Source organism: Phodopus roborovskii, unplaced genomic scaffold (assembly GCF_943737965.1).
Source record: "Phodopus roborovskii unplaced genomic scaffold, PHOROB, whole genome shotgun sequence".
In the NCBI taxonomy this organism is placed as follows: Eukaryota; Metazoa; Chordata; class Mammalia; order Rodentia; family Cricetidae; genus Phodopus; species Phodopus roborovskii.
Window position 1 is genome coordinate 55175433 of NW_026126407.1, and position 72089 is coordinate 55247521.

The 72089-nt window shown below is 42.5% G+C and overlaps 1 protein-coding gene across 1 annotated transcript; it reads left to right on the forward strand.

The window, feature by feature from the left end:
* The first annotated feature begins 3832 nt into the window (after window positions 1–3832).
* Window positions 3833–33001, forward strand: Hapstr1 (HUWE1 associated protein modifying stress responses). The gene is made up of 4 exons (XM_051181405.1): window positions 3833–4787; window positions 5418–5498; window positions 15604–15879; window positions 30605–33001. The coding sequence occupies exons 1-4, from the start codon at window positions 3857–3859 to the stop codon at window positions 30847–30849; spliced, it is 1533 nt and encodes a 510-aa protein (XP_051037362.1). The 5' UTR covers window positions 3833–3856; the 3' UTR covers window positions 30850–33001.
* Window positions 33002–72089: the final 39088 nt, after the last annotated feature.

Sequence of the window (72089 nt, forward strand, 5' to 3'; positions counted from 1 at the left end):
TTAAATTATTTATTTATTTATTTGGAGGTAGAGTTCTCTGTGTATCGCACCTGGCTGTCCAGAATCCACCTGCCTATTCCAGAAGACCTGGCTTCAATTCCCAACACCAACATGGCAGCTCTCACACACACACACAGTGCTGGGTGTAGTGGCACAGGCCTTTAATCTCAGCACTCCAGGAGATAGAGGCAGGTAGATCTCTGAGTTTGAGGTCAGCCTATTCTAGAGTTCCAGAACAGCCAGGTCTACACAGTGAAACTCTGGAGGTATAGGGAGAAAGAAACTGAAATAGGGTGTCAGGTGCATTTCTGGAAAAAACAAACAATCAAACCAAGAAACCATTCTGAGAGGTGAAAATGAAGGCCTGCTCCTGCTGGCTGAATGTTCAGGTAATAAAACAGATGCCTTTCCATGTTTATTGGAGATCTACTATTTGTGTAATATAATCACATTCCTTCTTGGATCTATGACCAAAAATAGAGATATTCACAAGGAAAGGTCAGGGTCAAACCCCGACTACACTACTCATAGAGTCTGAATTATGAGGAGAACAAATACAGCCTCAATCCTTAAAACCTCAACAGGAGCCAGGTGTGGTGGTGCATGCATTTGGGCAGATGTCTGTGAGTTCAAGGCCACTTGTTTAATATTGAGCTCTAGGACAGCCAAGGTTGCATAGTTAAACCCTGACTCAGCAAACAAAAACAACCTCCTACATGATCCTGGCATGGTGGTAAATGCCTGGCAGTCTAGTACTGAGGAGATTGAGGCAAGAGTTTGAGGGTAGCCTGGACTATACACTGAGCAGGAGGCCATCTGGGACTACCTAGTAACCCCTATCTCAAAAAAGAAATAACAATGAAAACAAAAATAAACACTAAACTCCAAACTTGATTCTTCAAAGAGGAGGCGGTGTATGATTATCTCACCCAGAACATCAGACATGGGCTTTTACTTGAAAACAATTGTTGTTTGTTTTAAGACAGGGTCTGAGTAGCCTTGGTTAGCCTGGAACTAGGGCTCTACCTGCTTTGCTCCTGGAATTAAAGGGTGTGTGCCACCACAACTGACTTAGTTATGACTTTTGACTCAGCAAAATGGTCATGTTCTTTCCTCTGTGATAAGGGCAGGATCTGCATGTCTCATAGTCCACTATAACAGGAGAGACTAGTGGGAATCTTGGGTTTTGTTTTGCAACACTAGCATTGAACCTGGACAGCTACTGCATTCAAAACAGAGCATCTGTCCTGGTTGGTTTTATGTCAACTTGACACAAGCTCGAGTTATACAGAGGAGGGAACTTCAGCTAAGAAAATGCATCTATAAGAATAGGCTGTAGGAGCCAGGTGGTGGCAAACAACTTTAATCCCAGTACTTGGGAGGCAGAGGCAGGTAGATCTCTGTGAGTTTGAGACCAGCCTGCTCTACAAGAGCTAGTTCCAGGACAGCCTCCAAAACCACAGAGAAACCCTGTCTCAAAAAAGAATAGGCTGTAGGCAAGCCTGTGGGACACTTTTTAAATTTGTGACTGATGTGGGAGGGCACAGCCTATTGTAGGTGGTGCTACCCCTAGGCTGGTGAATCTGGTTTTTATAAGAAAGCAGACTGAACAAGTGATGGGAAACTAGCCAGTAAGCAGCACCCCTCCATGGTTTCTGCATCAGCTCCTGCTCCAAGGTTTCCACACTGCAGTGATTTGGAGGCATAAGCCAAATAAACCTGCACTTCCCTAAGCTGCTTTTGGTCCTGGTGATGTATTATAGCAATAGTAACTTTAACCAAGACAGCACCTTGAAGGTGGGGTTCAAATGAGTTCACCAGACCCAAGATAAATGATAACTAGGTATTTTGTTGGGGAAGAACTTACACCAATAAGAGTAAATAACTGCTGCAGCCTTCCTGCTCCAGGAGATGCAGTCCACGCACCCGCAGCTCCTCTCTCTACCTGACAGGGGTCACATCTGTACCTGAAAAACCGTACTCGTTACACCCACCCCCCCTTCCTCTGGAGTGAGGACATCCACTTCTAGATCGTGTACACACACACACACACACACACACACACACAAACACACACACAACACACACACACACACAAACACACATAATGATTCAGTTCTCAGAGGTTATTTCTTGGGAACAGGACTGTTGTCTAGGATCTAACTGAAATGGGCAGAATGAATGACTTGCATTTTTCATTCTCCAGTTTGCTAGGAATTTATCTGTATCTTACTCCCAAGGCATAGAACTGCTCCCTTTTGAGTGTCCTTTAATCTCACTATTCCCCATGTTTGACTTTATGTCCTGTGGCTTTTGCATAGGCTGCTGCTCCCACCCCACCCCACCCCGTTTTTTTATTTTTTCCTTTGGAGACAGCGTTTCTCTGTTGCTTTGGAGCCTGTCCTGGAACTCAACTCTGTAGACCTGGCTGGTCTTGAATTCACAGAGATTAGCCTGCCTCTGCCTCCTGAGTGCTGGGATTAAAGGTGTGTTTAATTTTCTGAGACTAATTTTTGCCTATGATGTCCTGGCTTACATGGAACTCAATTTGTGATGATGCTCCTGAGTGTGAGAACTGATTCCAGGTGTGTTCCATCAGGTCCCACTGAAGCATAGGTTGCTTTTTACAGGTTAGTTGTGGGCACCTGACCGAGCCAGGTGTTGATTTGTGATAATGTTGCTTAGGCTTCATTGAAGTCAATTTAGGATTTAAAAATAACAAAATGAAACAAAAATCTACCATGTGTTGTGGCACACGTCTTAACCCCAGTGCTTGGGAGGCATAGGAAGGAGGAGGATCTAATGACTTAAAGGATATCCCACTACACATACTGAGCCCCAGGACTACAAAAAAAAAAAAAAAAAAAAAAAAAAAAAAAAAAGCCTGTACAAAACAAAACAAAACAAAACAAAACAAAAACGGGGCTGGAGAAATGGCTTAGCAGTTGAGAGCTCTGGCTGGTCTTCCAGAGGTTCTGAGTTCAATTCCCAGCAATCACATGGTGGTTCATAACCATCGGAGATCCTTGTGCCCTCTTCTTGCAGAACACTGTGTACACACACACACACACACACACACACACACACACACACACTCATAACTATCTGTCATGTGATCTTGCTCCCTCTTCTGGCAGAACACTGTACACACACAGACACACACCACAAAATGCGACCACCCGCCTTTGAGTCCAATCTCGAATAGGAAAAAGAAACATGAACTTTCAGACAGACCAGAAACTAAGAGTTGGGGAAATGGGAGATTGGATAGAACTGAGGGTGATTTTGGAAGAAGTCAGAGTAGGCAGGGTCAGATCCTGATAGGGCTTTCCTGATATGCAGGCGATGTAGGGACGGAGTTCTGCTCAGGCTGTCTACTCGGAATCTGAGGTCCAGTCATCGCCAAAACCCTCCTCTTCCCAGACCCGGTTTCCGGGCCTGCCCACCCGAAAGGCGCTGTGCAGGCGCCGGGACGCCAGCAATTGCTCCAGGGGCGGGGTAGGGACACGGCGGTCGCACGTGTTCCGGGAGCGTGCACAGGACAGGTGCCGCTGCTCGCTCAAGGCGAGACCAATGTCCAAGCTCGGGCCGGTCCCGTTGTCCTGGAAGCCGCGGTGGGCGTCCCTGGGGTGCTCACATCTCGGGAAAACTATTTGCCCCACTAAGATTAGGAATTCTGTAATAAAAACATGGGAAGCGCTTTGGAAACAGACGTAGACTGACTTCTCAGGGACCCGGAGTCAGCACATAAACAGTCGGTGACCATGGACTCGCAAGCCCCAGAAAGGCCCCCGCCGGGTGCGGTCACCAGGACGGGTCACGTGACGAGCTAGACAAGGGACTGCAATCATTGCGCATGCGCAGCCCCCTCCGCGACAGCGTCCATATATTTTTTTCTGCTTTGGTTGGCTGCACGCAAACACTGCCAGCTCCTCCCTGCTGTACCGGCTTCAAGTTCCCTGACATTTACTCCTTTTCCCCCCCACCTCCGCCCATTGATGACATCAGGTCGACAGGCGGGCAAGCCAATCAGAACGCTGTGTTCAGGGGCCGGCACGCGGAGCCCGTTGCAGCGGGCCAATGGGGAAGGCGGACGGCGGCCGCGCCCCAACCGCCTCCTCCTGGGGGCGCCGCTGGCCAAGTGGGCGGCGCTTTCCAGTCAGCATGTGGGCGGGGGAGGGCGGGGCCCGGCCGCCGCAGAGGCGTCGACGCCGCCGCCGTCGACGACGTTCTTCAGTCTTCGGGGTGGGCTCGGTGGCGCAGGCCGGGCCGGCTGTGCCGGGCGGAGAGCGGCGGGGGTCGGAGCGGGGACGGGGCGCTGTGGGCGGGCGGTAGAGGGGTGCGGGCGAGGCCAGGGCAGGGTGCGGAACCTCTGAGCGTGGTCAGGTGGGGAGAGGCCCCGGGCTGTGCGGGGCGGGCGCCGGCTCCGCGGGCTTGCAGCAGAGGCCTGGGCTGGCCGCCCGGCCCCTTATCCCCGGGCCTGTTGACGACGACGCTCCCGCGGGGGCCCCGCCTGAGGAGGACGCGGCGGCGGCGGCCAGGCCGCGGTAGGCCGCGGAGGATGGAGGAGCGGAAGGAGGAGGGCGAGGCGGAGATCCAGGAGCACGGGCCGGAGCACTGGTTCTCCAAGTGGGAGCGGCAGTGCCTGGCCGAGGCCGAGCAGGACGAACAGCTGTCCCCCGAGCTACAGGAGGAGGCGGCGGCCGCCGCGCAGCCGGAGCACAAGCAGCAGAAGCTGTGGCATCTCTTCCAGAACTCGGCCACAGCCGTGGCTCAGCTCTACAAAGGTGAGGCCGCGCCGCCATCTTGGCGCCGCCCCGGCCTGCGGAGCTAGCTGCCCTTCCGCCCGGCTCCCGGCTCGCGTCCCGGGGCTCGGTGGATTCCCGCATCCTGCGGGGACAGCTCTGCGGCGGGGAGGGGACGGCCGCGCCGCGGACCCCTTGCCATCCGACTCGCACGTCGCCGACGGAGGAGCGGCCCTGGGAGGGGGATCTACGATGAAAGATGGGGAGACCCCCGATTTGGAGTACCCCTGGAGTGTCCCCACAAATCGTTCCGGGTGTCCCCGGCCGGATCGAGGGGGTAGGGGAGGAGTCCCTGTCACAAAATGGCGAAGGAGGCGGTGGGGCGGCCCTATTGTGCCCCGAGCCGGCCTCGGGGCGGAGACAGCGAGGGGCGCCTCCCTGCGCTGCCAGGCGGCGTTTGCAGCTCCAGCTTCGCTGATGTCAGGTTCCCCCTCCTCGACCCAATAACTCAGATCTCATGCTCCCTTTGGGATCCCCAAACTCTGAACAAAATGGCGAAACCTAATATGGCCGTTCGGAGTGACTGACGCCCAAATAACATTCTCTTCTTTTCTCTGTGTTCGTGTGTGTCTTTTTTATCCTCCCTATTGTTCCCCCCCCCTTTTGTTCCAGACCGAGTGTGTCAGCAGCCAGGACTTTCTCTCTGGGTCCCCTTCCAAAATGCAGCCACCGCCGTCACCAACCTCTACAAAGGTAAAGATAACCTTGCTTTGCTTTGCCAGATTAAGGGGGAAGGGAGGGAAGGGCAGGCCGCTTCGGGCTGGCGGCCGATGTTCTTGAGTGTTTTCTGCTCTCAAGTCCAGCTTCTGCTAACCTTGAATACCTTGCAACTTGAGGATATCTTTAGTGTTCTAGCTAGGTATCTATAGGCAATTTTTGACACTTCTCGGAGGCCTCCTCCCTCGCGGATATGAAAGTGCCTGGGGGACACTTGGTTGTTATCTCTGAGGGGGCTGGTGTTGGCATGTGCTGGTTATTCTGCAGTGCCTGAGACATCCCCAGCTCCTACCCCTTATCAAGGACTTTGCTTACCCAGTCTCCAAAGTGCTGAGATTGAGAAGCTCTGCCATTGAAGAAAATGCAGGCCTCAAGGAGGAAAAGTGATTTTGTTGATTTTTTTTTTTTTTTTGGGAGGGGGGTTACCACAGAAGGGATCACCAGGCCTTGGAAGATAGCATTGAAGTGGTTAGAACTCTTGCTGGTAGGATTGGAATTGTGCATGCTGTCCTGTCTATAGCAAGTTCATCAGATCTTTTTAAAAAAACTTCTTTGTATTTGACTGTGAATTGTTGGTGTCTGTATTAAGAGTTTTGAATGGATGGCTTTGTGTCTGGTGCTGTTTTGGAGTTCATTTTCAGATCTGATGACTGAAGATGTACAGGTATACATAAGGTCTTGGCCATTGTACTCTTGGTAACATTTGGGAGTTTTCTTGTGATAAAATTAATTTGGATTAATTAGTTGGCTTCAAAGGTTAAAAATCCAGTAATAATAGAAATTCGTGCAGTTTAGGAAATAACAATATAGATTGAAAGATTATGGAGCATCTTTTTGCGTGTCAGATTCTTGATGTCAGCATTTTGTTAGAGGTTTAGAGTACACTTGATAGTTTGAAGGGACAGTAGTTTTGAGAAATATTAATTTAGAGAATGCAGTCTTACTGAAGAAACAGAAACAGCTTATTTATTGACTTTTTAGTTTTGCTTTTGTAAGACGGGTCTCACTTTGTAGCCTAGGCTGGCATCAAACTTGTGGTTCAACAGCCTGTCTCTAGTGCTCAGATTATAGGTGTATACCATCATGCCCTGCTAGAAACATAGTTTACATGATTACCAGTTAGCTTTGACTTTATATAGCTGGGTTTTTTAAATTTTAGGGGAGGGTGTTGGGGATGGAATCCAGGGCCTCAAAAATGTTGGGCAGTTAGTTACGTAGCTGCTGAGTCATAACCCTAGCCCAAGTTTCATAAGTTTTGACTATTGAATAAATTGATTTTTAGCATCTATTGGTGCTTCAGGGTCTTGAGTAATCTCTTTGGATAGCTCTTGGTTTTATGTAGAAAGAGAAATTAAAAATAATACTTAAATTAAACTTGTAACAAATTTAAATTCCTTAGTGTATAGTTTGCATACAATAAAATCACCTTAAAAATTAGCAGTTTCATTTTGACACACATACTATTAACAAATAGAATATATCATCCACTCCAGTTCCTGGCAGCCCGATTGCTATGTACTTAAGAAATGGCTTCATTGAATTCACATTGTAGGTATTAATAGCCCAATGCTTTGCTTTATTCCTTGAGACAGTCTCTCTGTTTAGATCAAGCTGGCCTGAAACTCAGAGATTTGTTTCTCTGGGATTAAAGGCAGGCACCTGCCACGACATTTTGGCAAAACTCAGTACTTTATGTTGTAGAGTAATAATTTTGTTGTTTTGAGCTTATCTATTTTTGCTTTTGCAGTTTTTGTTTCAAAGGGAAGACAGCAAATGTTGAGCATTTTCCTGGTTGCTGGGTCACTGATTTGAATGGCCCATGGTTTTGGTGCTGGTGCATACTAATAGCATGAGTCCCTCCAGGATTAAAGCTAGAATTTTTTCCTTAAAAGATGGGTTGAGCAGGGAGTGGTGGCATACACCTTTAGCCCCTGCCCTGGGGAAGCAGAGGCAGGTGGATGTCTTTAGTTCGAGGCCAGCCTGATCTACAGAGTGTGTCCCTGTCTTGAAAAATCAAAAACAAAATTCCCCTCAAAGAAAAACCCCCAAAATCAAAACCAGCTTGAATTCTGAAGTAAATCCTCCCTCCGCAGGGGTTTCTCTGTGTCAATACCAGCAGTCCTGGAAATAACTCCTTTTGTAGACAGGCTGACCTCACAGGGATCCAACTTCCTCTGCCTCTCAAGTTAGGATTAAAGGCTTTTGCCACCACCACAAGGCTAAAATAGTCACTAGTTTGATTACTAAATTTGAAGTGCTTATTGCTGGATATAGTGGCACATGGCCTGTAATCCCAGTACAGGGGAGGTTGAATTAAAAGGATCAGAGATCAAGGCCATCCTCGGCTCTAATGAGACCCTGTTTCCAAACTGATAAATTTTCTTTGCATAAAAAACTTCATGAGGAGCACTGCTTTTGTTTGAATAGGACATGTAGTTCCAGGATTGCCACTGTGAATTGATTCTAAGTGTCCTGTTAACTAAAACATGCTTTTTACCTCCCAGGAATGAGCAAATTTCATATGGGATTAGGTAGTTTCAATTCCTTATTTTTGTTGGAGGGTGAATAATATTGTACTTTCACACACTCCCACCTTTTCAGAGTGTGACAATTATAGAACAGGCATAAAACTTTAAGAATATGTTGCTATCTTTGTTAGAACTGGTAAAATTAGTAATGTTACAAGTGAATTCAAAGTCAAATTGTTCACAGTTATGATGAACTACTTAAGTGTTAGCTGACAGGAAGAAAGACTTTGTTAGTATCCTCATAGTGGGCAATGCTTTCATGCATTTAATGTAATCAAGCACATGATAAACTAAATGGCTCATTTTGCAGCCAGGGAAGAATGGTGCTTCTTGGTAATTCTTTTAAGTAAGCACACAGGAAGGTCAGAGTTGAGTTAGAACTCTTTAACAAAGGGGACTTTGGGGGAATGTTTATTTGCTTGCTTGAGTATTTAATTGTCAGTGTCTCCTTATGTAGCCCAAGATGGCCTTGAACTTGAGTGTTGGAATTACAGATTTACTACCATGCCTGGCCTGGGTCATCTTTTAAGAAAGAGATTATCTTTCCAAAAGACTCTGTCTTCTTACTGGACAAACCACACCCTGATTTAAACATCACCCAGTCTTAAGGTTAAAAATGTTGAACTGCATCTGGTAGGATTGATAGACAACCATGATCCAGATTAAGCTCTCAGTTTTGCCATTGTGAGAATCCTTACAGACCCATCCTTCTCCTCCAGTGTCTTCTCTTGGGAGTACCTGGTTTTACTAGCAGTTTTCATCCATTGAGGAAAAGGACCATTATACTTCTGTTTCTTGGCCAGGAATTGCTTGATTCTCAAAGTCTTGTGAGAAGACAGGGCTAGAAGCAGAGTTGGGTATGGTGCACCGTAGCAGAGAGAGAGAAGCAAAAAATTTTCAAGTTATATTTACTTATTTAGTATGTGTTGCATGTGTATGCAGAAATCAAAGGACACAACTTTTGGGAGTTGGTTCTCAAACATGCAGTATCAACTCAGGTTATCAGGATTGGTGGTAAGGGCATTTACCTTCTGAGCCCACTTGTTGACCCTCAGATCTTTTAATTGCCCAGAAAGCTTTGGAAAAAATTAAGCATGCACTTGTGGGTTTCGTTGGGATATGGCCAGAAGAGTTAGGAAGAGAAAACAAATTGGTTTTGTCTTCTTGTTGAGGACATAATTCATTTGGGCAGGCCCTGGTGATACTGGCTTGTGAATCCTAGTTACTTGGAATTTTGAGGAAGGAAGGTGGTAAGTTTCATGTTAGCCTGGGCTACATAGTGAGACCCTGTCTCAAAGGGGGCTGGACATATATGGCTTGTTGATGAGAGACCCTGGACCTTTTATGCCAGATCTGTCAAATTGCCTGCTGCTATTTATTTATTTATTTATTTATTTATTTATTTATTTATTTATTTGGTGGTGGTGGGGAATTCTGGTGGCTGGTTCTTGATGTATGTGATCATTCCAAAGAGAACATTTTCCCTTAAATGTTGTTGGTTCCTTGTCATAGTATGAATTTTGTATCTTCAACTAAAGGAAGGGAAGAATTCTAGATAGGTTTAGTGGGTACCTGGGAAATGACACTGCTAAACCTGCAGTTCACTTTTTGGGAGTACTGGTGCTACTAAAATTGTATGTGATTCTGAAAAAAAGCTTTTTTTTTTTTTTTTTTTTTGAGACAATGTTCTTGCTATGTGGCTTAGGCTGGTCTCTTGTATGTAGTGATCCTGCCTAAGTTTCCCCACTACTACAGTCATAGACATGCTACCATGTCTCTCTGAATCCTGTCTTCTTCTTGGGGATTCCTAACTCCTTAAGCTTGGACTGGTGGCTGTCATTCAGGACAAAGTTAGCCTGGGTAGCCTTATAGGACATTTTGGCTGAGGTGGGAGCTCTTACCCTAGCTGTTTAGTAGCTTTTTGGAACCACAGAGAGTTACTTCTCAAGTCCATGCCTCTTGTCGTCTCCTGCCCCATTGTTTCTAGCCTAGTTTGGCATCCTGTTTGCTTTGTAGCTGTTGATGACCTTGGATTTGTGGTCATCCACTTTACCTGGGCCAGCAGACTTGTGTTATCAAAGACAGTTTATTTCATGCTGGGGATCAAACCAAGGGTCTACCTAGTCTACCAGCTGAGTTACATTTCCCAGTCCCAGTTGTGTTACTTATTTTATTTTTTGAGACACGTCTCATGATATAATTCTGCCTGTAATGAAGTTCACTATGTATGTAGACCAGGTTAGCCTCAAACTCAGATCCTCCTGCCTCCATCTCCAGAATGCTGAGATTAAAGATGTGAACCACTATGTGCTATGTGACCCTGGGTTGTCTTCAAAATTATGGCAATCCTGTCTCAGCCTCCAAAAAAGCCAGCCTTCCTTCCTTCCTTCCTTCCTTCCTTCCTTCCCTCTTTCCTTCCTTCCTTTTTTCCTTTCTCTCTCTCTCTCTCGGTTTCTCTCTCTCTCTCTCTCTCTCTCTCTCTCTCTCTCTCTGGGTTTCTCTCTGGGTTTCTCTCTGGGTTTCTCTCTGGGTTTCTCTGTGTAGCCCTGGCTGTCCTTGTAGAACAGGCTGGCCTTGAACTCAGAGATCCACCTAACTCTGACTTCTCAGTGCTGGGCTTAATTAAAGGCGCTCACCACCAGCATCAAAACTTCTGGGACTGGAGGTATGAATGATTTTGAGTTAGCATGTGGATTCTGGGAACAAAATCTTGAGTCCTTTGTAAGAGCAACAAGTGCTTTAAACACTTAGCCACCACTTTAGGCCCCTTACCTCTACTTTTTATAAGTGTCTTTGAAGCATGGGTTGGTTGCATATTTTGAGTTGTTCTTGTATATCTGCTTTAGTAATACTAAAGTCTACAGATTTTGTATCTGGCAATTAGGGAATACTCAAATGTTGATAGTGCTGGTGATCAGGTTTTAACTGTTTAAAATTGTTTTGTACAGTGGGAAGTGCTTGATATGAAAGGAAGTAATTCTAGTTTTTTTTTTTTTTTTTTTTTTTTTTTTTTTTTTTAAGATATGGTTTCTCTTGTGTGTAACCCTGGCTGTCCTGAGACTTGATTTGTAGACCAGTCTGGCCTCAAACTCACAGAGATCCATCTTTCTCTTCCTCTCAAGTGCTGGGATTAAAGGTGTGCTCCACAATTGTCCAGTTCACATCCTGTTTCCAACAATCATTTCAATTCAGTGTGGCCAGTTTGGTCTTAACCTGTTATCTGTACTCCAGAGGTGAATGGAACATAATGAAAATCTGGTACAAGTTGGGAGTGCCTATTTGTAGAAAGTGTGTTTTGCCTAGGGGTAGATGGTAAATGTTTGGGACTCTTTATTGTAAATAATAGTACCAAGCTTTGAAGCTTTTTCTTACTTTGTGAACTTTTCTTTTTGAGATAAGGTCTTGTTGTATAAAAAATAACTTAGGCTTTCTTATAACTCAGCATGCAGGTCAAGCTGGCCTTGAATTTCCTGTAGTCCTTCTGCCTCAACTTCCCAAGGGTTAGGATTGCAGGCACTTGCCACTATGCCTAATTCATTCTGTCTATAATACATTTTTATATGTAACAAGCATTTCAGGCCAGTGAGATGATTCATTTGGTAAAGGTGCTTGTTCCCAAGTCTGAGGACCTCTGGGGTCTACAAAGTGGAAGTATTGACTCCTACAGTTGACCTAACCTCTGAGGATGTGTCTATATACATCTGAGCAAAGTAAATAAAATATATTAAGTCAGCTTTATTGTTGTGGACCTGTTGGTCTCCTTCTATATTGCAGGCTATATATAGGAATAACTTGATTTGGTGACCTGCTTTGCATTTCTCCCTTTGTTGCTTGTGTGTGTGGCTTATTTATATACATATCTACAGTTTGTGTTGAATTTGGTTTTATGTTAGTGCTATTCTGAAACTTAGAAGAGCCTGTACTAACCTGCTACATGATTCTTGTTTAGAATTGAACTGCTTAGTTACTGAGAATTAGTACCATAGCTAGGTGTGGGATTATATAAGTTAGTTTCTTAGGACAAAGTTACATGTCCTGTTCCTGTATCAGACGTGGAGAGAACTTTGCTCAACACATGGTTAGTTGTCCAGACAAAAAACTTGGAGTAACTTTAGGAAGGAGAGGCCAGGGATTAGAGACTAGTATAGGATGCTTATAGCCAGTAAATAGCTACTGTGATTCTCTCCTGGTTCCCATTTTTTTGTTCTGGGTGAAGAGGAAAACACATTGGTAGTGAAGAAGTTCTTAGTTACTAATTTAATTTCTTAGGGACTACAGGAGAGCTGTGTTCCTAAAATAATTGGGGAAAAGCTTTATTTTGACTCCGATCCTTATGCTCCTAATAAAAACATTACTTTGGAGTTGGTGATGTAGCTCAGTTGGATGAATGCTTGTCTGGCATGCTTAATGGTCCTGGATCAAATACAGCACCCCATAAACTAGGTATGGTGGTATATGTCAATAAACTCAGTTTTCAGGAGGTGGAGGCAAAGGGATTAGAAGTTCAAGGCCATCCGGCTATTGAGACCCTGCCTAAAAAGCAAAACCCAAATACCTGTTTTTTCCTTGTTTGTTATAGATTGTAGATGGTCAGTATAAATTTAACTTTAAATTTCAGTATTTTGTGGTTAACTTTCTTTAGAAGTGCTACTTTATTTAGTATTGTGTGTTAGGCTTGTAAAGAAGACTGATTTCCCCCTTTAATTGAAGAAGTGGAGTTTTTGGTGGCAGAACTCTACCACTGTTTTTTTTCCCCAATCAGGCTTTCTCTGTAGTTTTGGAGCCTGTCCCAGAACACATTCTTTATACCAGGCTGGCCTTGAACTCAGAGATCCGCCTGCCTCTGTCTCCCTAGTGCTGGGATTAAAGGCATGCACCACCATCACCCGCCTGGAATTCTGCCTCTTAATCTAGCTTTAGATAAGGCCCTTCAAGTCCCAGTCATTCAATTAGGATACCCACTATGCTGACTCAAAGTTTTGTATTCAGTGGCAGAATATGAATATGACATGTTCAGGGGTTAAACTCTAGTAACCCTGATGAATTTTGGCTCTGTGAATTATGTTTGAAGGTATTGCCCAGAATGTTTCTAGTGCATACCACTGCTGTTCTGGGAAAACCAGACTTTAAAAACTCTCTATTTTGGAAAACATTTTTCAAATAAACATGGACTGGTCACTGTGACTCTTGTAAATAAAGGTATGTTTTGTGGCTAAAGGATGGGTTGCCAGTTTGATACTTACTCTGGGGCTTCACCTTTCCTTGAGGTTATATAGTCCTCTTCCAATAATGGCTTTGATTTTGGTAAAATAGTTCTGGACACAAGACTATCTCAGTTTCTGTACCCTGGTTTTTTGAGCCAGAGATCTGAAGCCCACAGGTGCAGAAGTGTTTATCAAAACAGTGTTTTGTTACCAAATTTAATTCATTCTTGAAAGATAAATAAATCTTCCCCATTCTCAAGTACAAATCTCTCCAGTTAGGAGTTTGAATAAAAGCACTCCTTTAGGTATGGTGGGTTTCTCTCTTTTTTTAATTTATGTTTTATGTATAGTGCTCTGTATGGATAACTGCGTGTGAGAAAAGAACATCCTATCCTAATATAGATGGTTGTGAGCCGCCATGTGGTTACTGGGAATTGAACTCAGGACCTCTGGAAAAGCAGCTCTTAATCACTGAGCTCTCTCTCCAGCCCTATCATTGTTTATTTTGTTGTTGTTGTTGTTTGTTTTGTTTGTTTGTTTTGAGACAGAGGCACAAACGTTTCTAAAAAGATGATTGCTTGGATTTTGTACTTTTATTTGGTCCCAAGAGATAGGGTTATTGTTCTTAACTGATTTTCTTAACAGACTGCTTAGCTCTTTCAGAATCACTAAAGCTCTCGATAGATGAGTGAGTGCATCTACTTTTTAAGGATGGTTTTCCCATCTTTCCTCTAAGAGTTGGAAAGAGCTGTGTGTGTAACCTTCATGAATACTGTTTTCTAAGATGGCATTCATGTCTGCTTGTATATTTGAGGAAATAAGCAGCATATTTTGTAGGATTTAGATTCTAGAAGTGATACTGGAGAAATGACCTCACTCTTGCCTTTTTATATCTAAAATAGACTCATCTACTTTCTCAAAGTTATAAAGGTCTGAAATTTTTGGTTTTTAGTGCTGATTGTACTGGATCTTGCACTGTATATCAGGATGGCCTTGATCTCAGAGATCCTCTGCCTTTGAGTGAAGGGATGAGGGTTTTGGATCACCATATGGGTGCTGGTAATTGAGCAGAGGTCCTCTGCAAGAGCAGTATGCTCTCTGCTGAGGCATCTCTTTAGCTTGTTGGTACTTAATTTTTAAGAGTTCTACTTTTTTGACTTTGGCAGGAGCACTGTAGTGGCCTTGGGGAACTAATTTTGTAGATCAGGCTGACCTTGAAATCAGATACCTACCTGCCTCTGCCTCCAGAATGCTGTTGTTAAACGAGTGCATAAGATTTGCCAACTACTAAGAGAAAGTCTTGTTACAGAGTTCTTCTTATACAGCTGCACTCTGGTCACCCTGCTTTTGGAGATGAGCGCTGGGGATTGAGGCCAAGACTTTGCATGTTAAACTAGTCTGTGCCCTATTTAACTACTGTTACCATTTTTTTAAAAAATTAATTCATTTTTTACATTCCAATCCCAGTCCCCCCTCTGTCATTTCCTCCCACTTCCTCCACTCCTGCCATCTGCTCCATGGAGACGGTAAGGCGTTCCATAGGAAGAATTTTATTTTTTTTTTTTAAATCAGATTTATTCACCTGGGTATCTCTAATGTTTAATGATTTGTCTTAGTGGGACAGACCTCTTCATTTCCTTCCCCCACCTCCCTTTTAGAACCTACTCTGTACTTTGAGGCCAGCCAGGGCTATATAGTGAGACCTTATCTCCTAAAATGAAAGATAGTTCATGTGTTCTGCTAGCTCAGGAGCTAACTTCAAAAGAAATTTGGGTGACTTTTAAATTTAGAGATATTGTTTCCAACTAAATAAAACAAATGAATGGCAGGGGATATTTTGCTGAACTGAGTTTCATTATGTACTGGGAGGCTACTCTGGGGAAATTTAAGGCAAAAGAATGGTTATGATGTACAAAAGACTTTTGGTTAGAAGCAGACTGCAAATATATTGAGAGCAGTGAGTGTGGTCTTTTGGTTTACTTGTAGTAAGGGGATACTTGTAGTAAGGGTGGGTAGATTTTGTTTTTCAGGTAACACCTAATACTCTAAAACAGGCTAAAGTTTGGCAAGTTAAAGCAAAGCAGTCCCTTCGTTTGTGTATACAGGGTTTATCTTTTGGGCAGGGGTTGGAAATAAATTTTAGAAATAAACTCTGAATTTAGACTTAGAAGGTTAAATGTTGAACGTTTTAAGTATGACTAAGGTGTATTTCCGATTATAAAATTAGGTGTGGGTTTAGAATGTTCATAGCTTTTTCATTTTGGTTAATGTACAAAGTGGTTTTCTTTAGGAGCAAATATAGTATGACTGTAATTCACTATATATTTCCCTTTTCTTTTTTTCTAACAGAAAGTGTGGATACCCATCAGCGAAGTTTTGATATTGGAATTCAGATTGGTTATCAGCGACGCAATAAGGATGTGCTGGCCTGGGTTAAAAAACGCAGAAGAACTATTCGTAGAGAAGATTTGATCAGCTTCCTGTGTGGAAAGGTTCCTCCACCACGAAACTCTAGAGCTCCCCCAAGACTGACTGTAGTGTCCCCTAACCGAGCTACTTCAACGGAAACTAGCTCATCTGTAGAGACTGATTTGCAACCCTTCCGGGAAGCCATAGCTCTGCATGGTAAAGCCGTTTAAACATATTTCTTTGGAAAATGGTTAAGAGTGTGCCTGTGGGCCCCTTTTCATTTTTAGGGTTAGGTCCAGATACATTGTCTGTTTTGTCTATATAGTAAATACTGTTTTTAGAAGTGTTGAGATAGAATGCAAGCTGTGAGTATACATTGGCAGTCCATCTGAAAGATTAGTTTGAGCTTATTAGTATAATAGTAATTATTTCTGCACCACTGATTAGAGTTCATTGCTTTGCACTCACATGCTGTACATGTTTTTTTAGTCTTCTTGAGTCAAAAGGGAAGTCCTTGTGTCTTAAGAATTTTCTTAGTTATAGTTGCTTGGAGTGCTTGGTCCATGATAGTCAAGTAAGACGTAATTGTTGAGTTGGTTATCAATGGGGACCAAGGACTACCTTTAGTGTTTTTAGTTATCTAGTATATAAAGTGAGTTGATAGCCCAGGGGAAAGAGGTTGGAGAAGTCATACTCCCTATGCTTTCTGTCTCTCAAAACTTTATTGTTTAGATGGGTAGGATTGTGAGAAGTATAGCCAAGTCATCACTATTCCCCAGGCCAGATCTGTCATGCAAATGTGTTACTGGCTCAGAGGATCTAGTATTCTTGGAGAGACAGGGAAATGTCCTCAGTGATAAATCTGTTGTTGCTGTCACTATAGACTTCCATATGAAAGAGAGAGGGTTACTTACTGTGTGACATGTTAGATTTTTGTGAAAACAAACAAAAGCAGCAACCATGTAAGACTTGCTTGAAACCAAGATGGACAAATGATCAAACAGGTAACTAGCCAGGTAGAGAAGTAATTTGTTAGGCCATGCATCCTATTAACAGCTTACATTTTTAGGCCATAGGAACAGTCACAAATCATCTAAAATAAGGCTAACCTGCTAATAAACAGTGGGATATGTATAAAGGGCCTCTATATCATGGCAATTTTAATGTTTGCAGAGACCATGCTTCTTTTGGCAGCCATTCCTAATTTACTTTCTTGTATCCCTAAAATGAAAAGATGGGAGCTGGAAGAGTGTTGCCTTCCTCCACCTTGTTTCAGATTTATTTACAAGTTAAAGCATTTATTTCAAGAAGAAATTTACATGAATTCAATTCCTGCGATTTTGTATTATTTCTGATATTCACATTATTCAGGACTTTTGAAACATGGGCAAAAATTTGGTAGTTTTTTCCTTCCCTACTGGATTAGTTTGTCACATTTCCTTTTAAATTTGGAAAAACAATTACAAGATGTGTGTGTATAATGTGTCACGATTGATTTAGTGAATAGTGAATATAGTTTCCTCTCTTAAATATTGTCATTTTCTTCAAGTTTATGATTGAATTCATACTTAAAATATTTCCTGCATACTAGTATCCTGCAGAGACAGTTTTACAAAAAAGCCATGCTTGCTAGGTAACCATGCCAGGGTATTTATAAAAAATGGGCAGCTCAGATTCCATGAGGAAACTGCTCTGTTCTTAAGTGCCAGTATGTTTTTTTTTTAGATTGAATTTGTTCAACCTGTGATTTATTACTTTTTGAGCTTTGAGAGTTTTGTAAAATATAGTTCTAGAATGGGTATTACTTATGCTTAAGTTATGAGGGCATTTAAAAGTGTAAACATAAAGCCAGTAAAAATAAATTTTTGCCTATGGTGAACATTACAGTAAAGTAATAATTCAATACATACTTGGGCAAAGTGTACTCTTATTTGACAGGTTTGTACCTCTAAAGTCATATAGTTAGACAGTTTTGGGTTAAAGTTTTAGGGCCTCTGCTAAGAATTTTTAGAAGCAATTATATTTGAATGTTGTGTTCTAATGGCTGTCAGTTTACTGAGGAGAATGCTAATCTGATTTGAATGTTTAAATTTGTGTTAGTAAGAGGGCATTAATGAAATGGTAAGGTAGACAACATACGGTATTCTTATCTGATTTGTAATGAACTTAATTTGGAACCATCCTAATTAGAGTATAGATACCAGAGAAGTTTTTGTTGTGTGTGTGTTTGTGTGTGTGTGTGTGTGTGTGTGTGTGTGTGTGTGTGTGTGTATTTGCATAGTCAGTTTTGAAATATAAAGTCAAATTAGAATTTTTAGAGTACTTCATTGGAGGGTGGGTCTAAACTTCATGACATTTTAGAGGAAGGAATGGAAAAAGAATCATATGAGGCAGATTTATTTGTGTTTGCAATGAAAGCAAACATTTTGTGAAAGGGGCAACTTCCCTTTAAGTATATTCATTAGTTCCTAGAACCCATCCACCACCAATATGCCTCCACCAAAAAGATCTATCAACACATAAAGTTTATTGTCATTAGCAGAAAAATAGCAGGAACTATTGAGATGATTGTAGAATGTTTCATATAGACAGACTGGGAATGCCAAAGAAGATGTTCTGAGGGATAACCTCATCAGCTGGGAACCAGCTTAGTGTGAGGTTTGGGTTCTATTTTAACATTTCCAACAGATTTGTTTTTTTTTTTAAAGGAATGTACTAAGAAGATGATTCTGTTGCACAAAAGTATGAGATAGAAAAAAATTTACATAAGCTGTTTTACTAAATGTTTCATAAAAAACAAACAGAGGATGATGCCCTGTATGAAACACAAGGCTGAAGATTCCAGTCTCATGTATTGGGAGCTTTAAGATGCAGTCCTTGTTAATGGATGGATCACTGGGTATTTGGCAGAGTTCATGCTTTTAACCAGATTTGAACAGAAGATTGGCCACTTGACCTAGGTACAAATAGGTGAAGTGTTTGGTTTCTTGTATAACCACCTAAGGCACTGAGGAATATGCTGCAATGCAACATGGAATTATACCTTTTCTGTGTTAGATTTCTTCAACCCCTGAGTAATGCAAGCTATTAACTCCTGTCTGACATGTCTGCTGTTTTGGTCTCTGCCTTTCCAGTGTATGTGGTAGAACATGGTCATCATGAGCTCAGGCTGGCCAGTGGCTTAGCCTCTCCTCGGGGAGTAGCTGGTGTGTGCTACTCAGGCTGGAAAGAAAAGGAGGTAGCTTAACAGAAGCTGTGGTGCCTATAGCAGCCATTCTCAACCTGTGGGTCGCAGCCCCTTCAGGGACCCAACTACCCTTTCACAGGGGTCACCTAAGACTATGGAAAAATAGCCATATTTATATTATGATTCACAACAGCAAAATTATAGTTATGAAGTAGCAACAAAATAATGTTGGTTGGGGGTCACCACAGCATGAAGAACTGTATTAAAGGGTCAAAGTTTTTCGGAAGGCTAAAAACCACTGCTACAGGATTATTCTTTTTTTGTTTGTTTAGTTTTGGGATAGGTCTCTACACGATCCTGCTGGCAAGAAAAATCCATAGAGATTTTCTTTTCTCTGCCTCCAGATTGCCTGGATTAAAGGTGCATGCCACCACTTACTGCTTTTTTTTTTTTTTTTTTTTTTTTTTTTTTTTTTAAGGGAAGGTCTCATTCCATAGCCCCTCAAAATATTCCTATTAATGCTCATCAACCAGCTTCAGTCAAAATTAAGTGATGGTGTTTAGCAATGTGTAAGACTTATAAGACTAACCTATGCTTTATTTGATTACTTTCTGTAGCGTGTTGCTTATTTTCTGTGTACTGTAGAATTTAAAATTCACAGAAAATAAAATATATAGGATCATGCAAATTGATTTTTTTTTTTTTTTTTGGTCTTGGTTAATTCTCATCTTAAAATAACATTGAAAATCTACTGATTCTCCTTTTATTTACATTTTATGTATGAGTGAGTGGTCTGTATGTATATTTTCATGCCAGAAGAGGACATCAGATTCCCATTATAGATGGTTGTGAGCCACCATGTTGGGAGTTGAACCCAGGACCACTGGAAGAACAGCCAGTTTTTTTTTTTTTTGGAGACAGGGTTTCTCTGTGGCTTTGGAGGCTGTCCTGGAATTAGATTTTGTAGACCACGTTGGTCTTGAACTCACTGAGATCGACCTACGTCTGCCTCTTGAGTGCTGGAATTAAAGGCATGCCCCACCATCGCTCAGCTTTTTTTTCCTTCCTTCCCTCCCTCCCTCCCTCCCTCCCTCCCTCCCTTAATTTATTTTACATACCAACCTGTTTCCACAGCCAGTATTCTTAACTGCTGAGCCATCTCTTCAGTCCCCCACATTTTCCTTTTTTTATGTAAATAATAATTCATGTAGATCAAAAATACCCAGAGTACTTTAGTTTATTTCTGCTTACCTCTCTTTTCTAAGGTGTTTCATTCTCTTTTGCTACTTGGGTCTCTGACCCTTTTCTTGGGTTCCTTGACTGACTTAAATTAGATTTTAGAGGATCTCTTACCTTGGCTGCCACTTTCTGTAGACTCTTTAGGGGGTCTGTTGCTTTTACCTTCTAGATCTCCATTTTCTGTTTAGAACTCTGTAGGCTACCCATCTTATGTTTTTGTGTTCAGTTGCACATCCCTCAGCCAGTGAGCATTTGTTGCAGATGACATTTCCTTTTTTTCCCTTCCCTAGAATTAAGGCTTGCTAGGCAAGTGCTGTATATTAGATGACATTTCACACTAACCTCAGCAAATATATACCATCTCCTCCATGTAGCTATTCAGCAGTTTGTGTAGTCTCTAGAAATAGATACGTGAAGAGTGCTTCTGTTTTCTGTTGAGACAATTAGAAGATTTATATTAATCTCTTGGATGTGATGTAAAATTTGGCTCGGGAGGGGGCAGGAGCAGAAAAGGGCTATCTCACAGTTTTAGCTTGGCTATGGGCAGGCTGTGGAAGGGTTTTTTTTTGCAGGAGATGTGTTTGGGTTTGGGATAATCTGCTATTGCTGTTATTTCTGACACTTAGGTATCAGGCTATGTTTTATAAAACCATTGGAGTAATCTTTCTTCTCCCCACACTCCCATCTTTGTCATTGCCCTGCCTAAGATTTCTCTGTGATCTTACTAGGGCAAGTAGAAACCCATTGTAGTCTGGTTTTGATTTGGGATCAATATTCCAACCCTAGTGTTAATGTCTTGAATTTCTTGTTCTTTTCTCAAATCTCCTTATTCACTTGTTCATACTCTAAGGCTGATCATGTGATTTGTGACACAGCTTTTCTCCATTTCTCTCCTTTTTTTCTTTTTCTTTCTTTTTTTTTTTTTTTTAAAGACAGGGTTTCTCTGTGTAGTTTTGGAGCCTGTCCTGCAACTCACTCTGTAGACCAGGCTGTCCTGGAACTCACAGAGATCTGCCTGCCTCTGCTTCCTGAGTACTGGGACTAAAGGTGTGTGCCACCACCACCTGGCCCTCTGCATTTTCATCATCATCATCATTTTTAATACAGGCTTGATTTGAATTTATGCCCTTGCTGATTCTCATGAGTGCTGTGATTACAGATGTACACCACCACACCTGGCTTGCTGTCCCCATTTCTTTTTAATTGTTAGAACAGGTCTCCTGTTGTTCAGATTCACTTAGAACTCTGGTAACTTTCACTCCTGATCTTATGCCTCCACCTCTCAAGTGCTATTTTTTTTTTAAATGTAGTTATTGTAGTAATAATATTGGTTGGCCTGCAACTCAATATGTAGATATACAGTAAGGCGGCCTTGAGCTCCTGGATGGTCTTCCTTCCTCTGTAATACTGGGATTGTTAACTGTGTGTCATTGCACCTGGCTTTCCATTCTTAAAGCTTTTCTTGAACCAGGGTCTCACTGTGTTTGGATATTGTACTTTTCTGATGATTGAGGTCCTATTGTGTTATTCCTTTTGGCTTTCATAGAACCTAGCAAAGAATATGGTATAATTGTGCTTCTGAATTTACTATAGGGATAAATACAGAGGTCTGAGAAGTGACTGTAAACAGTACTTGGGGACTGAGAACCTTGGAAAGAGTAAGCTGTGTACCTGCTTAATTCCTGGGAAGGAATCTCACATAATAACAACTGGGAATTTGCTGGGCCTGAGAATGAAACCATGAAGAGGTAGTTTTTTTTTTTTTTTTTTTTTTTTACATAAACTTTTTTTTGACAGTTTCATACATGAGTACTGAACTATAACCTGCTTAATGTACATTATATGTGTTTAAGGCTGACGGCTTGGTATTGAAGACTTGATTCTCTTTCAGCAGCTACCTGTAGCTTTTCATTCGGGGTTTTGTTCTTACAAGATTTCCCTGATGGACCTTGGAATGTCAACTGGTGGTGGTATTATGCAGGTCTTGTTGAGAGCTAGTTTTTGGTTTATACTTAAAAAGAAGGGGGGGGGGGCTATTTTGTGTATACTTAAAAAAAAGATGTCTGTCTTTTGAGGCTTGGTCTGACTGTGGAGGCTGGGTTGGTGTGGAGCTTGCTGTGTAGATAAGGCTAGCTTTGAATTTTTGCTAGTAGTGATCCTCATCCCTCTGCCTCCCAAGTGCTGGGATTGCAGATCTGGGGCTTTTTAGTAGACTGCATATCATCTCCAAGCCCAAAGACTCCTCACTTAATATTCACCTACTCTGTGTTCATTGATGGAGAAAAGTTAATTTTGTTATGGTAGAGTAGATTAGTAAGTGATAGAGTAGGTTAGGTTATTTGGAATCCATTTGGCTCTCAAATTTGTTTTCCTGTTCACTTGCCTCTGTAGTTTTAGGGTCTCTTTTCCTTTCACATATCTCTTCCCTTCTCCTCTAGGCTTGCTTGTGGGTGGGAAAGATCTTGAGGTAATTTTAGAAAAAAAAAAAAAATTAAGATTTTTGTGTGTCGGGTTTCTCCTATCAGTGAATCTGGATAAGTGTTTTGAAGATGGTGCTTGATGGCCAGCTTTAAGGAATCCTTGGCTTACTGTGGTAGGAAGAGTACATAGTTTTTATGTGGAGGCCACTTGTTTAGTGCAACCTTGGGCACGTGCTTAAGATCTCTAATCCCATGATGCACACCTTTGATCCTAGCACTCAGAAGGCAGAGGTAGTTGGATCTCAGTGAGTTCAAAGCCAGCCTGGTCTACAGAACTAGTTCCAGGACAGCCAGAGCTGTTAAACAGAGAAACCCTGTCTTGGGGGGAAAAAAAATCTCTAATCCCATCTTTGTAAAAGCGATCTCCATTATATGGTCGAGTATGAGAGCCAACCAGTTTGCTTACATGATCCTGTGTAAATGTTTTTGTCTCTGACAGCCACTTTTTCCCTTGCCTGTAGTAAATAACAGGCATCACTCCACAGAGTTAATTTGAAGCTTCATTTTCTTATTTTTTGTAAATATTGCGTGTGCTCCTGCAGGACACACGCACGCGCACGCACACGCGCACACACGCACACACGCATACACGCACACGCTCTGCCTGCATGTATGTCTATCTACCATTTGTGTGCATTGCCTTCGGAAGCCAGAAGAAGGCATTGGATCCCATGGAACTGGATTTACAGATGGTTGCTAGCTACCATTCGAGCTCAACATGGATTCGAATCAAACATGGATCCTTTGGAAGAGCTGCTAGTGGTCTTAACCTCCAGCCTGTTTGTTGCTTGCTAAATTGGTGAGCTTAGTTCCTGTGGACAAGCTAGAGAAGTTGGTTTAGTTGTCTTGTTGTAGCTAGTGCTGTTTGGGGATCCTTAGATTGAAGTCTGTCCCTTAGAGTTGTTATTATGGAGATAGGTGCAAGAATGCAGAGTAGGAAGGCACATATATTCCAGAGGCAAGGCTTGTTACCAAAACAAACTTTACTCATCTGATAACTTTTAAAGATTCATTCTCCATCATCTCATAATGCAGGTGATCTTTGTAGTTGCTAACTCTGGTTCACACTGACTCTTAAAATCAAAGATACCTAATTTTCATTCCAAAACCAATTTTGATGACATTTTTGACCTTTGTAATACACTTAAACCCATTGGGCTTAGGTTGTAAGTATATACTGTTTCAGATTCAGGCTTAATACATACAGGGTCTGGTGTCCTTTTGGATACTGGTGGGAATTAATTGGGCTTAAGATAACTTTTATTTTTATGTTGAAAAAGGCAGTGAGCTTTGGGAGAGGGAAGGACCTGGGCAAACTCAGACAGTGGCGCCTTTATGATGCATTGTAAAGTTGAGAGAGAGAGAGACAAAGAATAATTTTTTTGTTGTAATCATTACTGTCTTCCTTCTTTATTTTCTTTTCTGGGAGACAGGGTCTCACTATACGTACTTGGCTGGCCTGTTGTGTAGACCAGGATGGTCTTGAACTTTGAACTTCAGGGAGTCTCCTGCCTTACTTAGCCTTCTCAACTGCTGAGACTACAGGCACATATTAATATTTTTTTTTTGTGTGTGTGCATATGCATGCTGATGATCAAACTCAGAGGCTTTGAGCTCTGCCCTTGAGTGATTCCCCAATCTTTGGAAAGGTCCTTAGTGTTGAAGGTTGAAGCCCTTTTAGTTTGAAAACCCTTTGTGGATTTGTAATGGGTTTTGGTTTCTGCAGTTTAAAATGCATAGATATATAAAGACATACAAATGTGTATATTGCCTTTAGTTTAGCACTTCCTATAGCTAACATTGACTTAGAGTGAATACCAGGTGCTATTTTGCAGTCATAAGGACAGGTGACTAAAAATGATTAATCCCAAGGAATGTCTAGCCTGGTAAAATTAATACCATCCTGATGCATGTAAGCCTAAGGAATTAGACTGAGGCACAGTGTCATGTGTTTGTTCATTTGGTGGGGCGGGGGCAAAAGTCTGAGCCTTGTGATACTCTTTATTTTCCTTGCTCTATTTGAATTGAACTCTGGGCTTTCTTGTATGTGCTAGGCAAGCACTGTAGCACTGAGCTCCAGTCTTAGCCACATCCTTAGCCTACATCAGTTTTAAGTTCCTTGGCAGCTTCTGGGGTCTAGAGAATCTAGGTGGGGAATGTAAGGAAAAAGCAGTCATTGGAATTTGGATTTAGTGGTATAAGGTCCGACAAGAATTCTTACCTAGAATTCCTAATTCCTCACACACAAAACCTTAAACAGCTACCTTCTTTACCCCAGAAGGAAAGGCATGATTTTAGACAGCATGAACCAATCAGATTTTCTCAGCCCAGATTCCACAGTGATCCTATTGAAACATTCTTTGGCTTATTTGTGGCAGAGTGATTATTAAAGAGATAAATAACTATTTAGGAGAACTGTGATAAATAAGACAACTTTAATATTTTGTTTGGTTCACTTCTTTCTTTACACCATCCCTTCTGATGTTTTAGCAAAACATGGAAACTATTTTGAGAGCTAACACAGATGCTTACAAGTTCTTAAAGTGATGAGATAGTATAGAAGAAAATTTTATTTTTTGTCAGAGGACTGGCTAGAACTTGAGGGTTGGTATCTGTTCATCATCACAGGCCCCCCCCCCTTCTCATGAGGAAACACACTCCTTGTGTGTGGAATATTGTAGTGTTTGTTGAATATTGTAGCCAGGTGCATCTTGTTGAGTACTTGAACTGTTGATAGCTTTGCAACAGTCTGAAAACACATGCCTGGCATTTGGTATAAGAGATTTCAGAACCAAAACAAACCTCTTAATCACTTAGATTTGATCTTCCTTCCTTCCCTCCTTCCCTCCTTCCCTCCTTCCCTCCTTCCCTCCTTCCTTCCTTCCTTCCTTCCCTCCCTGCCTCCCTCCCTCAAAACAGGGTATCTAATGATCCTGGCTGTCCTGGAACTTGTTCTGTAGACCAGGCTTGCCTCTGCTTTCTGAGTACTGGGACTAAAGACATGGGCCACAACCGCCTGGCTGTCTGAAGGATATTTTACATCGTCTTTCCTTCAAACCAGTCCCCAAGACTAAGAAAATCACCAGGGCACTTATAATCACATTAATTTCAGATGAAAAGTTGACACATTAAGTTGTACATTAAGGATATATATTAATTAAAAAAAAAACAAAACAAAGGTATTGGTGATAGATTAAGCTTCCAATATTAATTAGACAGAATTTTCTTGGATTTATGTTAACATTTTGTTGGATATTGTAACTTTTGTTAGAAGGCTATGTAGGTCTCAAAGCTAGTCTATTTACTCTAGTACTTATTGAGTAATCTGTTGCTAGCTATTAAATAGTTGAATTACCCGAGCTTCATTTTGGAAAAATTTCCCAAAAGCAAAAAAGGTTCAGTATCTTATGATTCCACTCTGTAGATACAGCCAAATGATGCATTTTTTCTTCTAGTCTTTTTTTTTCAATGTATAAATATTATTTCACAGTTGAGATCATATTGCATATATGATACTGTATCTTGCTTTTCTTAATGTCATGAACCTTTTTTCCTGTAGCATTAAAAACTGTCTTTGAAAAACGGATGTCTGATAAATGGAAAGCATTTTGGGCTGTCAGTATAATTGAAAATGTTTCCTTGGTGTGACACATGTATTTTTGTAATTGGCTTGATTTAGTATGCTTTACTTCAATAAAAATGCAGTATTACAATTTACAGATTGGGGTGGGGAGTGGTATCTACTTTAAATGATCAGAACCTTCCTGGTAGATTTTTTTTATTTCTAATAATTGAACTCTAAAATGCTACATGATAATTGACACTGCAGGTGCTTGCCCCTCACTCAGCACACTGCACAGGGAGCACTCATAATTCAGTGTACAATTTATTTCCAAGAAGAATACCAACTTTTTAGGGCTCCCAGGCAGGTTGATACCACTTCCAAGTCTGGGGGATTTTAGACACCCCCCCCCCCCCCCCCGATAATGCTGGCTGAGCAATCTGCAGAGGGACCTGAACCTGTGACTCACCATCACCTTGTGCATTCCTAGAACTGGCTTTCTTCAGAGGGATCTGAGTTGCTGAAAGCCAGGAAGCATAGATGGCAGCCCCAGTCGGGCTGTGAATTTCTGGGTGGGGATTTGCCTTTTCTCTCTGTGTGACTTAATGCTGGGAAACTGGATTTTATGTAATTGATTATGCAAACAGCATTTCCATATTACAGTAAGCATGAAATGATGAACATGGTTTGAAAATATTTAATGATTTCCATGTAACTTGGTTTCCTATAACTTGGACTGTAAACTTGTTTCCACTCCACTGGGAGTTTTCAATGAATGATTAAATCATCCTGAGCTTTAAAAAACAATTATTACACTAATCATTTCAAATGGATGCAGAAACATTAAAACATGAGTTTATTTATATTAAGCAATTGAGACTCTTCTGTCTAATGCTACCTATTCTGCTTTTGTCAGATGATATTTCCATAGTCCTTTTGAAAACATGTTTTTGGTGGAAATTAAGTTTTATGTCCTAAGGACAAACAACTTAGTTTTTTAGTTCTGAAGCATGTTTAGATTTTCTGTATTTGTATGGGCTGATTGTGTTCATGTGGCTTAGCAAGCTTTTCTAAAGCAGCTTGAGTAGCTGTCACTGGTTTTCAAAATAAAGTTTGGGCTGTTTAAAGTGCTTTTCCCCCCTGTGGTTGTAATCTTAATTTTTTGACACTTGTGAAGTCTTTGGGAAAGATTAGTGACTCAAATTTCTAAAAGATTGTCATAGCTGAGGTTAGGTGACCTGCACCACGAAGTTAAACACTAGTTAATCTATAGAGAAACGATGATTTCTGGGTGTTATGGGGGCTTTCAGATTGGCCAAATTGCTGTGTAATGTATTTTCTTTTTCATGGAGAGGTTTTATCAATAAACATTTGCTGGAAGTGACTAGTTTTCTCCTTGATGGACTGCTTTGAGTCTTTAGTAGTTGTCCTTACCACCATGAACATTCATGAAGGACATGGGTTTTGTTCATTGAAATCCCATTGTAGTTTCATTTGCAAAAGGGATCTTGAATTATTAAAGTAGCCCAGCTCTCAGATTTAACAGTATAATTACTATAGAACCTCTGGAGCAAGTATTATTGATGTTAATTGGCTGTTGTGGCTCTTGACTGTAATTGAACATTTGGGAGGCTGAGGCAGAGTGTTGTGAGGTTTAAGACCTTGTTTTAAAAACAAACACGCTGGAAAAAGCTGGGTGTAGTGGTGCTTGCATGTCTTCAGTTACAGTTTTCAGGAGGAAGACACCAGTAGAGGAGGCCAATGTGATGTACTTACAAAAATGGCAGAGACAGACAGCTATTGTTGGACTATTGGATACCATCTAGTAGGATGTTGTGGGCTGTAGGGTTAGGAAGAAAAGCACAGCTTTCTTAGTAAGTTGTTAATGGTCTGTGTGTGTAGGGGTAATAAAAACCCGGCAGCTTGAGTGATGGCATGGATTTAAGTGGTCAGCCATCTGCAACGTGGGTTTATTTCCAGAAATAAGCCCCAGATTTCAGTGAGTTTTGAAATGTGGGGCAGGACTCTGAACCATTGTTCTTCATCAGAATTCTGTGAGTGTTATGTGGCAGGCAGTGTGTTAAGTCCTGCAGGTAGATATGGAAAGCTTGCCCATAGGAAGAGATGATTGATTGTACTGTATACACCCCAGAATTTGCTTTCCTGTCATTTGTTTCTTCAGGCCTATGTGTTGACAAAGAAGTGTTGTTCCTTATTGGAGCTATCAAATGTGAGCTGTTCAGGAAGCAGTTAGAAATAAGAGTGGGCCTTTGAGCACAAGGTAGGGATTACAAGCTAAGGGGTGAAAGCTTCCAATATGTGACACCTGTCTGTCAGTGGGGCAAAAGGAAAGCCTACACAGGTTGTAGAGGAAGCAGCTGGTAGGCTGGAGGGCAGGAAGGGGTGGAAAGTTTCAAGTGGGAGAGAAACATCATTACAGGCCAAAAGGGAGAAGTAAAGTTAGTAACCGCAGGATTGTTGTGAACCTTATGGACTCTTCTGGCTGAGCAAAGTCCAGAAAAAAATTAACAACCTTAACTTCAAAAAGAACCACTAATCATTGATACTGGTAACACAGTAAGTTATGGAATAGGGTAAAAAGGGCAGTATGAGCAGCTGCCAAGATGAGCCTAAGAGGCAGGCTAGTCCTGAGTCCCAAAACTACTCACAGAATTAAGGGGGTGTGTGTGTGGGGGGGGTGGGGGGTGTAGGAAGAAGAGAGGGGATAGAAACACATTTTGGAGAATGAGGTCTTGACCTGGAACTTTTTAGTTTCTCTGTATTACTTTGGACCCCTCCTGGCTCTCTGTAGGCCGGGGTGTCCTTGAACTCATGGATATCTGCCTGCCTCAGCCTCCTGAATGCTGTAACTAAAGGTGTGAGCTACCACTGTCCTGGCTTTGACCTGGAACTTAATATCAATTCTTCTCTTTTATTTTTATATAAGAGGAGGCAGTGTAACAGTTCATTAGTGTGTAAACACCCCTTGCCCACTTTCCATTGAGACTCAGCTATTGCTTTACTACCTTGGGTGGGGTGGGGGTTACTTTTGTATTGTAGTCTTGGCTTGCAGAATGGAGTTACAGAGCTGTATATCCTCCGGTTACTTTGGGAACTACCAGTAACTGTTCTGGGAAGCATGCCAGGATCAGTGTCCTCCCACCCCCCAAAGGGGGGAAAAACCCCCCAAACTAAACAAGTACTGGCCTTTGAAAGGTAGAGAGGTAAAGAGGGATACTTTGGATTTTCTCCAGATCACCATTGTAAGAAAGGTGCATCCTGATGGGCCTGGTTTGGTGACTGCTGGAAGACTGGGAAGTGGTTGTGGGCAGAGAACATTGTCTGCGAGAAGTCTTTGTACACTAAGAACAACTTCAGGACTTAGTAGAGGTGATTTGGTAGGTGCGTAGTTTTTCTATTTTTAATCTTCATTTTACTTTACAGAATTCAAAATAAGGAGTATGGCCTTACTACATCAAACCTCGAAGTTTGTTTTAAAGGATCAGGTGGAATTCTTACTCTTGGAGACATCAGTGATACTAGATCATTTTCTTTATTCAGGCAGTGGCAAAAATCTAAGTGAGGGAGATATTCATGAGGTGGGAAGTGGACTGTCCATGCTAGGATTTAAACTTTAATGTTACAGTTTATGTGTCCTGGTCAGGTACATGCCTTTCACAGGCTATCCTGAACATTCAGAGTAGAATGTATGTTTCATTCCATAATTGCTCCTGGTCTAAGCAGCCAGTGCTGGTATGTAGTCTGGATTTAAGAATCTAAGCATGAATCAGGATTCTTCATTCCACTCTTCCTTACTCTTTCATCTCTGAAGGATTAGGTATTGACTTGGGCTCTTATGCTGTCTTAGGGGTGCCTGCCAGATACATTCCAGACCTTGGATGATTATGATAGAGTCCTGTTGTGGGGCATACCTATCAGTAGTTCAGTATTATTTTTAACAGTGGTTTTCAGGCTTAATGGGTTTGGGATGATATATTATACAGTCATCTCATCTAATGTTGAACTAAGTCTACTTAGATCTAGAAATATTTCCTTGCTTTCTCTACATACATCAGACATAGACACACATCAGAGAGATTGTAAGAATGCTGACATTGAACCAAACAAAATGTCCTGCTTCAAGCAAGCACTTTCTGCTCTGGTTTGTAAATTGTATATTGCACTTGCTTAATAGAATAGATGGGAGAATCTCGTATCTTTGCATTACCAGCACAGTGCTTGATGCATTTAGCTTTACATCATTGCTATAATGGTTATAGTGCCAAAAAAATGTAGGTCAAAGCCAGATGGTTGGTTCTTACAGAATAAATGTAACTATTCACTGCTGACCGACCTGTACAAAGGAAACCAGCAGGCACCCTTTGACACTGTAACAACATGGAGAGTATAGTGGGTTGCTTTCAAAGGGGTCAACTAATTGAGCAACTCTAAAACCTCTTTTCTTCTTCCTAGGTCTTAGTGGTGCAATGGCTAGTATAAGCGTGCGTTCGAGTACCCCAGGCTCTCCTACACATGTAAGCAGTGGACCGAATGCTAGTCGAAGGAGAAATGGACTCCATGATGTCGATTTGAACACTTTCATAACAGAAGAAATGGCACTCCACTTGGACAATGGTGGAACTAGAAAGCGTACCTCAGCCCAGTGTGGCGATGTCATTACAGACTCACCAACCCATAAACGCAACAGAATGCTCTAAACTGCAGACATTTTCACACCCACCATGCTGCTTGAAAGCCACTCGATCCTCAACATATACTATTATTGCAAAGGAAACATGAGGCCATCTTCCCTGGTTCACTGTTTAAGACAAGTGAATTCTCTATTGGTTGCCATAAAAGGAAGTTCTAGGTATTTACAGTAGATGCCTCCTGTAACTATGGCTTTCTCAAACTATAATCCTAGCAGAGGACATGAGTTAATTGTGTAGTCATTAGCAAGATCATCATAGGCAAACATATATCCGTTCCAAGGCTAAAAGTGACCTTAACTGTATTTATTCTCAAAGGGAAAGGAAATATCAGATGTTTATTTGGCTATAGAATGCTTTCTTATTTTTATTTTTTGGTCCATTTCCTGCTGTGTTGAGTATTTTTGCTTAAACAGTATTGCCAGGTTCCTACATTTGTCTGAAACCATGATCTGGCTTGTAAACCAGATTGCAGGCTTCCATTTTTGCAGCCACACTGAAACAACACACCTGGTTTCCTTTAGTGATAGCGTGCAATTTCTGATTATCAGATTATGCCAAGTTTTCAGTTTTCAACAGTTCTAACTCTGGTGATTGTGAGATGTAAAGAGGTGCTATGATGGTCATGCAAGTAATACTTAATACTGAATCAATACACAGAACTTTATTGGATTCACTTTGTGTGTGTTAGTGCTCTGAAAATAGCAATATTATTAACCTGTCCCCAGAATAACCCTGTAGGCTTCAGATACTCAGTTTTGAAACAAGTACTACTTCCTATGCCTATGCCGGGTACTTTACTTATGGTTAAACACAAACTGCATTTAAAAGTGACCTGAAAAAACAGGTCATGATCTTTGAGAGTAGGCTTCTTTTTTGGGTTGGTAGTAGTGAGAGGAAATGGATGGTGGGAGTAGGTATTTATTCTTTAGGTTTTTTTTTTTTTTTTGGATTTTTTTTTTTTTTTAAATGGATGCCCTACTGTGTGTAGTTGTCATAGTGGGTGGAAGATGATAAATACGTTTTATCTGCTACTAATGTGAACATAACTTAAATAGCAAAACCCAACTTTTCCTGTCCCTTCATCCCTCTCCGAAGTGCAGCTTGGAATTTCATTCTGGAAAAGATGAGATCGCATGGAGATTCTCTAGATGTTAGGTAGACCCAAATAAAAGCTTTCGGAGTCCTCTTTGGGTAAATATAAGACCTCTTGTAGCTACAACATTTTAGAGCATGTTTCATCTGCATTTTTACTACCTGAACTGAATGGTAGTCTATTTAGAAGACTGATGTCAGCCTGCCAGGCACTGTGATCCATTCTATCCTGTTATATTATATATCAAGTAGGACAGTGAAAATGTTTCTGTGCAAACTTGTAGTCCAGTTCAGTTACTTCTATTTTTATCCTTAATAACCATTGCAAATCAGTGTAAGGGTTTTTCTGATAATTACAGCACTTTGTTAAAAGTTTGCAATTTTGTCAGCCATTTAATAATATCTTTCTGTGAAGAGACCTTGCTAAGTTAACCATTACTGACTGAATGGGATGCGAGTGGAATGTTAGGAATGTTGTGTGAAGTGAAGTTCTGTATTCATTATAAATATTGCCCTTATTTAAAACAGTGAAATCCATATTCAAACTAGGAATGAAAGTAAGGTATTTCTCAAATTTTGCAGAAGTGGAGCTTTCTTTTGTTTATTTGAAAAGCAGGAAGAAACACAGCAATCTGTCATTTTACCTTAAACAGGCAAGCCTGTGCATCACAAGTACTTCCAGGCTTCCCTTGGGATATACCAAGACTTGGAGTTCACTTTTGCTTTTCTTTGGTTGTGCAAATAGATTCTGGAATTGGGGTTTGATGTTGTGATGGCTGTTGACAAGAAGCCAGAACTCCTATTCCTAAGGGACTTGAGACTGAGGAACACATTTCATCTCTCTTCCTGCCTTGGTTCTGTTTCCTCTGTCCAAGTTGAATAACGATGTTCTTGGTTGTTTGGTTTAAGTTGGTGCTCTGAAGCTGAATCTCAGTGCCCTTTACTCAGTTGTCAAATTTTGATAAAACGTGCCATTTTCTTTGGTAAGAGAAAGCAGGTCTAATGTCTGCCAGAACACAATTTATATGCCGAATTATTGGCTCCATTAAACTTTTTAAAAACTTTAGCATTTGTTACTTTTTTCCATTGCATTCAATATGTAATACCCTTCTTACCTCATTAGCATGTCCCCTTCCTTCCTCTGTCCCTTTCTGTCCAGGTTCTACCAGAATAGAGTAACCCTGAGACCCATCGGAACAAAGTGAAATATTTTCTAATCTTAGCAAAGTTAATCTGACATAGTTCAGAAACTTTGGGAAGTTCCCATTTTCCAGTTTAGATGCAGAACATCAAAAAAGAACATACTTGTGTAGCACTTTTTAAAAGCGACACTGACTGTTTTGACTTTCACTCTTTTGGACAGGTCCTTCTGTATAGTTCAGACTGAACTCCGGCATGTCATCCTTCTGCTGGGGTTTCCTGGCATGGTACTTGCCTGGCCTTTTCAACTGGTTAAGAACAGAATGGGCTGCTCTTGAAACCAAGCACTTGAATGTAGGGGAGCTCAATCTTTGTCATGAACCAGAGTCTGATTGTTTGGACAGTGAGATTCTGTCACTAACCTGACCTGAATAGGCTGGGTTCACTGCAGGGCTCTGAATATCACTGAGGGGTTCAAGAACTTTATTACAGCAGTAGTAATTTATAGAGCAAAGTTAATCCAATATTTGGCTAAATCTAATACCATTAATGTAGTTTACTTGACTAGGTAGTGATTGATATACACCTTAAATCATAAGAGGAATAAATCATTGAAAATACCAAAATGACAACAGGGGCTTGTCTGTCTTTTTGTCTTGATCATCATGTTCCAGTATTTTTGTAATCACATATAGATTAGATGTGAGAAGGGATGTTGACTTGTGACCAAAGGTGCAAGATCTCAAGATTTTGAAACCCTCTACTTGGAGATGTGAGTATACTGGTTGGTTAGTCTTAGGGAAGTGCTATGAACAGAGTTGTAAAGTTCTGGGTATGATTACTGTCTACATAAAGATATTTATTAGTGATATATTTGTATTAGATTAGTTGTAGCTTTTTTTTTCTTTTTTCTTTTTCTTTTTCTTTTTCTCTTTTGGAAACAAGGTCACATGTACCTGGTGCTGATCTTCCTGACTTCACTTCCTGAATTCTAGTGTGACATGCCTATACCACTGTGAGACACACTACTTGGGTTTTGTAGTTTGGGAATCTTCAGAGCTGATGCTGCTTGGAATTAAGGGCATCCTGTTTCAAATTAAATGTTCACCTGTTTAGTGAAAGGTGGTTCTGGAAACAGGAGATCATGTCACATATATAATGCTTGTGACTTTTCTTTCTGAAAGCTGTTACAACTTTGATGGTTCAGTTGTCCTTATCTGGAAAAGGGAGCTTCTGGATTGCAGTCTAGAATAGTTGATGTATCTGAAGTTAATGTGAGAACATGATTTGAGAGCAGCAGGTTTGAGACTGACACATATCACCCTATGTAGCTGTCATGCTTATGACACTGTTGGGGCTTTACTTTGTATGATGGGATCTGCTTGCTTCTTGTGAAATCAGTAGACAGCAGCTTGTGCTCAGTGGGTTCCAGCATGGGTGTTATTTCATGGATCCTTTTCCAAGTTTTTTTTTTTTTTCTTCTGGTAGCTTTGCTTATGTTGCTTGAGTGCTTCAGTAAAGATGAGAAGCTTCAGAGATGTACTATGTAGCTTGTCCTGTGTTCTACAGTCTGTTTCCCATCAGAATATGGTGGAAATCTTTTGATTGCATATTTTTATGCAGGTCCCACCTTTTCACAATCAGTTATAGTACAGTATTGACTATTTTGGCTGAAGTTGTATAACAGTTTTCTACAGATAAAATTAATCATTCAGACCAGGGACAGGCTCATACCTGTAACCCCAGCATTGGAGAGACTGAGACAGGAGGAGGATCATCTTGAATTTGAGGCCAGCCTAATATATGGTAGTAAGTTTTAGTCTGTTTATAAAGTGAGACCATGGAGTAATAAAATAAAAACAACCCACAAAAGGAAATTACCAACTCATATGAATTCATGTTTAAAATACTATTGACTCTGCCAAAGTGCCTTCTGCAAAGTTACAGGTTAATCCTTGGTTGACAAAGTCATAGTGTCTGATCTATGGATTTCAACGCCTGGCTTACCTATAGCTGTTTGCCTTTCCTGGCATAGTTTCATCATCTTTAAAATAGGTCTGGGTGAAAAATGTGGTTTTCTCAAGTTCCTTGAATGTTGGGAATATTTATGGCCACATTATCTTCCCATAGGTTGGGTGAGCTATTGAATTCTGGAATGTAGTTGAGATAGTTTTTAATTTTTTCCAGTGTGCTACTGATTGCAGTGGGTCATTGAAAATAAATACATGTTTTTGTGTGAGAAGAAAATTTAAATTCCAGACAGTGTAAAGGCTTGTCCTCTCTTCTACCCTCCCCAGAGGTAAAATGCATTGTTTTCAAGAGTAGCTTTCGAAACAATTTTCTGTGTATTTATAAATCTTAGTTTGAGACAGTCAATCTTGCATTGTAGGCTGGCTGACCTTAAACCCTAGGTGATCTTCATGTTTCAGCCTGTTGAGTAGGATTACAGGCTTGAGCTACTACTCCTGGCTGATTTATAAATCACTCTTGGATGCATACATGGAGAAAATACTCTAATTGGCTGATTATTGTTCTTATCTTGTCCCAGGGGCAGTTGGAAAGGGGAGAGGGTAGGCAGCAAACAGATGCTATGTGGAGTGTTATTTTTCAGAACAAGAGTTTGTCCATATATTAAGTGAAATATTTTCCAGACCTGGATGCCATTATAGAAAGGTGTTAAGGATGAGCTGGTATAGGCAACCTCACTTTAGTACTTATCCTCAGGTGGAAGAGTGTGCCTCTGGCCTACAAGTAGGAATAGCTGAGTGCAGTCTGCCTTGAACTGCAGGGTGTATAGGCAATTTCTAGCACCAGAGATGGAGTTGTGGTGTCCTGTGCTCCTGGTCTGGTGGGCATAGGAAGTCCTGGAACTGCCTTGGAGAGTTCCAGCATAGGCATCAAGAGATTCTGCAGGCCCAGAGTGGTGTTTTGCACCATGCCCCAGGAAGGTCTTAAAGGTACTTAGGCCCCTGGGACCCAGTGACCTCAGTATTTACTGTGTACTTAGAATGCAGATACCCCTAAATCCACCCAGGGATGGGCCACTGTGGTTGAACTTTGAGGAAATTCTCAGACCATTGTTTTGTTCTTGGGGTGGAGGCTAGGGCTGAAATCTCAGGGAGAGGGAATCCCTCTTCAAAGTCCTGGATTGCAGCGGTAAGAAGTAGATTGCTCTTCTCTAGTCTCGCTGTTATGAACCTTAGGTCACAGTGGACATTGGATTTCAAGGTACAGTAGAATTCTGTAACTACCAAGTGATTTAAGATTGCATAGAACTGTGCAGATTACATGTTACATTGAGTAGGCTTGCCTCTTGCTCATCTTGGTTTCTCACATTTGGATCGTAATCTCCAGAGAAAATGACCTCTTTTGCCAAGACAGTCAAGAACACATACACATGTGTACTCATCTGCTGATAAACTTGATTCAGACATCATGATGCATCCACTTTTCCTGGATAATGAATTCTGTAGTTTATGGGTACTTTACTGAACATGCTGTGTGATACCATCATCATCATGAGAACCTGGGCCCTGGTGAGTAACAACATCCAGCAGAGGGTATGGATATTTCCCACCCACAAAAAAGGAATCTGTTTCCCTCTTTCTGGGCCTTCAGATTGCCAAGAAAACAGAACAAGGCAAGTTACAAGCATGGATTGGGGTGTGGATGAGAATCCAGTTTTGCCCCTAGTTACTTACCCCTCAGCCTCCCTGGAGCCTGTTGTGAGGATGTCTGCAAACACTTGAACACCATCTAATAGATGTCAGTGTTCTCTTGCTTCTTTAAGTTTCCTTAGGTTCTGGGGGGCTCTCTTGGATGCTGTGCCTGTTCCCAGCCTCCAACTCTTCCAGAACTTGATTCCTTCCAATTTCATGGTTTTAAATTTGCATATTAGAATCAGACTTTCTCAAGCTGTATGCCAGAAAAACCAGATAGGGTGGGGCTTAAAAACCAAGATACTTAAAGCTGTCAGTAGATAGCCACCAGTCTGCAGAGGGAATATTGGGTTAGCCTCTTGCCAGGTTTGCTGGACAGATAGATGACTGGTGACACCAGGTTCCTTGGGCTTTGGGGAAGCCAGTATGACCCTTGTGTTCCTCTGGGGCAGATTTCATCACTGGGCTGGGCAGGAGGAAGTTGGTGCTGGCATAGTCAGAGGGTGTGGTAAGTTGAGACTTCCCTGACCTGGCAGTTCTGTGTCACCTTGGGGTTTAAAACAGATTCCTGGACTTGAAGCACACATGGACCAAAGGTTTGGGGCAGGACCAGATATCTCTGCCCCCTTCCCCCATGTGCATTAAATAAAAGGAACTTTTGAGTCCTATTTATTTATGCCAATGTTTTTAAATCATACTGCATTAGTGGTGTATACATACAGGGGCAGGTGGGTTCTTGCCCAGAAAGTCATCTAGTACAGGTGCACCTTGGGCCACAGCAGCTGTGACCAAGGTCAAGCCTGATGAGTACTAGAGAAGACTTGGTTCTGGAGTGCACTTGCCATTGCATTAAACCCAACAGGAACCCTGATGCAGAAGCAGAAACATCTGAGGTTTTCCCTTCTGTGTAGAGGAAGATGTTGAGGATGGAATGGTTATTGCCTGAGGCTCCTGGGGGCTGAACTAGTGGACTGCTACCCTCAAAATGAGCCTGGCATATTTTCTGGGAGAGTTGAGGAGGATCCTGTAGCCAGATGAGAAGACTAACTTGTTGAGAGGTGTTTGTGCTAAGCATGATGGGATGTACCATCACCATGAACACACCGTGAACTAGCCCTCTGTCCTCATGTGGACTGTTCCCAACACTACTTCCACCTTCAGTACAGTACTAGCACAGTGGGTGCTACATGTACTACAGCCAGTGTGTCTAATCTTAAACTTCCTTGCAGCCTCCACCTTGGATCGGGTTTCAAGCATCGTTGGAAGCCAGAAAAACTCCATGCTTGTACAGGGTACTGAGGGGATCAGTCTTTGGGGAGGGGAGGCCCCTTTAAAAGGAAGATGTGGATTATTTCTAGGTTTCTGGAACCTGGCTGGCCCTTGTGAGGAATGGAAGAAACAGTACCGGAGTTAGTTCTCAGTGGGTTAAGAGAGAGAGAGATGTCTTTAGGTCTGATCCCCTGGAGCCGTACTTTATATACCAGTTGTAAGTTTTAGTGCAATTTCCTGGCTTTCTCATTGTGTTTTTTGATGTTTTTACTTACTAGTTCATTGTTTAAATGCGTCTGTATAAGCTTGTTTGGACTTGACTCATGAAGTAAATATTTGTTAATGGGATTCCCAGTTTACAGATGAGAAGAATGAGGCACTGAAGGGTTAAGGGGATGCCTTAATCATCAGAATCCAGGTCTATTTAATATCTGGTCTGTTGAGAAAGTTCCTGTTTTGCTTAAGATTGGGTTCAAATCAGGGCAGCACTGGGGAATGTGGGGAGGTGAACCTCCATGCTTCATGTGTAAAGTGAGGATGGAAAAAGAACTGTTGCCTAGGGCCTGAGCACATTACATGACTCTGGACAGCTTAGGTGTGGTGTGCCTGGATGATTGTAAGACCTTCCAAAAGCTACATCTCACCCAGGGATGCAAACGGGTGCTTAACTTTTTCTCATCCTGGAGTTAGGTCTCCACAAAGGCCCAATGGGGATACTCAAGGTCAGCCTGAAGACCCCAAGCCTACATTCTTCAGTGACTCACTTCCTGTTTGGGTGGAGGCATGTGGAAGAGACAAAAACATCTCTGAGCTGTTTCCAGGGGAACAGTAGGGCCCGCCCACTAGCTCCTTAAAGCTATAGTTCCTCCTGGCATGCTATTTCTGGGCAAATAGTGAAATCTGGAACCAGGCATGATTTTAACCCAAGGGACCACTTTCTGTTTGCTCGCTAAAACTTAGTTCTCTGAAGCTACACTGTTCTCCAACCGCAGGGCCCAAGGGATTCAGTCCCAGAGTTCATCACTAAAAGAATCTGCACTGGTCTCTCTATGGCCTTCCTTGCAATTTGTCTCAAACTGGGTCACAATACTCTGACCCGAAATTCATGAGGTCTTAAGGTTCATCTAGTACTAAGCTAAAGGTGGGGTGAGGTGGTGGCTATATGAGGTTCCAGCGGGTAAGTGCCTCAAATGGGTGGTGCCTTGGGGATAATGGATTTCTGAGTGGACTAATGTTTAAGGACAGTCACGTGAATCTTGTTTTGAGGCAAGGCTGCAAGGAATTGGAGTTGTCCTGTTGCTGCCTCTGCAATTTGACGAGAGTGAAGTACATACCTGTCTGTGTATGTATACAAATGCACAAGCCCCTCGGCTTGGGACACCCGGAGAGTGGGTTTTGGCTGGAACCCTCAAGATGCTGCTCAGCACACACAGCACACCCCCACAATCCCATCTTGGACTGGCTGTCTGTCAGGAGCCAGTGTGCTGTTTGTTCTCTCAGGTTCAAGTCCTGCTTTTGTCCACTTCTCATTCCTGGGTGAGGAAGCTGGTGATGTACTCAGGCCACTCTCCAGGGCTCTGTCTTCAAATTCCTCCTGAGGTTCCAGCTTTGGTTACAAACCTGTTAACCATTGGCAGGATACAAACTAATGGTCCTAAACAAAGCAGGCTCCAGCTTCTCTTGGGCACCGAGGGAGTGGCTGAAACAAACAGGAAGCAGACCAGTCTTGCAGGAATGTCAGCAGCCCCAAGGTACTTGGGTTCCCAGTTGCCACATCATCCTGATAACTGATTACCCTACCTCTCCCAACAGGTACCATCTGGTAACCCTGGAGGCAAGAATGCACCTACCCCCATGTATTATATATAATGTTACACACACACACACACACAGACACACGAATGGCTGATATAGGGATAAGGAGATAGCTCAGTGGATAAAGCTTTGCTAGGCAGATGTGAGAGCCTGAGTTCAAATCCCTAGACCTCAGGGACATGTTCATATGCTTTGGTAACCCTTGTGTTCCTATAGGGAAAGGGAGGTGCCTTAGTTAATGTTCTATTGCTGTGAGGAGACACCATGACCAAGGAAACAAAGCATTTAATTGGGGTTATTGCTTACATTTTCAGAGGGTTAGCTAGTGCATGTTCATCACAGCAGGCAGGCAGGCATGCATGGGGTTGAGAGCTTACATCCTGACCTGCAGGCATATAGGCAGAAAGAGACCCACACACTGCCCTGGTGTATGCTTTTGAAACCTCAAAGCCAACCCCTCAATGACACATCTCCAACAAGGCTAGACTTCCTAAAATTTCCCAAACAGTTCAAATAACTGGAGACCAAGCATTCAAATATATGAGCCTATTTATCAAGGTTATTCTCATCCAAACCACTACAGGAGGACCTGGAAATTTGAGGTACCTAGTATGTATGCAACAGAAGCAAACAAAACTGGTCCCTATTTCAAATAAGTTGGAAGAGCTGATATCCAGGGCTTTTGTTCTCTGATCCCTCCCCCCCCCACATAACACATAAATGGGTGCACTCACACACATTATTACGGAACATTATATCAGAAAAATAAAATGGGGATGACTAAATGCTGAGAATCAGTCTCTGGAGATAAACTGCAGGAGTTGAATCTGGGCTCCAGCAGTTAATGGTGTTGTGTGACCTTGAACAAACCTAGTTAACTTCCTGCCTCAGCTTCCTTGTCTGTAAAATTTAATAATGGTTTCTAATTTTAAGTTATTTTGAGGCTTACATGAATTTAACAACTTCAGTATTCATAAAAGTACTCATAGGGCTGGTGATGCAGCTCTGTTGGTAGTTGTATGGAACAATGCATAGAACCTGGTGTGGTGTCACATGGTTGAAGTCCTAGGAAGTAGAGGAGTTCAAGGTCAGTGTCCGGGAGCAGTGAATTTGAGGCCAACCTGGACTACATGAGGCCTGTCTCAAATAAAATAATGACAATGAGGGAAATGTGCATGAATATCTTTTAGGGGTGTGAGTGTGTGTGTGTGTGTGTGTGTGTGTGTGTGTGTGTGTATGTACCATGTAGGTACCTGCTGCTTGTGGAGGAGAGTGCATCAGATTACCTGGAACTGGATTTACAGAGAGTTGTGAGCTTCCATGTGGGTGCTGGGAATTGAACCTGGGTCCTCCAAAAGAAAGAGCACCCAGTGCTCCTAACTGCTGAGCTATCTCTTCCAGACCCAATATGTAAATATTTATAAGCATATAAAAAATAGACAATACTTCTCTAAAATATAGCATAACTGTAAAGTGTTGTTCATAATATAATCTCAGGGGAACGGGATTGTTCATAATATAAACTCAGGACCAGATTGGTGCTGAGGAAATGGCCTAGTGAGTAAGCACTTGTCAGCCTTTGTGCATGCACTCACAAAATGAAAGAATGAGACACTTCCCTGGTCCACAGAGACATTTGAACAGACATCAGTTCTTGTTCACCAGTGAGAAAGTGATACTGCACAGTGAAAATAAGGATGTTAATGGGGTTTTAGAACTAAAAATATAAATAGACCAGACAGTTTCTGCATTATTTTGTTGGTAACTAGAAACTGAAAAACTGAGCACTTGGAAAGTGGAGGTGGAAAGTTTGCTGTGAATTTGAGGCCAGACAGGCTTCCTACATAGCTGAGATTCAGTCTCTGGAGATAAACTGCAGGACTTGAATCTGCAAGAAACTGAAAGAAGTTGCTTTCAGTGAACCAGCCAACAAACAAGCCTGGTGATGTAGTTCATGCCAGCACTAGGGAGGCTGAGTCAGGAAGATCATTGTCAGTTTGAAGTCATTCTTGTTTATGTAGTGATACCTTGTCTCCAAAAACCCAAAGGAAAATGAAAGGACCTTAGCTTTTGATCCTATCATATAGTGTCTGCCCCTACATTCCAAAGAAATAATGGTGGAAGCCGATTCTTATGCAGTGGTACCAGGTGTATATCACTTGGTTTAGGAGATGGAAGGCAAGGACTTAAATGCTTTCTTCAAGGGTTTAATCATGCTATGGAAGAAAATCTTAAAATGTGGGCAAGTGTTCAAAGTAGGCTAGAACTCAACAATGCCAGCTTTCTACTTGGCAGTGACTGTGAGCAGGGCTTCTATAAATGTTCTGTAACATCTTACTGATAATTCAAGCCCTCTTCCTCCCTCTCTCCCTTCACTGGGCTCATTAGTGGATGCTGGCTGGTGTCTTTGGGTCTCTGAACAGCCCTAGACTTCTGGTAGCCCTTCTCTTCCCAGTTCCCTGGTCTACTACAGGTTGTTATGGCTTGGCACCGCCATCTAGAGGCTACTGAACTGCAGGGCATCCTACCCTGCTGTCCCTCGCCTGATCACTGCCCTCCAGCCCCAGCGGCCCCCTGGCATAAACACAAGGTTGCTTGTTTTCTAGAAGCCTCTGAGGAAGTCAGCTCTAGACAGACTCTTTGAGGTGCAGTGTCTATGAAGAGTTAGGGGGTCAGGGAAGCCTTTGAGAATAGTGGTTCTGAATGTTTAGCAGTTGTCAGGTAGGAGATTGTTTTAGAGGACTCCTGGGCCATCCTTGGCCCCTTATCAGGCCTTGCTGGGTAGAACAGGTTCTGAATGTCCTAGTAGTAGCAAGCTCCCCGTGTGAGTTTGAGTCACCCAAGTTTGATAGTCACAGTCTAGGCCAGTGAGCAACACTGTCTGGTGGCCTCCTGGGAATCCAATGAAAACCACCTTGGAAACATACACAGACATATCTCAGGAGCAAACTTGAATCGTTTAGGTTTATTCTGTATTCACTGAGGCAGGTCTGCCCTGATTGAATTTCAGGTGCAGAGAATGAGTGCCAAGTACTAATTGACCTCTTATTTTTGTCTAAGAAATGTGTCTGGAGACACAACACAGGATGGAGAGTACAGGGTGTGGCTGCTACCTATGTGGAGTTTATGGCAGGGCATATAGGGGGCCTGGGTCTATGCTAGGGTACAGCTGACATGGAACTGACATGAAGTTTGGGACCTCTTGTAACTGCCCTTGAGAAGTTGAGGCAGAAGGGTCAGGAATTTGAGACAGTACTTGGGAATGTATGGAATTTGAGGCAAGCCTGGGCTCTTTTGAGACTGCCTGAAAAAAATAAAAACAAAAACAAAAACAAAAAAACCAAGTTACTTAAATGCAAGCTATTAATTAGTATGCCTTGAATATCCTAAGCTAATTTCACTCTGATGGTTAACCCCAGTTGTCCACTTGATGGGACTTAGAATCACCTTGGGAACAGATTTCCGGATATGCATATGAGGGATTATTAGATTAGGTTAAATGAGGTGGGAAGAACCAGCCTAAATGTGAGTGGTGCTATTCCACGGGTTGGAATCCCAGACCGTGGGACCGTGGAATAGAATTGAGGAAGGGAGCTGAGCACCAGCGTTCATCTCTCTGCTTCCTGGCTGGATCTGACGTGAGCAGCTGCCTCACACTCCTGCTGCCATGACCTCCCCACTAAGATGGACTCAAACTGTAAGTAAGCCAAAACAAACCTCTCCTTTTCCTTCTTCATGTTGCCTTTGTCAAGTATTTTTTCACAACATTGAAAAGTATAACTAATACAATCAGAGTTTGAGTGGGACAGTCACCCTAAAGCAAGACCAGGATATGCCCCCACCCCTGCCAAGTTTATTTTATTTTATTTTATTTTTCAGCCATGGTATCTTTGCACTGCTGCCTCAGTCTAGTGGGCTCCCTTGCCCTTCTCCACCTGTCCATGTAGATTCCTCATCTTCCTTCAGTCTGTGGTACATCCAGGCTGCTCCCCACATGCTCATTCAAGTACCACATCTTTCCTGCCTGTCTTTGTCATGCCCAAATGAATGATTCCTTTATTTCATGGACATTTAAATTTCTTGTTTATTTACCTTTTTTTGGGGGGTAGGGTGGTGTGGGGAACATTCCTCTCTTTTCCTTACTCCATCCTCCATCCTCACACAGTACTCTGCATGAGAGGAACTGGCTGGTGCTGATGAATAAAGGGGGTGCTGGAGTCTGGATGGGCAGGGGTCTGTGGGAGATTAGTGCTTAATTAAGGGCAGAACAGGAAACCTGCAAACATGAATGCTCCTCTGACCTCCTCCAGGATCAGGCAAGATCTCCATTTGCCTCTCTATTTCCCTCCATTTAGTGCACTCTTGCCCTCATATACTCAGCAGGGTAGGGATGAGAGAGGTATCCCTGAACCCTGGTGCAGATAGGGTTGTGGCTATGATAGGGCCAGTTTCATATTCTTTCTTTTTTTTCTTTACTTTTTTTGATTTCAGGATAGAGTTTCTCAGGACAGCCCTGGCTGTCCTGAAATTCTCTCTGTAGACCAGGCTGGCCTCGAACTCACAGAGATCCACCTGTCTCTGCCTCCTGAGTGCTGGGATTAAAGGTGAGTGCCACCCCTGTCTGACTTTTTCTTTCATGCTGTCTCTTATAAAGACCCAGTTGTATTGTATTCTGTACTATGAGAATGTTGTTGGGTTCTAAGTCGAGGAGTCAATGGCACAGACCTCAGGAGTCAGATGAAAGGAAAAACAGGAGACTCGTTTATTTAGCTGTGGGGGAACCGTGTATACTCTCCCAGCACCCACTGGCCTCTCATTGGCTAGGCACATTTGGGACTTCTGACAGGGCCAGGCAGATTCCAGGTTGGCTCATCTCAGCCTAGTAGGCCTTAACTTCCTGCATGAAAAGGGGTCTGCATGGACATGTTATCCAGAAGACTCCATTTGTAGCTGGTTTATTCTGAATTAACCCCTTCCCAGCCCAGATGCCCCTAGAGGAGTACAAAGTTGGTGCCAGCAGGAACTAACCGGACTCAGTGTTTCCAGAAATGCCTGGGCTCTAACATCCACAGAATAAGGGAAGAGTCTAGGGGTGATAGTGAAAGGGACACAAAGATTGTGACGATGGGCTCAGAAGTATGGCTGATCCCTAACCAGAGAGGCCAGACTGAGCTCTGCAATGATTGCCTTTGTCTCTCTCCTTTCTGCCCCTGTCACCTTCCAGCTGGACATGAGATGAAAGACAGATTTCTTTTTGTTGTTGTTGTTTTTTTGAGACAGGGTTTCTTTGTATTGCTTCGGAGCCTGTCCCGGAACTTGCTCTGTAGGCCAGGCTGGTCTTGAATTCACAGAGATCTACCTCCTTCTGCCTCCCAAGTGCTGGCATTAAAGGCATGTGCCACCAAATCTCGGCGGAAGACAGATGTCTTAGAATGTGAATTCACTGTCTTCTCAGATTGCGTTTTTTTTTTTTTTTTGATAAAGTGCAGTTTTAAAGATCCAATAATTGCCTGTGATCAGTGGCTTCTGTAATGGCAGGTACTTGCTACACTATTCCAGTTACTCATGGGCTTCTGTGTCTGAGCTCCAGGTGGCAGCAGAGAGCACCAGTGCTAATCCCATCACCATGGGGAGCCCCTGAGGGAGGGATACTCACTCATCTCCTCAAGAGATGCAAGGGCCCCCATCTTTTTGTTACTTTGCGTTTCCACCTTTTTATCTAATTAAAAAGAGAGGCTTTAACTTTAACATAGTAAAATTATATGCAACAAAACCAGTTATCAAGTCAGAATTACATTTATAATATCCAGTCCATTTGTATTTGGCAAAATTAGAGAAAATACTCTATTATCTATCTTACCTTGGAGAGTCTAAAGTTTTATACCTAATTTGCTTTTTTTCATAACTAAGGAAAACTGTAAGTTAATCATTTAGTCTTTAACTCCATCAAAGACCCCAGAAAGGAGTGAATATTACCTAATGACAGGGACATCTGGGTGCCTGGACAGTCACCCAGAGTTGCCCTGCAATGTTGGGGCATTCAACTCTGGCTTACCAGCCTAGTATTCCTTTTTTTTTTCTTTAATTTATTATTTTACATGTCGATCCCAGTTCCCCCTCCCTCATCCAGGATGGTTTCTTCAAGTGCCATCCACTTGCCTAAGAATTTCAAGATACCATTATTTTTTTCTGCAGAGTAGTATTCCATTGTGTAGATGTGCCACATGTTCATTATCCATTCTTCAATTGAGGGGCATCTAGATTGCTTCCAGGTTCTTGCTATTACAAATAGTGCTGCTATGAACATAGTTGATGTCTTTGTTGCATGGATGTGGATCGTTTGGATATATGCCTAAGAGGGGGATTGCCGGGTCCTGTGGTAAACTAATTCCCATTTTCCTGAGGAACCACCATACTGATCTCCAAAATGGCTGTACAGGTTTGCACTCCCACCAGCAGTGGGATGAGTTTTCATTGGTGTTTCTAATTTTAGCCATTCTGGCAGGAGTAAGATGGTATCTCAAAGTTGTTTTGATTTGCATTTCCCTGATAGCTAAGGATGTGGAGCACTTTCTTAAGTATCTTTTAGCCTTTGTAATTTCCTTTATTGAGAATTCTTTCTTCAGTTCTGTACCCCATTTTTTAATAGGGTTATTTGGTGTTTTGTTGACTAGTTTCTTGAGTTCTTTGTATATTTTGGAGATCAGCCCTTTGTCAGATATAGGATTGGTGAAAATCTTTTCCCAGTCTGTGGGCTGCCGTTTAGTCTTGTCCACTGTGTCCTTTGCCTTACAGAAGCTTCTAAGTTTGAAGAGGTCCCATTTATTAATTGTTGCTCTCAGTGTCTGTGACCCTGGAGTTATGTTCAGGAAGCAGTCTCCTATACCAATTTGTTCAAGGGTACCTCCTACTTTCTCTTCTAAGAGGGTCAATGTGGCTGGATTGATGTTGAGGTCTTTAATCCATTTGGACTTGAGTTTGTGCATGGTGACAGACATGGGTCTGTCTGCAGTCTTCTATACACCCTCATCCAATTGTGCCAGCACCATTTGTTGAAGATGCTGTCCTCGTCCCATTGTATAATTTTAGCTGATTTGTCGAAAATCAGGTGTTCATAGGTGTGTGGGTTAATATCAGAATTTTCAATTCGATTCCATTGGTCTACTTGTCTATTTTTGTGACAATAACAGGCTGTTTTCAGAACTATAGCTCTGTACTAGAGCGTAAAGTCATGAATGGTGATGCCTCCTGAAGTTCTTTTATTGTATAGGGTTGTTTTGGCTATCCTGGGTCTTTTGTTTTTCTGTATAAAGCTGATTATTACCCTATCATGGTCAGTGAAGAATTGTGGTGGGATTTTAATGGGGATTGCATTGAATCTGTAGATTGCTTTTGGCAAGATTGCCATTTTTACTATGTTTATCCTACCTATCCAAGAGCATGGGAGATCTTTCCATTTTCTGGTATCTTCTTTAATTTCTTTCTTTAGAGCCACAAAGTTCTTATTATATAGGTCTTTTACTTGTTTGGTGAGCATTACCCCAAGATACATTATGTTGCTTGTGGCTATTGTAAAGGGTGATGTTTCTCTGATTTCTTTCTCTGCCTCTTTGTAGTCTGAAAAAAGTAGGGCTACTGATTTTTTTGAGTTTATCTTGTATCCTGCTAGTTTGCTGAAGGTGTTTATCACCTGTAGGAGTTCCCTGGTAGAGTTTATTGGGTCACTTATGTAAACTATCATATCATCTGCAAATAGAGACAGTTTGACTTCTTCCTTTCCAATTTGGATCCCCTTGATCTCCTTTTATTATCTTATAGCTTTAGCTAGAACTTCCAGTACGATATTGAAGATATATGGAGAGAGAGAGCAGCCTTGTCTTGTTCCTGATTTTAGAGAAATTGGCTTAAGTTTCTCTCCATTCAGTTTGATGTTGGCAGTTGGTTTGCTGTATATTGCTCTTATTATGTTTAGATATGTTCCTGTTATCCCTGATCTCTCCAAGACCTTTATCATGAAAGGGTGTTGAATTTTGTGGAAGGCTTTTTCAGCATCTAGGGAAATGATCATATGGTTTTTCTTTTTCAGTTTGTTTATATGGTGGATCACATTGATAGATTTTCGTATGTTAAACTGTCCCTGCAACCCAGGGATGAAGCCTACTTGATCATGGTGGATGATTTCTCCGATGTATTCTTGAATTCTGTTTGCCAGTATTTTATTGAGTATTTTTGCATCGATGTTCATCAGGGATATTGGTCTGTAGTTTTCTTTCTTAGTTGTGTCTTTGTGAGGCTTGGCTACCAAGGTTATTGTGGCCTCATAAAAAGAGTTTGGTAATGAACCTTCTGTTTCTATTTTGTGGAACAATTTGAGGAGTATTGGTATTAGTTCTTCCTTGAATATCTGGTAGAATTCTGCACTGAATCCATCTGCTCCTGGACTTTTTTTGGTTCAAAGGCTTTCGTTGATTGCTTCTAGTTCATTGCGGGTTATAGGTCTATTTAAGTTGTTTGTCTGTTCTTGATTTAATTTTGGTAAGTGATAGTTATCCAGAAATTTGTCCATTTCCTTTGAATTTTCAATTTTTGTGGAATACAGGTTTTCAAAGTATGACCTGAAAATTGTCTGGATTTCCTCTGTGTCCATTATTATATTCCCCTTTTCGTTTCTGATTTTGTTAATTTGCATGTTCTCTCTCTGCTTTTTCGTTAGTTTGGATAAAGGTTTGTCTATCTTGTTGATTTTCTCAAAAAAACCAACTCTTTGTTGCATTGATTTTCTTTTTTTTGTATTGTTTTCCTGGTTTCTATTTTGTTGATTTCAGACCTCAAATTGATTATTTCCTGGTGTCTTCTCCTACGAGTTGAGTTTGCTTCTTTCTGTTCTAAGGCTTTCAGTTGTGCTGTTAATTCTCTTATGTGACTATCCTCTGTTTTCTTCATATGGGCACTTAGTGCAATGAACTTCCCTCGTATCTTTCAAGGTGTTCCATAAGTTCGGGTATGTTGTGTCCTCATTCTTGTTGAATATTAGAAAGTCCTTAATATCTTTCTTTATTTCTTCTATGACCCAGGTGTGGTGCAATTGCACATTGTTCAGTTTCCATGAGTTTGCAGGTTTTCTGCGATTTGTGTTGTTGTTGCATTCCAGTTTTAAAGCATGGTGGTCTGATAAGATACAGGGGGCTATTCCAATTCTCTTGTATCTGTTGAGGTTTGTTATGCCACTTAGTATGTGGTCGATTTTAGAGAAGGTTCCATGTGGAGCTGAGAAGAAGTTATATTCTTTTGTGTTTGGATGGAATGTTCTATAGATGTCTGTTAACCCCAGTTGAGACATAACTTCTGTTAGTTCTTTTGTTTCTTTGTTGAGTTTCTGTTTTGTGGTCCTGTCTAGTGTTGAGAGTGGTTTGTTGAAGTCTCCCTATAAGTGTGTGAGGTTTTGTATGAGCTTTGAGTTTTAGTAGAGTTTCTTTTACGATTGTGGGTGCCTTTGTATTTGGGGCATAGATGTTCTGAACTGAGACTTTGTGTTGATGGATTTCTTCTGCGATGAATACGAAATGACCATCTTCATCTCTTTTGATTAATTTTGGTTTGAAGTCTAACTTTTTAGGTATTAGGATAGCCACACCTGCTTGCTTCTTGGTTTCATTTGCTTGGAAGATCTTTTCCCAACTCTTTACCCCAAGGTAATGTCTATCTTTGAAGCTCAGATGTGTTTCTTGTATGCAACAGAAGGATGGATTCTGTCTTCATATCCATTCTGTTAGCCTGTGTCTTTTTATAGGTGAGTTAAGACCGTTAATGTTGAGGGTGAGTAAGGATTGTTGATTCTTGTTTGTTTTAGGTTTGTTCTTGGCAGTGGTATTGTGAATATATTTGTCCTCCTTTACCCTTGGTTTCTAGTGTAGTTAGATTATCTGTTGCCATCATTATTGTGGGTGTAGTTACCTTCCTTGGGTTGGAGTTTTCCTTCCAATACTTTTTGTAAGGCTGGATTTGTAGATACGTATTGGGAAAATCTGGTTTTGTCATTAAATATCTTGTTTTCTCTATCTATAGTGATTGAGAGTTTTTCTGGGTATAGTAGCCTGGGCTGGCATCCGTGGTCTCTTAATACTTGTAGAACATCTATCCAGGACCTTCTAGCCTTGAGGGTTTCCATGGAGAAGTCAGGTGTAATTTTGACAGGTCTGCCTTTATATGTTACCTGTCCTTTTTCCTTCACTGCTCTTAATATTCTTTATTCTGTATACTAGGTGTTTTATTATATGTTGAGGGGTGTTTTTTCTTTGGTCTAGCCTATGTGGTGTTCGGTATGCTTCTTGTACTTTCATGGGCATGTCCTTCTTCAGATTGGGAATGTTTTCCTCAATGATTTTGTTCAATATTTTTTCGGCACCTTTGAGCTGGGCTTCCTCACCTTCCTCTATGCCTATTATTGTTAGGTTTTGCCTTTTCACGGTGTCCCACATTTCCTGGATGTTTTGTGTTAAGGATTTGTTGGATTTATGATTTTCTTTGTTCGATGAATCTATTTCTTCTAGTTTATCTTCTGCGCCTGAGATTCTCTCTTCCATCTCTTGAATTCTGTTGGTTATGCTTGTGTCTGTAGCTCCCGATCTTTTGTCCAGTTTTTCTATTTCCAGAATTCCTTCGGTTTGTGTTGCCTTTATTTTCTCTATTTCAGTTTTCAAGTCTTGAACAGTTTCCTTCACCTGCTTAATTTTTTTTCTTGGCTTTCTGTACTTTCTTTACTTTCCTTAAGAAATTTGTTCATTTCTTCCACTTTTTTGTTTTTTTTTCCTCCATTTCTTTAAGGGATTTTCTCACATCTTCTTTGAGGGCCTCTATCATTTTTATGATGGTAATTTTTAAGTCGTTCCCTTCTGCTTCCTCTGCTTTGTTGTTGTGTTCCGTTCTAGTTGGAGTAGATTCCCTAGATTCTGGTGGTGTCATGCTTGTCTTTCTGTTGTTAGATGTTTTCTTGTATTGCCGTCTTCCCATAGCTTCTTCCAGTAGGTGTTGGTGGGGTCTCTCCCTCTCTCTATGGTACTTCACCGGTGGGCTTATGTGGGTCTGAGATTCAATATCTGTAGCTCTGTGTGGTCCAACCTCTCTAGGAGGCCTCTCCGCAGACACGGGCCCGGGGATGGGGTCATCGATCAGGATCCAGTAGAAGATGCCGGCAGGAACTCAGAGTGGTCCCGCAGAGATAGGCAGATCTCTAGGACAGGCCTGGGACTCCAGCAGAGGACCGGCGGTGGGGGTCGGAGACCAAGCAGGTGGAAATTACGTGTGGTTCTGCGTGCATAGGCAGGTCTCCTATGTTCAGAGTCGCTCCGAGAAGTCCCCGAAAGTTGTGTGGACTGTTGGCTCTACCCTCTGTCCCAGTGCTCAACCAGAGCGGTGGGACTGTGGGCAAGGTAGGGCACAGGGTGGGGGGGCAGGCTCACGGTGGGGGTGGGTGGGTGTGTATCAGAGCTCCAAGAGTGCTCTCGCTGGGGTCAGGACACAGGAGCAGGGGCATCCAGGGCCAACCCAGGGAGTTCCTAGTATTTCTTTGAAGCAGGGAATTTTGAAGGACTGTCCTACCTTGTCTTGGCAAAGTTTAGCAGTTGCTGTCTTTTGCATCCTGCTGATCCATTTTGGACAGTATACTGCCTGCAACTGAAGTGAGGCAAGGGCAGTTTCTTTGCCCAGTGGCTAGCTTTTGCCATAAAGAAAGCAAATTCAAAACAGAGTTTCTTAGATGCCCATCAACTTCTCTGAAATATTTTAGTGCTGCCAGGAGCAGAAGTGTCTCATTGTCATGAAAAGCCTTAGGTTATTAAAGATATTAAATGTCATATTCTTTAGGTCTTTGAAGTGCTTGAAGGCCTTTAATCTATCTAAATATATGTTTATGACCTTGAAAATATACTTAACATGAATATAAGTTTGATTATTATAAATGACTATTAACCTATATTTTTTAAATTTAATTTTATATAACAAAGTCCAATTAAATGAAAACAAACATTTATACACAATATTTGGGAATTTGGGCGTCGTTCTTTCCAAACTACTTCCTGCTGGTAAGGGGTGCTGTCTTGGGGGATTCGAAGAAGATTCAGATATCCTAGCTGTAGTCTGTAGGGCTGTTTTGTCCAGCTGTTTTGAATGTAGGATCAGCTTGTACTCTGTTTCAGGCGGTCTGGCGTGATCAAACCACATTAGTCTGGAAGGAATCCACATCTTTTCATTTTCTGTTTAACCTATATTTTTAATTATACATTACATTTTTTTTTTTGGATGCACTGAGACTCAACACACCTCGGTATTTATTGTCTGTCCCCACCTATGAGCCCACCCCCGACCCTTGCGAATAAAATACTTTCTGGCCTGCCCTAAGCCGCTCGAAGTCTCTGTCATACATTACATTTTTTAATGAGGTATAAGCACAATAACCAAAACAACAGTAGATATATACATATAGTATAACAAAATTAACTTCAAATTTGTATCAGTATACAAAAATCCATACCAGTGTAAAATATTTAAGACTACTCATTGCTTTTTTGGTTTAAAAGTATATTCAACAATATATCTTTTTCTCTTATCACTTCTATATTCTATCACTGTTTTCCTTTAGAAAGAGATCTTTGAACTTAATTCCTTTGTTTAGCTTTTTTCCTAATATGACCAATAATAATTTGTAACCAATCCTCCTTTATGATAATAAACATCCATAATCCATTTTTGGGGAGTGTGGGTATAGTTTTCTAGACTACTTCCTATTGTTTGGGGATGCTAATAATCTTTGGACCCTGAGAAAATTCAGGATAATGGTTAAGTCTTGGCTGGAGTAGTCTGTGAGGCTGGATTATCTTAGTCAGCAGCCTTGAAGCTGTTCTGGATGCTGGATCACCTTGGCCATCATTTTCATTGGTGTCTGGTGCCCTTGCTCTGAAAAATAGGTAAGCTTTTTTTTTTAAAAATTTATTTATTAAATTTAAATTTTAAATTTATTTTATGTATGAGTGCTCTGCTTGCTAGTAGAAGGCATCAGATCCTATTATAGATGGTTGTGAGCCACCAAATGGTTGCTGGGAATTGAACTCAGGACCACTGGAAGAGCAGCCAGTGCTCTTAACTGTTGTACCATCTCTCCAGCCCCAATACATAAACTTAAAGACAATGTGTGTGTGTGTGTGTGTGTGTGTGTGTGTGTGCACGTGCGCATTAATAGAAGCGTAGGCTTTGTATTATACACAAGTTAGCCAAAGATGATTTTTTTTGTTATATATTTGAGCAGGTACACATCACATGTCTTGTAGTTCTTTTAGATTAATTTATGTATGTAGTCAGGATTTGGTGTGTGTGTGGGTCTTTCTCAATCAAACCTGATTTTCTTTAACCCTGAATGAATCCACAGCTTCTCATTTCCAGTGAAAATAAAGGCATAACCATTCCCCAAAGTAACCTTTTGACTTAAATTTTGAAGTCAAGACATTTTCAAAATATATAGGCTAGATTAATCCAAAAGCATTGATAATCAAATGTCTCTTAGTAGCTGTTGTTCCTTCCTCAGCAATCAAACAATTCAAAGAGATCACAATAACATACAGTATCCAGACTCTCTGTGTATTCCCCGTCTTTACATGGCTTTTCTAAAGGACTTTAATATTTTACTTTTAAACTGTGTTTTATATACTCCTTTTCTTCTCTTTCCCAAGCCTATGCATATTTTTAAACACACTGTAACCTGTTTAGTTTTTTTTTTTTTTTCATCTGAATCTGTCTTTACTGCATATATGTGATCATTTTTTGACTGTATAAGCCTTTAAACTAGGTGGTGTGACTAGGTCCAAAGCTTTGGTGGCTAGTTCTACCCTGCTTGATTCCCTGAGTGCCAACCTTCATGGCAGAGGCATTGGTGTGAGAGCCACCTTTACTGCCCCTACTTTGGGGAGTTTTTGTATCCAAGTAGTGTGTTTCCTGCTGTACATAAACCTCACTTAAGTGTTTGGTAGCAGGGCCTCTTAAAAGAGCCCTGTGTAGTTTTTATTGCCAGCACTGAGCCAGGAAGCTGTCTCTTAAAGGAGCCTCACCTCTGCTTGCTGCTAGCAAACAGCCCACTGGAGAAAAGGCAGTTACCAAGAAGTTGTGTTCGACTACGTTTTTGTGAGTTTAGAACCCTTTTTTAAGCATTGTCAGGTCTTATATGGAGATTCAGGCCCCATGTTGGACCACCATTTGTAGGCAGAGTTTTCCTGTCTCAACCACCAGCTCCAAAATAACATACAAAGGGGCTTAATATTAAATACAAATGCTCGGCCAATAGCTCAGGCTTGTTACTAACTAGCCCTTGCAACTTTGCCTCTAACCCATTTTGTGTTTCTCACTGGTTCTCCACCTGGCTCCTCTGACTCCGCCTTTCCTCATCATCATTCTCAGTTCTGCTTTCCTGCCTAACTTTATCCTGTTCAGCTACTGGCCAGCCAGCTTCTTTATTAAACCAGTCATAGAAACATATATTCACAGTGTGTACAGAAGGACTATTCCACAGCAGAATCTTGCCCCAGGGATGGATATGCATTAATCATTCCTACATGAGAAAATTAACAGGGACTTGAGTCTAAGAGTAAAATTCTACATGTACTGTTTCTGGATGGTTTGTTTCCCCTGAGCAGCACAGAGAAGGTCATAACATAGCCTACAAATGCACAATGTGTAAAACAAGTATCACGATTTTTCTTTTCCTGCTGTATTTTTGCACTTTTGTGGTGATTTGTGTGTATGTCTGGTTGCCAGTGGCAGTTGCTCGCAATGTTCTTCGTCTTATTGGGCAAGGCAGGGTCTCTCAGTTGAACTTCTGCTTGCCAACTGGGCTGAGCCTGCTCTGTTTATATATCTGTCTGTCTGGTAGGATTTCGTGTAGCCCAGGCATATAGCTGAGGATGAATTTGGACTTCAAACCCTCCCTCCCATCTATCTCCCAAGAGCTGGCTTTCCTGGTATGCATCTGATCTGCATAATTGAACTTAATCTAAGAAACACTTCCTCATGGGTGTCTTGGGAGGGTTACATGATAGCATGTATAACTTGCTTTGTGTGGTAACAGCACATTGGAAACACTCTGTAAATGGCTTTTGATACACTAAAAAGGTTTTTTAGTATCTCCTCTAACATCTAATTACATTAACTGTCCCTCCCCCCTAAAGAGAATTCTAGATAGGAACCCTTTGGGAGAGAGAAATGATCAGGATCAGGTCGTTAGTGTCTTTCCCCCTTCTCTGTCCAAGAGAATTATTTAAAAAACAAAATTGTTTGATTATTAAAGAGCTAATTCAACTAAAAGTGGTGTCATTTGAGTTGTTTTCCTGTGCAGAATTTTAGCTGACAAAACACAGCATTCCAAATATGCGTGGCATTTTAATTGGAATTCTTTTAAATAGCTTTGTTTACAAACACATAGCTCAATTGTTCCACATTCACAGTCCAGCCTTTCAAAACACTTCAACCATATTTTTCTCTGACTTTCTGCTTTCAGAAACATGGTGAACATTTATCTTTTGCTTTTTATTCTTAGGACACACTGTTTAACTGAGTTTTGTAACCTTTATCACATACTTAGTGATACTTGCTGTGTTTAATTAATGTCTATTGACAATATTTTTTCAGTCTTAAAAAACACATTTATGAATTTATGTATTTATTTATTGTGTGTATTCAAGTGCTATGGAAATGATGAGTGTGGCAGTTAAAGAAAACTTCCAGAGGTCAGTTACCTTCTACCATGTGGATCCTGGGTTTGAACTCAGCTTATCAAGCTGGGCAGAAAGTGTCCTTCACCTGCTGGGCCATCTCATCCACCCCAACACAATGGTTGCTAAGATCCTGTGTAGCTCTTGAGTTTCCAATTTTTGTAAGATTGAAACTGGACATGAAACTTGATTACTAAAGAATCCCACTGGGGAAAGAACAAGGGCCAGGAACTTGAAGAAAGGGAATTATTTTAAAATTAGGAGAAGGCAAAAGATGGTTTCTCTCATAGCTTAAGCTGGTTTCAGACTCATTATGTAGTTTAGGATGACCTTGAATTTTTGCTCTACAGAGGCTCATCTCATCTCAGGTTGGCCTTGGACAACCCTGCTGTTTATCTTACCATGTGTTGGGATTACAGGTATGAAACACCTCATTGTCTTCTTTTTTTCTGGATTTTTGCCCTCTCCACTCTTGTTTTATTCTGCATATAGGTCCCAGGCTAACAATTCCCCCTCCCTCACCAGCAGGCAATCAGAGGACAGTCTGACTGCAAGCAGTGACAATGGACTTCCTGTCATCAATCACATGGTATAGAATGTTCCTCGTTCTCTAAAATGTGTAAGAAGGGATCCTCATTCTGTCTATGGTATTAATGTCTTGTGATAAATCTCATAAAAAGGGCTGTCTTCCTCAGTTTCTCTCTTGTACCCCAAATCCAAAACTTGTGAGATATATACACATACGCACACACCATAGACAATCTGCAGCATGGTGAAGAGAGATTAAATCCATGTGGCAGAATGAGGATCATTCATATTAGGCAATCACTCAATCTAGCAGCGGTTACAAATTTGTTCTTTTCTCTGCTATCCTAGCTTTTGTTCACTCTAGTTTATAAGAGCCATCGGAGAACCCAAGATGAAGAAAACACTAATTTTCTTTTTTGCAGCTAGTGGCTTTGAAAGGTAGACAACAGGTCAAGGGTGCAAGGCACGAATAAAGCAGGAATGACTGGGGATGCGGCTCAGTGGCAGGTCATTTGTCTGCCATGCTGAGTTCTAGTCTCAGCACTGAAAAACAAAAGTAACACAGTTAAGCCAGGTGTGGTGTTGCTAAACTTGGACTTAACTGAAATCCAAAGCAGTGTCTGAAGTGGATCATGAGGAGCAGGAGGATGCCTAGCTACACCCCAACGTCACAGGCTCTCCATGGATATCCAGGCCAGCTGAGCCTTCACTAGGAGAGCCATCAAAACTGTGGTTGGTCTACCTGTTCACCTCCCCTTTGTTTCTTGGAAGTGAAGAATCAGCCTGCCTCCATCTTATAGTAAAGACAAACTAGGTTCATTCCTGTTTATGATTAAACCTGTTTCTCAAGGATTGGGCTGTGCCCCACCTGTGACCTTAATTAACTACAAGTGGTTCTGTACTGCCTGTTCCAGGAATGGCAATCACGTTTTTGTTTAAAAAAAGTTGTTTCTAACCCTACCTTTGTTTAAAAAATGTTATATGGCCACCTATGACCACGTTGTTATGACTATGACTACTTTGTTCAGGAGGGACTAACTAGTTATGCTTATGTTCTGCTCCTATAACCCCACCTGTTTTGCCCACCAAATATCCATGAGCTATAGAAACCTTGTCTTCCTCACATCCAGTGCTGACCTTGAACCCCACCTTCCAGGGAGACAACGTGTGTACATGAATAAAAAAAAGATTGCTTTAATTAATTACTTGCTTTAATTAATTTTGCCATGCTGATTTGGTTCCATGGTCTTCCTCTTCACATTTTTTTTGGGATTAACTGAGGTCTGGACAGGCTGAGGGCACAAAATGGAACAGAGAAAATGCCGGGTGATGAAGCAAGGACCCTGTGTCTTAGATGGGAGTTCAGCCAGTGATTACTGAGAGAGACGGAGTTAATGGAGCATACAGAAAGGAGCAGAGCAGTCTCCCGGGGTACGTTAGGCAATGTCTGGAGACATTGTGTGGGAGCAGCTTGGAAAGAGGGAGCATGTTACTGGCATCTGTAGAGTCCAAGGAGGCTGAATGTGGTGACCCATTCCTATGATCCCAGCAGCCAGGAGACTGGAGCAGGAGTGTTACAAGTCAAGGCTAACCTGGGATATATATAGAGACCCTGTCAGAAAACAACAAAAATCCAAGCATAGGAAGGCACCTGTGTTTGATCCCTAGGACCAGGAGTGGTGTTACACACCCACAGTCTCAGCTTTGTGGGAAGGAGCTGGGAATATCACTTGGTTGTCAGAGCACTTGCCTAGTGTCCCTGAAGCCCTAAGGTGGTGGTGCATACCGCAATACCAGCATTGAGGCCTTGGGGAGGAGAAGACAGGAGGCCCAGGAGTTCAAAACCCTCCTCAACTATAGTTCAAAGCACTACTTGAGAGTATGAAAAAAAACTTTTTAAAAATGAAACTCAAAACAGATGCCTACAAGTATGCACAACCCATAGAAAAGATCCAGCCACAAATTTCAGTATTGCTGAGGTTAGATCAGTATTGCTGAGGTTACCCACAGAACTTCGGGGGAGAGGAAAGCAGGGAGAAAAAGGAGAAAAACACCTGGCCTCACAGCCCATGACATTCAATCTTCAAATTCAATAACTGACATTTTAAAGATTTGAATAATAATAAAACATCTATACTTGAAAATTATATATTATCCACAGCCATCTCGAATGCTGGCTGAAGTTCTGCTCACATTGCCTCAGGAAAAAGCAAACAAACCTAGTTCAGTTACCAATGGGGTAGGAGAGAAAGAGCTGCAGTGCAGTGGTTTTAGTCACCCCTGGTGGGGAGGGTTAGCAATCATTTCTCATAAATCAGGCAGAGATGTGGGTGTGTTGTTGTTTCCATGGGCTGTTAGAACACTTGGTTCCCATCACAAACTAGCCTCAGGTACAGTTCTGAGGATTCCCTAGAGTGCCTAGAGTATGTATTAACAATTGGCTCCAGTGCAGGGTTATGAGCACAAGTCTTGGCTTCATTTAAGCCAAGGATGGATGTTGTACATTTGTGATCCCAGCTGAGGCAAGAGGATTAGGTCAAGCTGGCCTGGACTACAGAAAACCTAGTTTTAAAAAAAAAAAAAAAAAAGGGAGGGCGCCTGGCTTCTTTAACACTCCAATACATTGCTTGAAACAAAGCTGTACCAATAAATAAATGTGGATAATTTCCAAGGACCCCAGTATCCTGCCCTGACACCTCCCCTCCCTTCTTGTTGGGAGATGTCATTCTGTAAATATGTTTCTCTTATTGGTTAATGAATAAATCACTGTTGGCAAATAGGAAGGCAAGCTAGGTGGGACTAGGAGACAAGGAGGATTCTGGGAGATGTAGTAGAGAGGAGTCAAGATGTTAGGACAAGAGAGAAGAGGTCCAGACTCTCTCCGGTAAGATAAGACCACATGGAAACACTTTGATAGAAATGAGTTAATATTTAAGACAGAGCCAGCCAATAAGAAAATAACAGCTTTATATCTAATACAATGTCTCTGTGTGTTATTGGGGGGCTGATGTGTCTGTGGGACGAGGCTGGCGGGAACGCTTGTTAACACCCTCCCTTACTCTGTTCCAGCCACACTGGTTTCCTTGTGGACCCTCTAACCACCAAGCACACACCTGTCCCAGAGACTTTGCAATCTCTCACTCCCTGAAGGTATTTGCTCACTTTAAAAATGCATCATTTCCTCTTAACTCTTGCCCACTGCGGCCTCCATCATGTACCCTCAAATCCATACCCCAGTGGGATGGTGAAGGAGCTCTAGCCAGCTCAAACATGGCTCTGGCAGGCCTTGCCCTTCTCCCCCATCCCCTATTCCTTACTAAAAACCATTAGATTATATTCCTAAAGCTAGCCCCCAAGGTCTTTTCCCTTCTTTGGCCATTTCCTCCTCCTGAGATTGACTACCAAGGTTCACCTATCAAAGTATAGAAGTCCAGCAATCGAAACTCTCCTCTGGCTCACCTAATTAACATGCTCAATTAAAACTAAACACCTCATCCTAACACAGGGTTTCCTCTTTTACACTTACATCTCACCGTTTGCTTATGTGCCACTCCTGTCTCTTCTCTACCCAGAGGCAGTCCTATGTCATCATCATTATCTGCCCTGGGGTGAATATCTCTTCCCGCTCTCCTTTGTTCCCTTCCCCTTCTCCCTTGTCCTCTATCTCTTATCAAGGGATATCTCTTATCCCTTGTCTTTTTCTCTTATTCCTTGCCCTTTGTCCCTGTAGGGCAAATAAATCTCCTTTGTGCTGAGAATTTGGTCTTGGAGTGCTTCCAGCTGATACCAGTCCCTACAGATGGTATTTGGAGGTGGGGCTTCTGGGAGGTGTTATGATTTAGATATGAAACACCCCCCAAAAGGCTCATGTATCAAAAGCTTGGTCCCTGATGCAAAAGGGCTTAGAGGTAGGGTTTGGGGAACTGATTGGCTCATGAGGTCTCTGCCTTAATCAATGGAGTCAAAGTTTGAATTGACTGATGCTGACTGAGGCTAGTAAAGAGAAGCCCCCCCTGGGAGCATGCCCTGGAAGCACACACTTTGTTCCCAGCCTCCTGTCACTCTTGCTTCTCCACACGTTCCCACCACCATGGTGATAGATATTATGCCCCATCTCAGGTCCGAAGCTATAGAGCCAGTTGACCATGTACTGAAACCTATGACGTCCTTGAACCAAGATAACAGGAAATAATTAGGTTTCAGTGCATGGATAAGAAGAAGCCCCAGAGAGCTTGCTCTTTTGCTCTCAGCCAGTTGCAGAGGACTCAGAGAGAAGAGCAAGGCAAGAAGACAGCCCTCACTAGAACTTGACTCTGATCCCAGACCGCCAACCTTCACAACTTTGAGAAAGTAAAGGATTATTGCTGAGGCCATTAAGCCTCTGGTCACCTCATCCCCATTCTCCACTTTGCTTTTCCATAAAGTGCTTAATCAAATATCCTCCCATCAGATTTGATAGTTACTTCACTTATCCATTTCATGTTGCTCTTCAGAGAGACTCCTTGTACACATGAAGAACAGAAATAAATGATTCAGCTATACCAATTCTAGGTATATCTAGGATTCTAAGTCAGCATCCCAGGAAATCTGCCCATCCATGTTTATGACACCTACACTATCCACATGACACAGCACCTCCAGGTGAATGGTGTAATTATTCGGGCAAACCTGGCCCCATCCCTTGGGGACCTGGCAGAGTGCATCACCCCTGCACACATGGCAGGCAGTACCCTGGCTCTATACATATGTGCAAAGGTTCCTTTAAGAGAGAAGCTCCACCTACTTTCTCTCTTTCTTCCCTGTCTCCTCAGAGGTTGGCAGGTCTCTGTCTATCTCCTCTCTCTCTTTTTCTCTCTCCCTTTCCTTCTCCCTCTCCCTCTTTTCCTTCCTCTTTCCCTCCCCACCTTCTCCCTGCTTTCTCCTCTCCCCTCTCCCAATAAAACTTCCTTCCCATGTAAATTCTGACTGCATGGTGTATTCGTCCCTCACCACCATGGGATCTGCAAAGTTTCCCCTCGCGCCACATATCATAACATTGGTGCTGTGACTTGTATTCAAACTGAGGTTGCTCTAGCCACAATGCAGAATACTAACCACTATATATGATCATGGCAAGCTACCAGGGACCCTTTGCATCTATGTACAGCACCAGGGTACGCTTACCATGTGTGCAGGGTGACACACTCTGCCAGGTCCCCAAGGGGCAGGGCCAAAGTGTGTCTGGATGCTAACACAGACTATGGGTTCCTGTGGGCTGAGGGGTTCTAGCCTTGTCTCCACGATTAATTTCGTGGCACACCTTTAGAAATGTGTGCTCCTTAAGGCCAGCTGGTTGCTCTAACTGGCGCCTCCTTCTGTCCCAGTTTGAACCAGCAGGGTATACTGGAGGTGCACAAAGCTCCCCTCCCCCCACCATGTTGCTCCCTTTGAAAGTCCTGAATTTTAGAGGGAGCTACAGTTGGAGTAGAAGGAGGCAGAATGGCAGGGTAGAAAGGGGTCTCCTGAGAGTGGACACACCTGACTTTGACTCCAGGATCTGCCACCATGTGGCCTCCCATCAAGTGCTTTACTTCTCAGTTTGAGCCTGCTTTCTGTTCTATAAGCCAGCTGCCCCCAGCCTTGTTCCAGGTGTGTGTGTGTGTATGCGAATATGCATAGACATTTTCAACTATTCCTTAAAAAAAAAAAAAAAGTTGTAGGCATGGCAGCGGTGGTGCATACCTTTAATCCCAGAACTCAGGAGCCACAGGCAGACAGATATCTGAGTTTGAGGCCAGCCTGGTCTACAGACTGAATTCTGTAGAACTGGGTAGCCAGAACTACACAGAGAAACCCGGTCTCCAAAAAAGGAAAAAGAAAAAAAAAAAGTTGCATGTATATAGAATTCACTCACTTAAATTGTACAGTTAAATGTATTTAGACTTTTGCTGTGTTATACTATTAATTTAAAAGCTTATGGTAAAAGGCATATTGCTTTATTTATTTTTACAAGAAAATAGTTTTATTCTAATTTTTGGGTGCAGACAGCTCACAGATACCCTGCCTCTGGTGGTACATGGAGTATATGCAGATACACTCTGATGACTTTGGCTAAGAAAGCAGCTGACACTCATGACACAAGTTGGGCAGTGATGACCTCTGAGGTTTCCCTACATGAACTATTCTGTTAATGTCACTTAAAAAACTGCAGACTACATGGTACGCGTGGGCAGAACGGCAGCCGAGTGCATGTCCCGACACTGGAGTGTAATAAACAGCAAACAGCCAACATTTACATGATTCACATCAAAATGGTGACACCCCAAAACATGTTCCTTTTAAAGGACAGGTTTATCAATAAAATACTATATTTCTGCAATACTCTGCCTGATGCTTTGTACGCTGTGGGGGAGTTAAATGTGAGTCTAGTCATCAGCTTTAGGAAGGGGCCTTTCCCATCAGCTTTATTAATAAGAGCCACAATTAGGTAAAAAACTAAACAGGAAAATTATTAATTCCATGGTCGAGGTTTAGGAGGAACACTTGTGAAAATTAGTTCTACAGCACCGACAGAAACTGCTCTCTACTTTCACTGTGTCCTGCCCATCTGGAAAGCATCAGGCTGCTAGTGATGGGAGATGCAATGAATTCTACTCAGGAGCTTATCTTTCCAAAGAGGGAGGGGAGGGGTAAACCCAACAAAATGGTGGACTAGCACAGACCCTAAGAAAGGTTCTGAAACCAGGGCGACCCCCCGACAACCGACAGGAGCAAAGCCTACCCTTGTGCCTGGAGTCTGTTTCTGTAAGGATCACGAATCTACACAACATCTCACAAGCGCACCTGCCTCAGTCTCCTCACAGGAAAACAATGCTTATGTTCTAGAGCTCCCAGCAAACACCCTACAAATACCGCTGACCATGTCTGAACCATTGAAGGCCACCATCTCTGTAAAAGCATAGCTGATGACACCCGGCAATGTTTTCTAACCCCAACTGCACCTTTAGAAAGGTACCAACTGCAATGGCAGAGGCAACCTGGGTATCACTAGGGACGCACACCAATGTGGCAAGCCTTCTTACTAAGACTTTTAAGTGTGGCTTTCTAGAAACCTCAAGACCATGTGCTAGATGATGTTTCCCCCCAAATATAAAATCCCATGTTTCTAATTTAAAAGGCTCGGCAGTGAGGGGGCCTGCTGTCACTCTGTGCCCTCCAACTCCCATGAACAACCTCTACAATGTTCACTCCCATTGTCTCAAATCCACACCTCCCAGACACTACACCTGCGTCCAACACACAAAGTACCCTCTCCTGAGACCCTGCAACTACCACACTCCTAGGAGACCTAGGAGCTCTTAGGAATCCTTACTGGTGGGAGGGGAACCTGAAGGAAACCACTTGCTGTACTGAATACAGTAGGCTGAGAACGGGTCTTCTGCTCTGGATCCTGAGCTGCAGCAGAGACTTTAACTCAGTAGATCAGCTGGATGGCCAGCCTCTGTGAGCTGGTGAGAGACATCGTCCCCGAAGTCCAGAGTCTAGATATTACCGCCATCCCCAACACGGTTCTTTGTGGCAATGTGCTAAGAGAACAGGATTCGGGATCCTGGCTGTGAATGCTGAACTGATCTCCATCACAGGCTTGTGAGAAGACAGCGGTTTCCACGCTCCCCTGATGAGGGAACACAGCCAGGCCACACTGTGCTCTGAAGCAATGAGTCCAGTGGAGAAGGGGCAAGGGTCAATACACATGCTCTGAGAAAATGGTGGCCCTTGTTCCCCAACTACCTTGGGCTGCCAGGGAATGGGAGGCCTCAGAAAGGAGTGACTGCAGGGCAGGGTCCAATCCTTCCTTTCAGGAACTGAAGCACAAAGAATCTGAGTGGAGGCTGTGCCACTATTTGGTCATGAGCGTCAATCTGGATGCTTTCGGTAAAACACGCTCTCAACACATAGGCAGAGGGGATGTCTCTGTAGAAGGCACTCAACAGCAGAATAGTTGCTTCATTTATTTACTTATTTATTTATGTTTTCTTAGACAGTCTAGAAATTGCCATGTTGCTCAGGTTGACCTTGAACTTTCGGTGAATTTCCCTATTTAGCCTTCTGAGTGCTGGGACTATAGGGGTGTGCAATCATGCCCAATCAAAATCCTCATTAAAATTTATTTATTTATTTGTGTGTATGCATGTGTACTTACACATGCATGCCACCAGAATGTGTTGACGTCTGAGAACAATTTGTCAAGGAGGTTTCTTCCTTTCTTCCATTTGGAGATCTGACTCAGATTGACAGCTTTGAGGACAAGTGTCTTTACCCAGTGAGCCATCTTCCCGGCTCAACATCTGTGTTGTGGCCAATACTGGTCAATGAGGCTCTTCCCATAGGCAGGGTCTCTCCTAGCTGTTTAGGAGTTCACGTGACTCAGTGCCGGCTGTGCAGTCACTAGCCTCCTCTAAAATGCTCTTTTCCCAGATAGTGGGAATGTGGCATTTTCAACAGCCGAACTTCATACTGTTTTCTGTGGAAATGCTCTGAGCCTTCTGCTTTAGGGATATTAGTAGGAGCTCATGTTAGATACCCCTTTTATTAAAATCCTTAAAAGTAAATTCCACTGTCAAAGCATCTGTGTACTAGTGGACTTGAAGAGCCAGGCGCTGGGGCAGTGGAACAGGAGCTGAAGTGCAGAGGAAATAGCTGACTCCCGAAAGTTGTCTTCTGCCCTCCTTGGAGCTGTGGTATGTGCTCTGATAAATAAATAAAGAAAATGACATAATATATATGTGTATTATATATAAAAGAGTAGTGAATGACTTAGACACCGAAAAGCTAGCTGTTAGTGAGGCAGTTGTGGGAATATGTCTGAAAATTCAAAGTATGATTTTGTTGCTTTTATTTTAAACTGGGTCTTACCTGCAGCTTGAATGTGCAACACCTTCCATTACAGGAATGTCCACACCTGGCAAAGTAGTTGTGTTTATTTTTTGTAATGTATTTATTATGTTTATTTTTGAGACAGGGCTCACTGTTCAGTCCTGGCTGGCCTTGAACTTGGAGACAGAGAGACAGAGAGAGAGAGAGAGAGAGAGAGAGAGAGAGAGAGAGAGAGAGAGAGAGAGAGAGAGAGAGAGAGAGAGAGAGAGAGAGAGAGAGAGATTTGCCTCTGGGGGATTAAAGGTGAGTATCAACATGCCCAGCAATTGTCTTGTTTGTGCAGTGCTGGTGGTTGCACGCAGGACCTTTGCGTGTTGGACTATGATTCTACCATGAAGCCGAATCCCGGGGTGGGTTTTGGAAAGACCTGCCTGGGAATTTGTGTCTTAGGAAAGGATGCAAGCTGAGGCCTGAATCTGGCACAGAAGACCTTGAAGTTATTACATTTCTGCTGCTTCCGTTTCTCAGCCGATCTGAATTCAACCAGCAGGGGGAGCCAGGACACCGCGTTCCTCTGGGTGTCGGGTGCTGCGGTCTGCCAAGGGATGACCTCCAGGTGTCTTTTCTGTCTGTTCAAACCCGTTCTTTTCCTCAGAGGATGGTAAGGGGATGAGCTGCTTAGAGCTAACTGGCAGCCAGCAACTGAGGAGTGTCACCCTGCCTCAGCAGATGGAAGAGAATGAAAGATCGTATTGCTGTCACTCATTGGCTTCGGAGTGTCCTTTGTATCGCCCCGTTTGCATTACATGTGTGTTTCTATAGAAGAATTAACCAGGGGGCGAAAAGATCAGAGCTTTTCCTTAAAGAAACACAAGAGAGCAGATGAGATGACTTATTGAGTAAGGGCAGCTGCCACCAACCCTGATGAATTGAGTTTAATTCCTGGTATTCACAAGGTAGAGGGTGAGAACTGACTCCCAGGGCTGTACTTGGCAGCCATGCACCCTCCCCCCCCAAATAAACAAATGTTTAAAAAAAGGAAGAACCGGGCTAGGGACCTGTGGTGATTTGAACCAGAATAGCCCCATAGGCTCATATATTTGAATGCTTGGTTTTAGTTAGTGCAACTGTTTGAAAGGATTAGGAAGTGTGTCACTTGGGGTGGGTTTTGAGGTTTCAAAAGGCCAGGCCAGGTACAGTCTCTCTATCTGCCTGAAACTGCGGATCATATGTGAACTCGAATGCTTTTCCAGCACCATGCCTGCCTGCCTGCCACATGTTCCCCATCATGATGATCATGGACTCACCCTCTGAAACTTTAAGCAAGCTCCCAACTAAGTGCTTTCTTTTAAAAGTTGCATTGGTCATGATGTCTCTTCATAGCAATAGAGCAATAACTAAGACAGGGCTGTTATTAAAGTTATTAAAGAATTTATTGTTGCTGGTATTTTCTTCTCAGCCTTTATTGTAATTTTTACTCTATTCATGGCCTTTCTCTTTGCCTCCGCTCACCCATCTCCTGGACTTAAGCAACCCTTCCCTAGTCAGCCTTTAGGGCATCTTGAGACTCCAGGCACCTGCCTCTCTGCCTGGCTTCACTCCAGTAATGCTGAAGTCATGCCGTGTTTGAGGGACTGTTGCAGTGAAGGAGATACAGTCAGGAATAAAATAGATCACCCTCTGCTCACTTGGAGCTGGAGTCACCTACTGTCCTGCTTTGTCTGGGACACTTCTGATTTGGGTGATGAAGTTGCAGCATCCTGGAAGACCCCTAGGTCTGGGAAGCAGGCAGAGTTTGTCTCTAAGTTGGATCATACCCGTTTGCATGGGAGACAGATACATACCTCCAATTTTTTTTTTAGGTAAGAATCCCTAATACAAGCGGGACTGGAATGCTGATTGGTGCTGGGAGATGAAGAATGCTGTGAGCATTGACACTACCCCCATCACAGCCATAACCGCCTATTACCTATTGATGCATGGATCAAGATTCATGGGACCAGGCTCAATACAGGCTAATATAATTTTATTCAGGGAGAAGTTACTTATACAAGAAACAGATGACCACCACCAGTTCCTGCTCCAAGTATCCACCCAGGCTACTCTCCATGACTCGACGTGACTCAACTGGACCCCAGACCTAGTCCTACCCTCCATCACATCCTCACCTGTGACCATGCCCAAACAGGTGTGGTCAGTGCTACAGATGTGGGTGGGGGTGGATATCTCACTACAACTGCCTTTCTCTCTGGCCAAGTCAGCAGTGAGACCTACTTACTTTGTTAATGAAGAGTAGATGGCAAGTCCTCCCAGTGTGGCTCCAAGCAGCTTCAGATAGCACTGAGGCTTTTAATGAAATAGTCTGAGTGGCTGTTAGGATGACCCTTGCTGCATTAGGTAGCTCATGGACACCCACAATTGCCTGGGAGCCAGGTGCCTGAAAGAGCACTTGCTTTTTTGTACTAAGATCTGCCTCTTAATCTTTTAGACATGTTTGGGGGTGGGGAGTGTGGATGACCTTTCTGGCTGTAACTGAATCTGTTCTGTATTAAGTGCAGCCAAGAAACTCATCCTCATGCTTTCAGAAGCCCCAGTAAGTGCCATTTGCAGCCTGCCTGTTGTCCCCTGATCCCAGGGACTTTTACCTGCAGATCTGGGCTGAGCTTTCCTTGGTGGCCTATGTGGGGCTGGAGACGTGTGTGTGTGTGTGTGTGTGTGTGAGTGCGTGTGTGTGCGTGTGTGTGTGAGTGCGTGTGTGTGTGTTTGTGTGCGTGTGTGTGAGTGTGTGTGTGTGAGTGCGTGTGTGCGCGTGTGTGTTTGTGTGCGTGTGTGTGAGTGCGTGTGTGAGTGCGTGTGTGCGCGTGTGCGTGTGCGTGTGTGTGTGAGTGTGTGAGTGCGTGTGTGTGAGTGTGTGAGTGTGTGTGCGTGCGTGTGTGTGTGTGAGTGCGTGTGCGTGCGTGCGTGTGTGTGTGAGTGCGTGTGCGTGTGCATGTGTGTGTGAGTGTGTGTGTGTGCGTGTGTGTGAGTGTGTGTGTGTGTGTGAGTGCGTGTGTGTGAGTGTGTGTGAGTGTGTGTGTGTGTGTGCGAGTGCGTGTGCACGCACGGGGCTGTGTCTTTTGTAGTGACGTTGAACTCTCACCCCCTGACTGTACCTGTCAGCATGACTTTAGGAAATGGGGTCTTAGCAGTTGGCCCAGTTGAGATAAGATCGTTGGGATCAGTACAGCTTGTGTGGGGGCATTTGGGAACCCCCATCAGGAATAATGTTATCTGGAGATGAAGGCAGAGGTTGAGGTAAGCTAAAAAATGGCTTTGACTCATGTCAACATGAGACAAATTATAGTCATCTGAGAGGAGGGAACCTCGGTTAAGAAAATGCCTCCATAAGATCAGACTCTACACAAGCCAGTGGGGCATTTTCTTAGTTAGTGATTGATGGGAGAAGGCCCAGCCCATGCAGGTGGTGCCATCTCTAGGCTGGTAGCTCTGGGTTCTGCAAGAAATCAGGCTGAGCAAGCCATGTGGAGCAAGCCAGTGGCCTCTGCATCAGCTCCTGCCTCCAGGTTCTGCCTTAAGCTCGTGTCTCTCCTGGATGAAGAAATAAGTCCCCTTTTCCCTGAGTTGATTTTGGCCATTTTAAAAGATTTATTTTATTTATTATGTATACAGTGTTTTGTCTGCATGTATCCCTGTAGGTCAGAAGAAGGCACAGATTTCATTACAGATGGTTGTGAGCCACCGTGGGGTTGCTGGGAATTGAACTCAGGACCTCTGGAAGAGCAGCTAGTGCTCTTAACTGCTGAGCCAACTCTCTAGCCTCCATGGCCATGGTGTTTTTATCACAGCAATAGAAACCCTAACTAAAACAAGGGTAATTTACTCCTGGAAGCATCCTCCACCATCAGCTAAGGGTGGCTAGTGGGTAATCCCCAAGATTCCTAGTCTCACAGAGATCTGTTGACAAATGCATTTTGTGTTGTCTGGTCTTCCATACTCTCTCTCTCTCTCTCTCTCTCTCTCTCTCTCTCTCTTTAAAGTATTTATTTTTATTTTACATATATAGGTTTTTTGTTTTCAGGTGTGTCTGTGTAACACATGTGTGTTGTGTCCAGGGAGGACAGAAGAGGACATTGGATTCCTTGGAACTGGACTTACAGATGGTTGTGAGCTGCCAAGTGGATGTTATGAACCAAACTCAAGTCCTCTGTAAGGCAGCCAGTTCTTTCTTGCTCTCTTTGGTTTTTCAAAACAGGATTTTTCTGTGTAGCCTGGTTGTCATAAGAACTCAGATCTGTAGATCTGTAGGCCAGGGCTGGCCTTAAACTCACAGAGATCCCTCTGCCTCTGCCTTCTGAGTGCTGGGATTAAAGGTTGGTACCACCACAGTTCAGCTGCAACCAGTGCTCTTAACCACTGAGCAATCTCTTCAGCTTCCATACACCATCCCACCGTGTTTCTTTGTGTTATAAACGCTCCTGGTATTCTGTTATAAAATGGGCCAATGCAGGAAGATTGCAAGCTCAAGGCCAGTCTGGGATGTACAGTGCAACCCTGCTTCAACAAAACAGAACAAAACAGAGCACCCAGAAAACTATACTCCATATGTATAGATACAGGAATGTGTGCTCCTTGGGGTGGGAAGAAAGCCCTGATTCCTAAGAGGCAGTGGGCTCAGGGTCTTTTACCTTTTGAAAACGGAGTCAGTAATACATGAAGAAAACTCGCACTGCAAAGATATATTTGTTGTCAGAGGTGAAGGTCAGGTGGTGCATGCCTGCAATCCCAGCACCTGGGAGGTCAAGGTCATTCCTGACTGGACAGAGTTATAGCTAAGCATGGGCAACATGAGAACTTGTCTGCAAAACAACAGGGCCTGCAATATGGCAAGCCCTTGCAGCACAAGCCTAACAAGCTGAGTGTAATTCCTGGAACCCACATAAAGTGGAAGTCGAGAATTGCCTCCACTGAGTTGTCCTGAGTTGGAAAGATCTTAAAGGTCACTGCTTATCTTAGTTAAGGTTTCTGTTGCTGTGAAGAGACACCATTAAAGAAAGGCATGTGCCACCACTGCCCAGCTCCACGGCAACTCTTATAAGGAAAAAATTTAATTGAGGAATGCTTATAGTTTCAGAGGTTTAGTCCATTGTCATCATGGTAGGACATGGTGGCATTCAGGCAAACATGGGAGGAGCTGAGAGTTCTTCATCTTGATGCAGAGACAAAAGGAAGTGAACTGTGTCACTGGATGTAGCTTGAGCATTGGAAACTTCAAGACTCACACCCAACTAGGCAACACCTACTCCAACAAAGCCACATCTCATAATAGTGCCATTCCCTATGGGGGCCATTTCTTTCAAACCACCACACTGTTCTATTGTTGTGAGGAGACTCCAGGACCGAGGCAACATTTAAAAGGAAGCATTTAATTGGGGACTCGCTTATAGGTTCAGAGGGTTCATCCATGACCACAATCATCATGATGGGGAGTGTGGCAGCAGGCAAGCTGATATGGTGCTAGAGCAGTAGCTGAGAGCTCACGTGATCTGAAAGTTGCAGGCAGGCAGGCAGGCAGAGGGAGAGAGAGAGAGAGAGAGAGAGAGAGAGAGAGAGAGAGAGAGAGAGAGAGAGAGAGAGAGAGAGAGAGACTGGGCCTGGCATGGGCTTTTGAAACCAGTGACACACCTCCTTCTACAAGGCCACATCTCCTAATCCTTCCCAAAAAGTTCTACCAACTGGGGACCAAGCCTTCAAACATCTGAGTCATGGGAGCCATTCTCACCCAAACCACCACAGCCATGCACACAATAATAATAAATAAAATAGAATCTTAAAAAGCCCAACAATGCCCGGCATTGGTGGCTCATGCCTTTAGTCCTAGCACTTGGGAGGCAAAGGCTAGACTGGTCTACAGAGCTAGTTCCAGGACAGGCTCCAAAGCAATACAGAGAAATCCTTTCTCACAAAAATAAAACAAACAAACGAACAAAAAAATCCCAACAATGTCAAAGTTCTCTTTTTACTTTTTCTCTCAATGACATTTTCCTTCTCTGACTGTCATATATGCATATCTATGTGTATGTATAGGGATATAGTCACAGGTAGCAATTTGGGTGGGTATCAATGTGAGTATTTATAGCTATAGATAGACATTTACATAGATATGTATGTTAAAACACACACCTAGATAGATATAGTTGTGGAAACTGTATGGCTACAGATCAAGATACAGCTGCGTAGCTATATGTATGGGATGTAGATAGAGTATATATCGTAGTTTAATAAGGATCAGAAGAAACAAATAAACCGAATAGATGTTTATTTGGGGAAAAATAACTTACAACATAGACAGATGAACACCAGCAGGTGCCTGGTTCCAAGGATGCCTCCAGATGCTCTCCTGTCCCAGTACTGCAAGCAAGAGAGTGCTCCCGGGCTCCCCCTCAGATCTAGTTCTCCCAGGTCACTTCTGCCTCTGTCTCTACCCCCAATGGTCTTGGTCAGTGTCACAGATGCAGACAAAGTGAATATCTCACTACAATTCCCCTTTTAGTCTAAAGAAAAGATTTAAGCTTGATACAAAATATATACAAAATTGAACAACAAGTGTGCTCTAAGAAAAGGAAAATCTAGAACAAACAAACTTAAGACCTACATATCTAGAGAAAGTATAACGGGATTTACAATAGAGTTGTCCTAAGCTGGAAAGCTTAAGTCTAGTACCTAATATATCTAACTAGGAAGAGAGAATAGTAGTTGCGATAGTTTAATCTTCAACCTCATCAAAGACCTGAGAAGGGAAATAACAATACTAGGGTAGGCAGGAAGTGCAGATGGGCAACTTCCAAAAGGTGCAGCAAGGACAGAAACAGCAGGCTACCTGGACAGTCACCCAAGGTCTCACAGCAACATTGGTACAGCCAGTTTTAGCTAAGGCCTAGAGTACCTGACAGACCTCAACAAAAGCAGGGAGGTAGAAAGGCTGTCTTATCCTGACTTGGCAGGGTTCAGCAGTCTTCTATGTTTGTCTCCTGCAAGCACACAGGACCGCACGTCCAAATCAGTGGTTGAGGTGGGGGCAGTTCTTTGCCCAAGAGGCCATAGCTGAGGCGAGGATGGACTCCAATAGGAGTGACAA

What these genes read in the sequence shown, in the direction of transcription:
- Hapstr1 (XM_051181405.1), top strand. Translation starts at nt 3,857, where the DNA reads ATGCGCAGCCCCCTCCGCGACAGCGTCCATATATTTTTTTCTGCTTTG. An exon ending in CGTGGCTCAGCTCTACAAAG is followed by an intron (nt 4,788 to 5,417) that starts GTGAGGCCGCGC and finishes CTTTTGTTCCAG; the next exon opens with ACCGAGTGTGTCAGCAGCCA. An exon ending in CGTCACCAACCTCTACAAAG is followed by an intron (nt 5,499 to 15,603) that starts GTAAAGATAACC and finishes TTTTTCTAACAG; the next exon opens with AAAGTGTGGATACCCATCAG.